The sequence below is a fragment of the Protopterus annectens genome, chromosome 2.part0 (assembly GCF_019279795.1).
Source record: "Protopterus annectens isolate FY-2018-M chromosome 2.part0, PAN1.0, whole genome shotgun sequence".
NCBI classification, from domain to species: domain Eukaryota; kingdom Metazoa; phylum Chordata; order Ceratodontiformes; family Protopteridae; genus Protopterus; species Protopterus annectens.
The window spans coordinates 1,689,066,340-1,689,138,428 of NC_056728.1; positions in this window are offsets into that span (position 1 = coordinate 1,689,066,340).

A 72,089-nucleotide genomic window follows, 5' to 3' on the forward strand; every position below is an offset into this window, starting at 1 on the left:
CACAAAAAGTGTATAAAAATGTAGCACACACACGCAGCTTCAAAATAGTGCTAGTGATGGCATTTCAGATCATAATTCTGATGTTATAAATATCAATAATCTCAAATTATATGTACATTTTTGTCTGTATTTTAATAAAAAATAACATTATTTCAGGAATCATACCAGCTACATACCTTTATCTACAACAAAATCATTGGTCTGGGTAGACATATGAAAAATTTTATACTCTTCATAATCTGAAATATAAACAAGCTTCTATATTTCTATAGCTGTACTAGAAAGAGGCTAGTACCCTTTCTTTTGAGTTTAGCCATTGCTGCATTACTTTGCACAACAAGCACATTTCATTCCATGACTTCAGCAAGATGGTGGACAAATTAATTTTTTTTTTGGAATCTGGAACAGCAGCTTACATAGGTCTGCACTATGCTGCTGGCCACATAGGCATACCCTCCACTTGCATTATGATGCAGCCTCACTTGAAGCATGCCGCATGACCAAGATGGGTTCAGGCTCCTAGGCAGCGAGACATTTCCCTGTGGTACATTTGGTTGGAGACACATGGCTGAAGTGAGATTCAGCTGCAGAGAAATATGACTTTTTGTGAATTCCCTATGGGCAAAGAGAAGCACACACTGCCATGCCCATAGCTTTAATAACCAAGCGCATGGGGGCAGAAAATCTATCATACATGCTTATGTAACTACAAGATGTAGAGGTGTTCTACAGCATGGAGGAAGTCTTGCATGCTACTGTAGTCACATTTATGCTCCATTATGCATTTTTGGTAATGTTCCATAGGCATTGTGAAGGGGGAATTGGTCCACACACACACTGATTATAAAGGCACTGACCATTGTGCACTGCATTTTACTGTCACTGACATGCCCACTGGCCAGCATGTTGCTGATGCCTGCCATACTGCCTGCTGCCTCATGTTGCTTTGGGGGCCATGGGCATTATTTTCCCCCTGTGCGTTTGTTTATTGAAGTTGTGGGCATGGCACCACATTCCACGCTTTACCCACTGGGAATTTACAACAGCCATATTTCTCTGCAACTGAATGTCACTTCAGCCATGTGTCCCAAACCAAATGTGCCACAGGGAAATGTCACACTGCCTAGGCACCTGAACCCAACCAAGATGCATATAAATACTACAGTGCGTAAAGCTATAATAAAGTGATGCATAGACCATCATGCAGTAAGCACCTGACATAGTACATGATATGCAAAAACCTGTAAATTTGCAGCCTTAGGGAATACAGTAGCATTTTTGCTGTCACTTTGGAGAATGGTATAATCATTTCTGAATTTGAAAAGTTCTATTATCTGACGCATAACTATTTAAATTTGTCTGATAAGGAGTATATTTTTCATTTTGAACATTGTGATCTAATTTCAGGGTGGATATAACAGTAGCAAGGTTTGCCGAGGGCCTTTCTGTTGTCCAAAAATGGTCTATTATGCTTGGTAATGTTGTGTACAAATTCTTTAATTCCAATAGTCCCATCTCTTAGTGCACAGACTTTGTGAGCACTTCTTCTGGATACAATGTCATTACTTTGCACGTTGTTTAAGCTCTGCTTTATGTACCTGAATCTCACATGCAAGTTTTTGTCCCATGTAGTAGCTGGATGGTTGTGAGCTGGAGTGCTTGACACTGCTTGGACTTGTAGAGGCTTGTGTATCACTAGCAATATATCTGGCATCTGTGTGTGTGTGTGTGTGTGTGTGTGTGTGTGTGTGTGTGTGTGTGTGTGTGTGTGTGTGTGTGTGTGTGTGTGTGTGTGTGTGTGTGTGTGTGTGTGTGTGTGTGTGTGTGTGTGTGTGTGTGTGTGTGTGTGTGTGTGTGTGTGTGTGTGTGTGTGTGTGTGTGTGTGTGTGTGTGTTGGGGGGTGGAATCTGAAACTAGGCAGTAGTGGTGTCCTTTCTCTAGGCTGACCTCAGTGATGGATATAATAATGGGGGCTCTTAAAGTCAATGCTGACCAGGGTCCTGGAGTAGAACAGGCTGCGTGATGAATTCTAGCACTGTGTCAAAGCAGGCAGATCCTGTCAAACTATAGTAATCTAGTTATTCTACGTGAGGGATGAGGCAACCCTGTGGATATATATATATATATATATATATATATATATATATATATATATATATATATATATATATATATATATATATATAGGCTTGATCTGCTACTACAAGCCTTTTTGCAAAACTGAATGTACTGAGCAGTATGAGTTTTTTTTTTTTTTGTTATTTACTCTGATGTCCAGCTAATCAACAGCCGTCTCCTACCTAACTGACCTGATCATTCTCTTTTTACCAAGAGCAACAGATGGCTGAGTGGCTGAGAGGGGTCATTATTTAGGCCGCCATTGGGAATGTTAGAGGAGGTTCTGTTTTTTGACCCTGTGCCCTCCCATGCATATTCTGGGAAGGGGACATGTAGTGAACTAACTGCAATTGGCATTCCCTCATGTCTGCAGAGGATGGTGCTATCAAACAGCCTTGCCAACCAACCTGGAGGAATAGGAGGTGGTCTCTGCCAGGGAAATCGTATTTCTCTCCACTTCCCTCCTCTCTCACCTGTCCTGGCTCATTCAGTGCCATGGCTACTAATCAAATCTTGGTTTCTTGGGTCATAGTCTGGGCTTTGTTCCTCTGTGCAGGGACTGAGAAGTATAAGTGGATAGATTATGCAGGTATGAGGGAAAGTAGTTAACAGAAAAAAGTGGGTGGTGATAATGAGGGGATGGGCTTGAGATCTGGTTGTTCAACAGAATTAGTTTTGATGGACCCTTACTGGATGAGCCCAGTTTCAAGAACTTGTTGCTATTGGTGGTTTCATAACTTAAGATGAGTTCTTGTGACTTCAGAGTTTGTTATATTAAGTAAAGGGATGCATGGGATAAAATATCATTGCAAATGAGATATGGGAAGATCTTCCTCATGTAAGAATCCAATCATCTAGCAACAGTAAAATTTGACTTAATCAGATGAATCACATCAGGGAAGTACTGATAGTAGGCGAGAAGCAGAATCATGTGGGGATTGTGCCATGATCCATCTTTATTTAATTTGCTCACTACTGACCTTACACCAGTGGTGGTTGATGACTTCAAATCAAAGGGGTGCCACAGGAGACAGTTGAATGGGTGGAGTCAACAGGAAGGAGTGTGACAAATTAGAAAAGGGTGGAGCTATGATGAAAACCACAAAAACTGGGACTTTAATTAAACATGTTGTCCTGGGTGCCAAACCATCATTATGAGAGTCCAATCAAGACAAAATGAAGGGTAGAAGAAAATAATATTTCAATGCATTGGCTACATGGCAGCTTACTTAATATCTTGATGCAAACAAAAAGGTTGTGAGGAATGAAAAAATAAATTACTTTTTAAATACATTACTGGAATGGTAGTCAAAATCAACTATCAAAAAAACAAGCAACACTTAACTCAAACCACTTCTCCTTGCACTGCAGTTCTAATTATAATTTATATTCAGCTTTATAAAAGTACTAAGTAACATGACAAAAGTAGTAATCTCTGTGATACCCCCACTTGTAAAAATGTTTCTTATCCAAAAAAGCAAGTATGTTACTTGTGCTATTAACAATGCAAGTAGACTCAGCATAGGCAGCACTAAACTTCTCTTCCCCTGAAGCTCTCAGCTCCTTATAAAATTCACTTGACACTCAACTGTATCTCTTAACTTTGCAGTACATGAGCACAAGAAATCTGGAAAAAGCCAAAATTTATTGGGAGGCAAAAGTGCAAAAAACAGAGCACATTTTAAACATTGCTTGTATAACCTTGCAAACTTACTAGAATAAAATGCTGTGCTACTGCCATGCATTTCACTGCCAAGTCGTGCATCCAGGACCCAGTGCACTACAGTAAGAGCATCATACCACTATGCCAAAATCAGTTGTTTCTTGAAAGACAGGAAGACTGAAATATAAATGGCTATCATTTAGCAAATTCAGTTCTCACCATATCTCTCAATGTCTTAGCACAAAACACCTGGACAAAGCCAATAATGGGGAATACAACCCCCAAACATATTCAGTGAATTCAGTTCTCACCATAGCGCTAAATATTTTAACACAAAAAACCTGCACAAAGCCAATAATGAGAGAATACAACCCCAAAAATAGGGACAAATTTAAAATATTGATCTTATAAACTTAGAAAATTGCTAGAATAAAATGATTTGTGTCACCATATACTTTCTGAAGAATATGAAGCCTGAAATTCAAATGTCTGTCATTATTTAGTGAATTCAAAATCCAGAAAACCACAGATTTCATGAAGAACAGAACAGAACAAAAATATGAGGCATAAATCTGAATGCTTTTCACACGTGGTGGTGGGTAGGGAATTCAGGCTCTTGCTACCTGCACCCAAGGTTGAGGGTTTGAGCCTGAGTTACTCTCTATAGACACCAGCTATAGTTAACTGGGGCATTAAACACACACACACACACACACACACACACACACACACACACACACACACACACACACACACACACACACACACCAGTACCTGAGTGAATCCAGCTCACTCCGGATGCAGAGTCCCATCCTCCATTCAAAAGTCTGCAGCTCCTGTTTCTTGGTGCTGGAATAAATAAGCCAGTTCCCTGTCCCATCCTCCATTATAAAGTCTGCAACTCCTGTTTCTTGGCACCAGAATGCCATGTATGTGTGGGCTGCTTCTAGCTCATTCCGAGCATGCACAGACTGCAGACCTTGCAGTCTGATCCCCTTCCATTCTATGCAGTTGTAACTGCATAGACTTCTGGAGCATCTGTAGACTGCTGCCATCTTTCCAAATCTGGACTGGTTAAACAGCAGTCTGGATTCAAGTTTCCAAGCATGCATGCATGGATTTCTGGGAATTTTTTGTTTTGGTTTACAGCTGGGGATTTTTTTTATTTTGGTTTACAGCTGGGTGGTTGCAATCCTTCAGTCCAGTATCACGAGCCGCCACTGCCTTACACCATGCACAGAAAACTGGATTAGTGTTTTTTTGAAGATGCTACCAGAGTTAGAAGGGTAGAAGTCAATGGGGTGCTAGCCAGGTGAGACACCCAAAGAAGCTAGAGGTATAGTCTAGGAGGTGGCCACTCTGCTTCATTCCCTTCAAATTCAAGCTAATACACCTGGGCAAAGAAAGCCTAGATTCAACAATGAAATCCAAAACCCAGAGCAGAAGAAGGAGTTGCAGTTATTTTTAAAGAAAGGAGGAACCATTGGATTTAATAAGGGAGGGTGACAGCTAGGGAAAAATCAAATGTCTCAGTAAACATCCAGAGGTGCAGAGTTCAGAGTCAGGAAGAAGGTGTTACCACTCTGTCAGACCCTTGTAGGAGCACAGATGGAATGTTGTATTCTTTTCTTCAGACTTAAAATGAAAGATGGGTCACACTGCTGGAAAGGGTACAAATAATTTGATTTATTTAATACATGTTGTTGACATTTGGACCACTACAGAATAGAACCAATTTATAAATGTGACCAAGGAAGGAAATTTCCACCCAGTTTCTGTTGGTATGCATTAAGAGAACATAGCACAGTGAAAAACATTATAGTATAACACAAGTTCAACAAGCAGACAAGCAGAGTGGCAAAAGTTATAGACTTATATGGATATCATTATAACTGTACATGTCATAACACAGGATGAAAACACATCATTACAGTACTTTTTCATAAATCCTAGGGTATGCTGCTATCAACCACGTAGTAAACATGTTAGTGCATATTGTGATATATTTTGTCTACAATATTACATGGATATGTAAATAAAGAATAGGTAGAATATTATTATAAGAAGAAAGTGCAGAGGGGCACATACAAGAAACCCATAAATGTGGAGATCAGCAATAACTGATGCAAAGTTAGTAATGTGTCAGAAAAGTAAGCTAGTGAATACTAAGAAGACAAGGCATAGTTTAAGACACATGTGGAAGGGAAAATTAAGGTAAGTAAGTATGTGCACAGTAAAAAAAAGTGGAAATAGATGTCAGAGAGAAGGGAAAGGGATCAAATGAGAGTGAAATGTTAATGCATAGCAACATCACAGGTAACAGTTTCATTGGGTCTTTCATAGGAGCAGGAGTGCAGACTTAATTTGAAGAAAATCTATCAAGAAGAGTTCATAGATCAAGGTAATCATACTTTTGTGATCAATAGTGCAAAAGTACAACCATATCCAAGCAATGCCAGTAGCTAAGCATGGGTAGTTTGACAGGTAGTAGACTTTTAACAGCCTTAATTAAATGACCCATATAAATGGAATACCTCTGTATGAGTAAGCAATTCATTAGATTGAAAGACAGTAGCTTAGCCCTCTGCCACTGAGATTAATGGCTGCTGTTTATGCCAGAAATTGGATGTCAATGGGAAAAATAACCAGAATGTTGATGAGGAAGGAGTGAATGTGATATGAAAAATGTCTTAATAAATATATTTGTTTTTCACTAGAAGAAAGAGAGAGACATTGCATGATATGCATTTAGATGGCATTATCTGTGAAATGTAATGGACTCAGACTTAATAAATCAAGGTGTTAAGGACAGGGGGCATATATAAGTGGGTAGGACTGCCAGTTTAAGGGGAATTGTTTGATACAAGTATTAGAAAGAATATCTTCACAAAGAGGATAGTAGGCAGGTGAAATTAGATGCCAAAATCCGATCAATCTATCTTTATTTGAATTCTTTTAGAACCAGGCATATTATAAAATAAGATAAAACATGAAGTAATCAAGACTCTAAAAAAAATAACCACGTTTTATATAAAGAGTTCAATCAGTCACCAACAGTCATATGTAACAGGTGCATCTTGCGACATCTCTGGAACCTTGATCTAGAATTACATTTCTAAAGCTGGGGCATTAAAAGAACAAGATCTGAGACTGTATCACTTAAGTCTGTACTTAAAGATTATAAACATCACCATGACTGATGAATGGAAGGTCTGAGAAAGTTGGTAAGGCACAAGAAGCTTCTCTAAGTAAGATAGAACCTGGTCAGGTAGGGATTTGAACCCAATTATCCATTACTTAAAGATGAAACTATATCCGTTAGAGAACTGTGACAAATGCCATGTAAATGTGCCTAGAGGTCCCATGTATGGGCGTAGCCAAAGAATGATGCACCTGCTGCAAACCATCAGGCTTGGTGTTGGACAGTCCCAGATTAATGGAATTGCAAAGTCCAGACAGGAGATGATTAAAGCCTGTGCAATCATCAGTAAGTCATCAAAGGTAATAAAGCACATACTATGGGTAATATTTCACAAGTGATGATAGAAATACTTGACTATAACATATATGTGGTTCTGAGATTTCAAGCAGATTTCAACAAATGCATTAAGATTATGCACCTTGGACACAATCTCCAGCTCATGACCACTGAAAACATTGCAGGACTCCAAAATAAAAGTAGTGGAGTCTCTTAATGCAGAATGGAAGACCATGGCAACATTCATGGATGGGTTTAGTTTGAACTAGTTTAAGCTTATTTAAGTTAGGATGCCATCAACATAGTCCCCCATGAAATGTGAGTAGGCCACATACTCCAATGAAAAGGAGATGTGAACAGCAATAAAACTGTAAGTCTCTTCTTCAAGCTATATCACCAAGTGGTATCATATACACAATGAATAAATAAATATGGGCCCAGTATTTAGCCTTGGAGGTCACTGCAGCTAAGAGGTTAAGCAGTGGTGGAAATATTCACTGAAACTACACTCTTATAATACTTTGAAACAAGATATAAACCACTCAACTGATGTTCCAAGAACTTCACAGTTGGTCATTAACCTTAGAAAACATTAGGTGGTCAAGCATGGTAAATTCAGCAGAAAACATAAGGAGGACCAGTAATCAGCATACATTACCCCTAAATAATCATTAATTACTTCAGAAAATCTAGACTTGTATCTGTAGTAAGCTAATGAACTGGACTGAAATTAATCTCTGAGTCTGTGATAATCTGAAACACATTTAATTAGTTTACACACCACTTTTTCCATCACATTTCCAATAAAAGGGAGGTTAAAGATTTTACAGTAACGTTATAGAATGCACAGGGACAAAGTGCTACTGTTGTACACTAGAATAATCAAGGCTTCTTTAAAACTGATAGAAATAAACTAAATCTCAGGTTGGATTTAGTGACTCTAAAAAGACAAGGGCACAGGACATTAAGCCAAGGCATTTATAACCTGTTGGCTCAGTGTCAAGTCTGTAAGTTAGTAGTGAGTTACAAATGTGGAAGCATCTGCATAAATGTTTCAAGACTAAAGGCATCAAACTGATATCAAGGCAAATTTATATTATTAACAATCAAGACTAAAGGCATCAAACTTATATCAAGGCAAATTTATATTATTAACAAGGTAGTGCAATCCACCTGTGTACTCCTGGAGGTATCTGCCACCTAACATAGATTATTACGATTGTGAAGAACTGAGCAGCTAATTCACTTTTTTGCATAAAAAAATCATGAGTGATCATACAGGTTGGACTCTGCAAAAAATGTTGACCATATAGGAAAGTAAAGTCAGTCAGTTTCTCATAACAGCAATCTCAATGGAGAGAAAACCAACTTTCTTAACAGAAGATATTTGAGCTGTGTCTGTAGTAATGCATGTGCAATTCCATTTCTTCCCCAGAAGGGTGGGGATGCTGCCATCTGTGCTCCATTATCTATTTGCCTCAGTTTACCTTCATAAGTGCGTTATGCACTCGTGCAAATCCGCTTTGCTCAAAAGGAGGTTTTCAAAGTGGCAAAACCTTGAAAAAATAGTCTGAATGTGCAATGGGCGAATGCACATTGGCATTCGCTCATTGCAGATTCGACATTGTGGGTGTGGATTGCACTATAGCGGGGATCGGAAAATGATCCCTTTCCCCACTTTAGTGTGATCTCAGAGTTAGTATATTAAAGTAGAGGGGCTTGCCCTCCTGCATTACGATGTGTCTTCAACATTTTAGTTTGAAAATCAGTGAATCAGCTGTTTGAGTTGCTGATTTCTGAACTTCTGAGAATGTCGAAGTTTGAAATTTGCTCATTTGTTTAGCCCAAATGTGCGATCGTGGTGACCAGAGCTGAAATCACCAGATTATTACAGCTGGTAGTCAGCACCTCTAACTTTTCTGCACTCCAATTTGAGAGGAAGTGGTTAAGGGTAAGAGATGAGGCCAAATTTATTATGTTAGATTGCTTTTTATACTCGGCTACTTCTACATCATAAAGAAAGGGACAAGGGAACTCAAAGCTCAGTAGGACCAAATAGTAAATAGGTCTGGACACTGATTCCACTTGTAGGTCTGAAGTGACACTCTGTGTTGAAAATGGATGTCCATTCATATGGATTGAAGTGGAAACTATACAAATGAAACCAAAACCTTTCTTAGTATAAGCAAAGTAATTCATATGAGCTGTGAAGTCATTATCAGCCCAGACAGTGAAATTACACACCACTAGCTGTACAGACAGCTATCATGGATCCTATGAATTATGGCTATGAAGGCCTTCACACTACCATATAGATGCTAAATTCCTATAATTTACTTAAAGGTATTGGTGGTACATCAAGCAATGCAAATAAGTCTCAGTCTCATTTTAAAGCTAATGCTACTGTGTAATCTCATCTAGAATGATGAAAAGGAGGCTAAGACATTTAGGATATTTTGAAAAAAAAAATTAGAATGCCTGAAGTGAGAGGAGGAAAAGTGAAGAAGTAGCTGTTCTCACCTACTACGCAGGCAGATCAGACAGCCTCACGGTCTCTTTCTGCCTCCATTTTATGATATTAGTGCTAAGCAAGGACAGCAATATGCACAGAGGAAGTGACATCATTAACTTTCTCCCCTAGACAGACTAAATTGATAGCTTCCATGCTTAAGTAATGAATTAATGTTTGCTATAGTCCCTTTATTTAGCTTTTCAGTCATACTGCATTTGAAAGGCACTCGACTCTGTTGAAAAATTACTCTGATTCTTATTTGTAAATAACAATTGCATAGTTTTGCTGAAGAATGAGTTCTGTTATATAGACTTAATATTTATTTATTTTTATTTATTTCACATTTGTTAACTGGGTTAGGCCAATTGAGTTTGCAAAAGAAACCCATGTTCAGTAGAGACCTGAGGGGAAAAGCCCCACCAAACATAAGTAAAGATAATATGACAATATGCAAATATATCACAATACAAAATGATTGTAAAAGAAAAGGTTATTAACTATTTGCATTGCACTGATAGTAAGCAACCCATTTTCAGTGGAGACCCAAGGGGAAAGAGCCCCAGCAAACATAAGCAAAGATAAGGATACAGGACAAGAACTATTAAAAACAACAATGCAAATATGAAATTAATTATAAAGAGAAAAACAAAAGAAAAAAATATGAACACTAATGGTTGCACTGATAGCAGTGGTCTAAATTTACTGCATATAAGAGTAAAAACAAAAATCTAATCTTTGTTCAAAAGAAAGAAAATGTACAGGCATTGATAGGAAGGGGGATAAATAGTGTGGAGAATGGGAGGGGGGAGAGAAAGGAGGGGGCTATAGTAGGGCTACAGTGGTAGAGTTGAGGGATTAGGAGATTAGTTTAAACAGAAGTTACTAACAGAGAAAGAAAGTTAGGAGATGCAACGGGTTATTCAGTAGGACAGACTAAGACTATGTGTGGTCAAGCCAACAGCATAATTTCAAGTTTAGTAGGTGGGATTTAAGCTCCTTTTTAAAACAGGGAAAGGAAGGGTTGGATCTAATATGCAGGGGGAGTTTGTTCCAATTTAGTGAGACAGAGTGTTTGTAAAGTAGTTTGCCAGTATTCCTTTTGGGTTTGTAAACTGAAAGAATATGCTGATCAGCACTCTGGAGAGGCTGGGGGGTGAGAGTAACATGGGAGGTGAGACCAGGACAGGCAGAAGGGTTGTTGAGTATGGAAAAGGTAGTGTGGAGTTGTGATTGTAGGAGAAGGTGCAGAAATTCCAGCCACTGATTTTTGTTTAGTGAGAGGCAATGATGTGACAAGAGTGGTTGGTTTAAAATAAATCAGGCAATTTCGATGTATGTTTGTTCCAATTTCTACATTGAGGTAATCTGGATTTTGGTAAGGATGGGGGAAGTGTATAGAAGACTAAGTAAGAGAAATTCCTGCAAGATTGTGTTTAGTGACAGTAGTGATACTAGTGAAGAATTTTTTGTTCCTATAAAGTAGTCCAAGTTTTTGGTGGGTTTTTTGATGGCCTGTTGTATGTGCAAGTCAAATGTTAGTCAATCATCAATTATTACCTCAAGGAGTTTGGTGTGTGAGGCAGAGGAGATAGTGGTGCCATCTAGGGAGGGAAGAGAAAAATTGGATTTAAGGTGAGAGAGTGTCTGAGATAGGAAGAGAAAGAGTTGAGTTTTTTCGGGTTAAGGATTAGTTGATTATTTCTGAACCATTTTTCAACAGAGATAAAGGAATTCTGTGTTAGTGTGAGTAGTTCAGAGATAGTATTGGAAATAGACAAGAGAGTAGAGTCATCTGCGTATTGTATTACAGATGGGAGACTGCAGGATGAATGAAGGTTGTTGGTAAAAATGTGGAAAAGGTGCTGTCCAAGTATGGAGCCTTGGGGTACTCCTGTTGAACAGCAAGGGAGGGTGAGAAAGCCTGCTGCCATCTAACAGCATCTAAATATTTTTAATATTATTTGTGATTTATCATTATGGCATGAAACTGCACCATTCACCACCAATCATAGTTTACAATAGTAAGCCTAATATTTAACATTATATTCTATGCTCAAAACAGAAGTGAAGTAGAAGGGTTCGGGCACCTAGGCAGTGAGACATTTCCCTGCGGTACATTTGGCTGGGGACACAAGGCTGAAGTGACATTCAGCTGCAGAGAAATATGGCTGTTTGCAAATTCCCTGTGGGCAAAGAGAAGCACATACTGCCATGCTCACAGCTTTAATAACCAAATGCATGGAGGCAGAAGAAGTAATGAGTATTGTGCTCAGTGTACAGAACATACTTATGTAACTACAATATATAGAAGTATGCTACAGCACGGGGGCAGTCCTGCAGGCTACTGTAGTCACATTTATGCTCCAGTATGCATTTTAGGTAATGTACTCTAGACAGTGGGAAGGGGGTAGTGGTCCACACACACTGATTATAAAGGCACTGCCTATTTAGCACTGCATTTTCATTGCCACTGACATGCTCTCCAGCCAGCCTGCTGCTGATGCCTGCCATATTGCCTGTTGTCTCATGTTTCCTTGGGGACCATGGACATTGGTTTTCCCCTGTGCATTTGGTTATTGAAGTTGCAGACATGGCAACACATTCTTCTCTTTGCCCACATGGAATTTGCAAACAGCCATATTTCTCTGCAGCTGACTGTCACTTCAGCCACGTGTCCCCAGTCAAATATACCACAGGGAAATGTCACTCTGCCTAGGTGCCTGAAATAGAAAGTTATGCAATAAAGCCAAGTTGTGCTGGGTTTTAAAATCCTTATATAACGGAGTAAAAAAATTATTTCCAAATTCATCAAACTAGAGATGTCCCTTCCTTTATCTTGTGTCTCTTGCAGCTTGTGTGGTTTTTGAGAGCCTGTGTTAATATGGTTGGCTATGTTTAAATAAGAAATGGTGGTCATGGAATTGATCTGGGTTCTCAGTTATGTATGGAGGCTATTAATAAATTACAAAAGTATCTGTAACAACATTATCATCATCAACACTACATTCTTTAAGAGTTGTTACAGCATATTCAGTTTTAATGTCCTTGATTTCCTAAATCTGCCTTCTAGTGGCACTATCTCCTGCTTGGAGTACATAGCTCTCCACTTCTTTACTCAAGAATCTGGGACAAAACCAAAATAATGGCTGGGGCCTAAAATCAGTGACAATTTTTAAATATTATTCAAATTCAATTACAAAAAATGAATCAAACTAGTTTAGCATCAATTTATATCTCTGAAAAATAAGAAGTATGAAACTATAATGTCTGGCATTATTGATGGACTGTAATCCTCAAGAAATTACCAGACAAGAAATATGAGGGACAGGGTAAAAACATTATGCAAAATTAGGGCCATTCTGCAAAATCAGGGACAGCTGAGAAGTATGGATGTAATGGAGACATTCCTGCATCTCTACAATTTTTTCATTACTATCATGTTAAGGGACATTTTGACATGTCTAAATATATCCTGGCTTATTTTACTGGCTTTTCCTATCCATTAATATTAAAATGAAATGGATTTAATGATACATATTCGTTATCAAAAACTTAAACTTCAGAAGTAAAGAGATGAGTGTTTTGGGAAAGGGTTGATGAAATAAAAGAACTGCTGTAGTATGACAATACATATATAATAAAAAGTTTCTGCTTGAATTAAAATATTGCTGTAAAAACAGCTAACTACAGTGGGAGCCTGGCAGAAATTCAATAATCTTGTGTTTGACACTCAGACTTGAGTGCTGAAGTTCGAGTGGTCATAAAGCCAGGTCAACAGTATCTTGAGTAATTCCCCATATGCTGAGGTGCAAAGGTCTCTAAGTTAGTGTATATGAGGGCAAAGCACTCCAAGTCAGAAATATTAGAGGTAAAGCCTCCCTGCAAAAATACTTTAATTCTGTTACAGTAACTGTACATTTTCACTGTTTTCCAAGCACCTAGGCAGCGAGACATTTCCCTGCGGTACATTTGGCTGGGGACACATGGCTGAAGTGACATTCAGCTGCAGAGAAATATGGCTGTTTGTAAATTCCCTGTGGGCAAAGAGAAGCACATACTGCCATGCTCACAGCTTTAATAACCAATGACACACTTCTGAGTTTTGAGCATTTGTTTCTCCCAATTTTGTCATGTATTCAGCTATAACAATAGGGCGGCCACGGTGGTGCAGCAGTTAGCATTGCCACCTCACAGCAAGAGGTTCTCTGGCTTGATTCTCGGCAGGGGTGCCTTATGTGCAGAGTCTGCATGTCCTCCCTGTAGTCGTGTGGGTTTCCTCTGGGTACTCCTGTTTCCTCCCACATCCCAAAGACATGCTGTAGGTGGATTGGACACTGTAAATTGGCCCTAGGCATGTGTGTGCATGTGCCTTCCATGGAAGGTTGGGCATTGAGCTGGCAAGTCAACACTGTAAAACTCCACTGCCAATCATGAGCGGACAGGTGATCTGCTGTGGTGACCCCTAACTGGGAAAAAATGAAAGAAGAAGATTCAGTTATAACAATACTTTTTTATTAGTCAGCTTAACAGGTTGTACATGTCTTAAGATTTCAACAGAGGTTAATAACATAGTTATCAGTCTTAGAATTCTTATAACACAGGCTTATCCAATTTTAAATATTTGTCATGTACATAGATTCATTAACAACAGAAAAGTAGTCGGACAGATTACAAAACCTATCTGATTAATTACTTGCAGATAATTCAGCATTAGGTTTATATCCCAGAGAGAGGCTACACCTTATGTTACATTGCACCTATTCCTAAAAATACTATATTATTATTATTATTTGTTTTATCAGCTATATAACTCCACAATCCTGCAAAAGTCTCTTCAAAAAAAACCTCAAACAGTATCTCAAAGTGAATTGGCTATGCCCATGTACCAACCCTGATTAAGTTATAAACTTAAAGCATATTCTGTAATTATCATTACTTGTAACTACATCACCAAGCTCTGCTTCCAATCTGATGTCTCTTACTTTTAATAGTGTCTGTCCATGAGAATTGTGAGTCCCTACTTGGGAACACTACTAAGCCATTGTATATAATCACTTTGTTTTTATAATTGTTTGCTAACTTCTGTGTAATCTATGTAAGTTTGTCTATGTGGAGCTTTTCTCCCTGGGCCTCTGCTGAAAGTGGACATGTATCCAGTCAGACTATCCTGGTAAACAAATGAAAAATAAATAAATAAATGTAGTCTGTTCTTTGTTGTCTACTGGAAATCTTCATTTTTGCCCTGCTGATTCCCAGCTATGGTGCCGGGTAATAATCATACCAAACATCAACTGTACCCAATACGCTGATGACTCCACTCTGATCTGCTTAGCTGTATCTCCCACTGATCTAAAGAGGGATACCCAGTCTACATTCACTGCCATAGAAAACTGGCTCTCCAAGTGTCGCCTGCTACTTAATCCCCAAAAAAACTAAATGCTCGTATTCCCACCAACCCAAAGGTCTGTACCCTTCTCCTTCACCATAAATGCAAAAGACGGGACAGTCATTTCCCTGACCCCAATACAAAATTACTGGGTGTCACTATAGACAATAACTTAAAATTTGACCTCCAAGTAAGTCAGACAATCAAGACCATCAATAGAAAACTTGGCTCACTCTATAGAATCAAAGCCTTCCTCACCCCTCCCAGCTAAAATAGCCATTGCTTGCTTGCACCTACTTTTGACACTCTCAAAATATAAGTATCTTGATTTTTTTTTTTTGATTATTTTTACAGATTACTGTTTTTAAAATTGAATATATATAAAGCACTTTGTCTATTCAGTATCTTCACAAATCCTTATCTGTTTAAAAACTTTCATTTGTCTCTCTAGTGCTTGCTGTCGGTAGGCTATTTTGTCACACCCTCCCTCCCTGTTGGTGTCTTGCTCTTATACTTGGTGGCTTGCAGTTGCCCGCCCCTACTGTGACACACCTCCCAGTCTAGTGTCATTAGCTCATTCTGCCTAATACAGAGAGAACATTTGATAAGGCCTCCTGTTCCTCCTTTTTCCTTTTCAAAAAGTAAAACAAAACTTTTTTTTTCTCTTTCGCCTGAACCTTCTTGTGTTCTGACTGTCCTTCTCAAACATTTTGGAAATATACAGTATATTTCAGAGCATTTGTTATAACTGTATTTGCTATAACTGATTTAAGTATTTTTTTCTGGCTTTTTGATTATTTACTGCTTAGCGACTGCATTTTCGCCTGTTTATACAGCTCTGCATTCTATTTAAACTGTTTTTGTGTTGATTAACTGTTTTGCACTTTAAAAAAGTTATTTGTTGCTTAATTTTACCTGTAGGCTAACAAACTCAAGTGCGCTAGCCACTTAAAAGCATTTATAGCATTTACTGTCTGTTTTTCCTCTGTTTTCTGAAAAAGACAAAACAAAAAACAAAAATCTTGTTTTCCCACCTTACTGAACTAGAATAGTCCAGTCTTCAGAGTTTGCTGATCTCTGGGCTTTGTCTCGGTTCCTGTGCTATTCCATATCCTTATTTGGATAAAAGGAAGCTTCTTTGTTCACCAGTGGGAGTGGGGAGCACTGAGCAGCCTATTTGTCCCTAGAGGAGTGATACCAGCCAGAAACTTGTAGTCTATTGGCCATTTTGGGTCAATTCCTAGCTCTTTTCAACCCCCTGCTATAAAGCCCACTTTAGCTCGCTTTTTCACTTGTATTCAACTCAGCACAGCTCCTCTTGGTGTCCTACAGAGTTCTACAAGCAGCAGAGAGCAAAAGAGTGACTTTTTCCTGATTTAAGTATTTTTTTCTGGCTTTTAGATTATTTACTGCTTAGTGACTGCATTTTCACCTGTTTATACAGCTCTGCATTCTATTTAAACTGTTTTTGTGTTGATTAACTGTTTTGCACTTTCAAAAAGTTATTTGTTGCTTAATTTTACCTGTAGGCTAACACACTCAAGTGCGCTAGCCGTTTAAAAGCATTTATAGCATTTACTGTCTGTTTTTCCTCTGTTTTCTGCAAAAAAGAAAAAAAACAAAAAAAAAATCTTGTTTTCCCACCTTACTGAACTAGAATAGTCCAGTCTTCAGAGTTTGCTGATCTCTGGGCTTTGTCTTGGTTCCTGTGCTATTCCATATCCATATTTGGATAAAAGGAAGCGTCTTTGTTCACCAGTGGGAGTGGGGAGTACTGAGCAGCCTATTTGTCCCTAGAGGAGTGGTTCCAGCCAGAAACTTGTAGTCTATTGGCCATTTTGGGTCAATTCCTAGCTCTTTTCAGCCCCCTGTAATAAAGCCCGCTTTAGCGCGCTTTTTCGCTTGTATTCAACTCAGCACCGCTCCTCATGGTGTCCTGCAGAGTTCTACAAGCAGCAGAGAGCAGAAGAGTGACTTTTTCCTGATTTAAGTTTCTGGCTTTTTGATTATTTACTGCTTAGCGACTGCATTTTCACCTGTTTATACAGCTCTGCATTCTATTTAAACTGATTTTGTGTTGATTAACTGTTTTGCACTTTTAAAAAAGTTATTTGTTGCTTAATTTTACCTGTAGGCTAACACACTCAAGTGTGCTAGCCGTTTAAAAGCATTTATAGCATTTACTGTCTGTTTTCCTCTGTTTTCTGCAAAAAAATATCTTGTTTTCCAGCCTTACTGAACTAGAATAGTCCAGTCTTCAGAGTTTGCTGATCTTTGGGCTTTGGCTCAGTTCCTGTGCTATTCCATATCCTTATTTGGATAAAGGGAAGCTTCTTTGTTCACCAGTGGGAGTGGGGAGCACTGAGCAGCCTATTTTCCCTAGAGCAGTGGTTCCAGCCAGAAACTTGTAGTCTATTGGCCATTTTGGGTCAATTCCTAGCTCTTTTCAAACCCGTGCTATAAAGCCGCTTTAGCGCTTTGCGTGATTTAGCGGAGATGCCCATAGAGCCTCATCGGGCAGCGCCGGTTAAACAAGGTTAAACTATTTCTGGCTCCGTAAAGTCTGCTCTTCAATTTTTCCCTTAGAACTTCTCTACTTGCAATCTAAACAGTCTATTCTCTATCTCAAAAGCTCAGCACTTGCTCCTAAAGCATTTTTATATAGGTAAAGTACTTATATACTAAACAAAGTACTACATTAGCCTAGAATCCCCTTGAGTACCCATTTCCCTATAGGTCCCTTCTGACTCAGTTACACAGCAAACTTTTTCTAGCATGTCGAAGGGTCAGTTGCTAGCGTCCTCTCCTGTTCAGCTGGTGAATCTGGGCATCTTGAGGCAATGTTACAATTGCCTCATGTACACAGACAACCCACTCCTTCTCCCACAAAACACAAATACATGTGAGAGATGCAACTATATAGCCAAACTGGAGGCTGAGCTCTCTCAACTCAGGACTGGCAAGACCAGACAGGAGGAGAAGGAAACCACACACACCACAAACCCAGTTTCACATAGAACTATCACAACTGCAAAACAAACACATAAACACACAAAGACATACTCGGAGGCACTGATCAAAAATCTACCAAAACTACAGAGGCCTCCAAAGCAGACACCCAAGCAACTGCCACCTCAAGACATAAGACATGCAACACATAGTTCTCAAAGTCAGTGTGCTAAACAGTCACAGCCCTTAAAGGAAAAGATCACAGTAAGCTGCCTGTCGGGTGCTAGAATCCGCCACATAACACAAGCACTCAGGTCACTCCACAGCAAGTACAAGTATGACTCAGTCATTGTCCATGCCGGTGTGAACGACCTGAGACATACCTCCCTGGACTACATGAAAAGAGACATAGAGGAGCTCTCAGATTATGTATCCCAGGCCGGTATGACCCTGACCCTGAGCAGTATCCTACCCTCACCAAGAATGATGCCACAATACAGAGACAAAATGATCAACTTTAATAATTGGCTTAATTACTGGTGTCATTCTAAGGGGATCCAATGTCTGTCTGCCTGGGATGACATGCTTGACAAGCCAGCTGCTTACGCAAGGGGCGGCTTGCACCTGTCACCCTGGGCTTCGGATATTGGCAAAGGCTCTTGCCACCCCCATAGTGCCTTTTTTAGGCAAGGCTCAAATGATAAACCTACCGCCCTAGAAAACAAAAATGGAAAAAAACTAAGGTTAATACTGCTCAATGCCAGAAGTCTTAACCTCAAGATGCATGCCCTCGAAGCCCTCCTCAGTATGGAGAACATCGATGTCTGTGCTGTGATTGAAACCTGGTTCAAGGCTCCTGAGAGCACCCCAGCACTATCAGGTTATACCTCATATCATGCGTTCCGGCCCCAAAATCTGGACCGAACCACAAAAGGAGGGGGAGTATTCATATTCATAAAGGATACCCACACCTCCAGGTTAGTGGCAATGCACGAAGCATCGGAGACCATCCAGGTGCAATTAACCATAGGTAAAACTGCCCTACAGTTTGTAGCATGCTACAGACCACCCTCTCAAACTCAGGAAACCCACACAGCCTTCCTAAAGACACTGGAGAGTATGAATGTCTCTCCAAACACCATCATATTGGGTGACTTCAACTACCCAAACATAGACTGGGAACATTACTCAAGCCCCAACACCTAGCCCAAAGGTTCCTGGAGTTCATAAACTCAAATGCTATGGAACAACTAGTCACCATTCCCACAAGAGGAGAAAATATACTAGACCTGATCATCACAAACATGGGGACAAAATGCTCCACACCGGAAGTATATCCCTCATTGGTGAGATCAGACCATAAATTAATCTCACTGGAGATCCACATCCGCCCCACCCCATCAAAAAGACCACAGTGAGGAACTTTTCAAAAGCAAAACTCACACCTCTTATGACTGGAGTGGTATCCTTCAAGGCCCCCGAGCCAGTGGAAACCACAAGACACGCTGCTGAAACCCTTACAAATGCCTTCTACGAGCACCTCCAGGAATGTATGGATCAAGCAATCCCAAATAAAATCAAGACCCTTTCCACCAAAGGCAGGCACCAGTCTGGTGGACCCCAGCCATAAACAAACTCTACAACAAGAGGAGAAAGCTACTACATGACAGAGCAAAATCCCTAAAAGGGAAGGCATCTCTGATCAATACTAGCAAAAAACTACGATCACTCATAAAATCATCCAAGGCCAACTTTGAGAGAAAAATCGCTAAAGACACAAAAGACAATCATAAGGCCTTCTTTAGCTATGTTAGAAACCTGGGTGGAAACTCCCAGATATGCTCAGAATTAGTCCAAAATGATACAAAAATCACTGAACCCACAGACATTGCCAACATACTGGCAGAAAGGTTCAGTGCAAATCCCCCCCCCCCCAAAAGGAGAAATATCTATCCCACCAGAGTCTAGCCTCCCAAACATCTCAGATGCCCAGGTGAGAGCTGCTCTTTCTGAAGCAAAAAACACAGCATCAATTGGACCGGACGGTGTCCCCGGCTGTGTGCTACACGAACTCAATGAGGAACTAAACCCACACATAAGGCTGCTGTTTAATCTTAGCCTTACTACAGGATACATACCCAAAGAATGGCATATGGCAACTGTGGTCCCACTCCACAAAGGCGGTGCTTCTACAGACCCTGGAAATTACCGCCCCATAAGCTTGACGAGCCTTGTCTGCAAAGCTATGGAGAGGATCATAATGGAACTCATAAATAAAGACATTGGGGACCTAAAGACACTGGATCCTACCCAATCTGGCTTTGTCAAGGGCAGATCCTGCCTCTTGAACTTCGTCGACTTTTTCAAAACAGTCACTAAGGCCATTGATGAGGGTAAGGCAGTTCACACAGCCTACCTTGACCTAGCAAAAGCGTTCGACACAATACCCCACTCGGGCATCATAGAAAAGCTCACCAGCTTAGATGTAAACCCATATGTCACAAGATGGGTTGCAAATTGGCTCAAGGACAGAACCCACAGGGTTAGAGTTGCTGGTGCCATGTCAGACTCTAAGCAGGTCACGAGCGGTGTCCCACAGGGCTCAGGCCTGGGCCCCTCTTGTTCGGCATTTATTTTTCTGAAGTGCAGGCAAACATAGGGGATTGTGGCTGACAAAATTTGCAGATGACTGCAAACTGGGCACCATAATTGACACTCCATCAGACACAGACATCCTCCAGAGAGGTCTCATAGAAATGGATAACTGGTGCCAGAGCCATGGCCTTAAGCTAAATGCCAAAAATGTATAGTCATACCCTTTGGGAAAAACAAGGTAACCCTAATTACCACATAGGTGGTAATCCATTAAACACGGAAGAAGTTATCAGGGACCTGGGGACCCAAGTTGACAGTAACCTCTCTTTTGACACTCACATTGCCAAAGTGGTTAGGAAGACCTTCTACATTGCCCACCTGATCATGAAGGGATTCACATCCAGATCAGGAGAGGTCATTGTACCCCTGTACTCTTCACTTATCAGACCAATGATTGAGTACAACGCCCCATTGAATGTACCTTACCCGACACCTGCAGCAGTTGGAAAGACCCCAAAAGTTCCTCACCAAAAGGATAAAGGGGCTCAAACATATGTCATACGCTGCCCGACTGAAGAAACTCCAGCTCTATTCAGTCGCATACCGCCTGCTCAGAGGTTATCTGTGCCTGACATACAAGGCCATGTCCAACCCGGAATTAATGGACATGCTCCACCTCAAAAAATCCAAATCCACCACAGCCACGAGCAAGAGACTTAAACCTCAACACGGATATAAATAGGACGTGCTGGAGGGACAAATTCATCACCCAGAGACTCCCTACACTATGGAACAGAATCCCAGTCCATATGAGGCAGAGCCCCTCACTGACTCTGTTCAAGAGAAATCTTGACGAGTAGATGGGAGATCGTAGGTTTACCCCGGGAATCATCTCTGTGTCACTGCTGGACAGAGGCACAGCAAACTAATGGGTATAGTATTCTCATCCTAAGGGGTGGTGAAAGCCACACACACTCTGGCTAGGCTTATAAATGCCCTAGGGCAGATAGCCTAGTATGAACCTATGAACCTATATGCCTCCCCTCTTCTAGCAAATATAAGTAAATCTGAACTTAATAGACTAACAACCTGTTATAATCACATTGCCAGGTTTGCTACAGGCCTTCCATTCAGAACCCACCACTGCATCAACCTCAAACATCTTGGATGGCTGGAATTTCCTAATCTTGTCAAGTACAACCTGCTGATAATGGCTAACAAAATCCTGTATAGCCCAGACAATACTCCAGCCCTTAGAAATTCTATCCTCCCCCATAATAACATGAGACTGCTCCGCTCATCTAATAAGCTACAAATACAGACAACTAAAATTAACAACGCTGCTGGCATGGCCCTATTTGCAAATTCTGTAAGTAGAACCTGGAAAATACTTCCAGCTGCCATGACCTTGCTCTCCTCCATATGCCAATTTAAAGCCACAATTAAACAACATCTGGCATTAAACTGGCTATGTCACTGTGACAAGCCTGGCTAAAACAACAACATTTATGTTATTTACTTATCTATTAGATATTGTTAATTTCTCCTGAGTATAACAAGGGTCATTTCTATCCTGTATACGTGTCTATTCAATGTGAACCTACATAACCTTATGAAATATCCTACTTATATAATTGTACCATTTTTAGTCTGAATATATTTTTGTCTGAATTCTGCTCTTTTATCTGCATTTCTATTTTATATTTTATATCGGCTATATATCTATGTTTTATTTCAATTGCTATTTGTTCTTGTTTATGTTTGGAGCTTATCTCCCCAGGCCTCCACTGTAAATGGACTTTGTTCCAGTCGGACTATCCCAGTCAACAAATGTAAAATAAAAAATAAATAAATAAAATAAATCTTACCTGATGTGAATGGGTGATTTTCAACCAGGGTCTCCATTTCTCTACATGCTGCTTTTCTTTCCTCTTGGGGACACTAACCCTCTCTGCCCTCAGTAAGATCTGACAGGGAAGCTTCTATTCTGGGGTAGAGATCAGGGTGTCTTCAGCCACTCCCTGGAGAAACAATTGTTCTGTCAGTTGTGGGGGGATAGAAAAAGGACTGTCATGAGTAAATTCTGCATGCTTCCCCTAAATGGCTGCTATCCCTCACAACCCTAGAAAACATGTCTCCATGCTCTCTGTTTCTCCTGCCCACATCTTCAAAACCTCCCTGAATTTCCAGGAACATGTGAGCTATCTGTGTGGGAGTGCAAAAATATTTATGGAGGCATATCCATCCAAATATCTTAAATCTGCTGTTTGTAGCATGTCTGACTAAGGAGCATATATCTTCCCAGTAGGCCTGGGAGATGGACATTTGGAAATCTAACTCTCGTTTATTTCTGCATTGTGAACTTCCCTATTCATACAGCACCTTAATCTACTTATATAGTCTACCTATCAATCCTTTCCTCAAGGGACCTCCCTAACCTATTGTTAGTGAGAGGCTTCAACTAAAATGGGTGCTGCCTGAGAACCTCTAGTTATGATGCTTAACTTAGAATCAGCTTGCAGTACTCCTTTATATTCAAGTCTCAATCCTTCCCCTAAAATGAAATTCATGAGAAACCTCTATCTAGGGTTTCCAGTCTAAATCTTGTGCTCTCTGACTCCAGTATTTAATGGAGATGTTCTTCCTTCTTCAGTTTCTAAATGCTTATTCTTCCAGGTTCTCCAAACTACAACTATCAATAGGAAGCAGATCATTTCTCCAAGGTTGCAGGTCCTGCAGGGAGTCTCAAAATAAAGCAAATTTGGGTAGAAACCATGTAGCAAGGATGATCAGGTATCCCAAGCCTCTGCCTCTTTTGTTAGAAGTAGTCTATCACAGTTGAGTCTTGGTTTTGTGCAAGCCAATATACAATTTAGTGTTATATTCGTGATTTTACTGAAAATGGAGGGAGTTATCTCACTCAGGAATGGCTGAAAGGTGAAGGCAGAGAGGAAGAATACAGAGTTATGGCTGATGCTCTTTGGTCAGTGTCCAAGGGAATTATCTCCCATCTGCTAATTATGGTTTGAGCTTTATCTAATAAAATATTAAATGTTTTTCTACGTGAAGTTTCATATGTTGGACACACTCAAATTGCCAGATATTTAAATGAGTTAGACCACTGTAATACAGGATATAGGGCTTGTATTCTTGGGGGAGGTAGGTCAGAAATAGGTCACCTATCACCAAAATGTTAGTTTTCTCCCTGTTTGACTTATGTCTAGAGATTTCCCCTTAGTCAACCAGCATTTCAAATAAGGTATTAATTTCCTTCCTTGATCCCCTCAAGAAGACCAAGACATCATCAGTGTATAAAGCTGCTTTACCTACTTCATTGCCTATTATAATTCCTTCTAGACTCGTAATCCTTATCTGCTGGGCTAAAGGTTCTATGTAGAGAGCAACTAGAATACGAGAAAAAGGGCAGGCCTGCCTTGTGTCTTGTGAAAATGGGAAGGGGAGGAAGTCTGTGTGAGAGTTTTATCTTAGCTCTTGACCCCAAAGTTATTGCAAAAAAACATATCTACAAACCATATACCCAATCCAAATCTTAAAAAAAAACTTGTTGCAAAAAAGACCAGTCCACCTATTGAATGCTTTTTCAGCATCAAGACTAATCAAAGTAGTCCATCTCCCTTGAAAATTTTTCCTCTCCAACAACCATAGACCTGTAAAGGTACTGTCAAACAGATAGTTACCTCCCACAAATCCAATCTCATCCCTGTGTATCAAAATGAGGATAGGTTTCCTTAACCTATTAGCCAGAAGGGCCATACACATTTTATAACTGCACTTGAGGATAGATATGGGTGTGTAAGAGGTGGGCATCTCCTTCTTTTTCCCTTCCTTGTGATGCACTACCACAGTAGCTTGTTTCCAAGAGGCAGAGACCTTTCTAGTGGTCAACAAGTGATTATATAAGTTCAATAGTGCAGTGATTGTGTTCTCTCCCAACCACTTCCACAGATCTATTGCCAATCCATCTAGTCCCAGCATCTTCCAACAGGCTTGTCTATTAATAATAGTCATTAATTTAGCTTTACTGACTGAAGCCATGATACTAGAGGCCTGTTCCTCTTGCAGACAGGGGACGTATAGGTTAATCAAAAATCTATTGATTTCCAAGACCATGACTCCCTGTATGGGAAGCCCCTGATAGAGGTCTTAGTAGTATTTGAAAACTTCTGCATTATCTCCTCTGGGGTCTTGCCAATATATGCAGGGGGCATTTATAAGCCCTAGCCCATGTTTTATTTTCTTTCATTATTTGGCTTTGGCCATAAAACTAACTATGCCTATTATTTTGCATTGCCTAAGTCAAGCAGTGACACTAAGTGCAATCCCTGGGAGTATATCTCCGATCATTGGTCAAGATTCCCATTTCACAAGATACAAAGGCTCTTCAAGCTCTGCCTCCGGCTCTGCCTCACATCACACAGCATTTTGTTCCTCAGCATGATGAATCTGTCCCATGGTCTGTGTTCTATTATGTTCCGTGTCAAGGTTTAAGTCTCCTTGGTTGTGGTTCTAGGATCTAGATTTTTGAGATTGAAACATCTTCATCAAATCAGGGTTTGACATGGGCATATATGTCAGGCACAGGTCACCTCTGAGCAAGCGTGGAGACTGCTGAGCTGAATAGTTCTTTCTTTCGGGCAACATAAGACATAAGACATTTTTTTTTCCTTATCCTTTTCTTTGGTGAGGAACTTTTGGCTTCTTCCAGCTGCTGTAGGTGTCTGGTCAGACATCAGATGGGGCATTGTATTACTCAATCATAGGTCTAATGAGTGATGAGTACAGGGGGGCGATGACCTCCCTTGATCTAGATGTGAATCCCTTCATGATCAGGTGGGCAATGATAATCTTGACAATATGTCCTTGTTCTACAGAGTATAGGGCATTGTTATGGAGTTTATCCCCTTTTGCCTTTATTTAACTGTTATTTCTTCTAATATTGCAGGGGGTCCATAATGAAACATTTTCAGTATCCCTCAATCAGAAATTACCATTTCTTATCCAAGATTTTCAGTATTTGCCTTTACTATGTCTTATATATCTGCAAATCGATCTGAAGTCTCCAATTATCCAGATATGCCAGGAAACATTTTGACCTTTTTAGGATGGACCTTTTCTGCTTCTAATCTCTACTGATAAACTTTTTCACCTCATAGACAATCTGCTCCTTTAGAGCATCTCAGGCTACCCCAGTCAAAATGGTGGTTACTTTGAAGGTTTGTATCAAGCCCAGTAGCACTCTCTTACTTTTCAGTTAGAAGTACAGTTGTTTTAATTAATAGACAGAAAAGTGCCAATACTTTTTCCCAGGGCATTTATTGGGAATACCAGTTGACAAGAGAGAGGGGAATGGTCTGAGACAAAGTCACAGTGCAGCTCTACTTTTGTTAGCATATGGGTATCCTCATGTGAAATATATCCTCTATTCAGTCAGCCTGCTGCACCTGTTCTAGCTTATATGTGAGTAAAATGCTTAGGGTAGTTAATATCTATAGCAACATCTGCTAACGCTATGCTTTTTAAGCATGAGTCATCATATTTACCCAAGCAGGGAATTTATACCCTCTTGGGCCTCTGAAGACATCCTCTAAGGTAATTGTAGTATTTCAGTCTCCAGAAAACAGCATTGTCCCTTCTGCAAAATGTATTGCCTCTAGCATAATCTCTTTAAATTCCTTTTGAGAGGATCCTCAAGGAAAATGCATAAACTACAAGGTCACAATTCAACCTGTCAGCTCCTTTGTGTACATAGCAAACCCTACCACATGAACAATGTGTGCACCCCACACTCTGAAGTTTATAGAGTTATTCATCATAATTATAGTGCCTCTCCATCTTGTACCCTCCAGTTATACTGTGACTAAAGCCTTCTATCTGTTGCCCCTCAATGCCACGTGTATCATACTCCCTAAGTGCATATCCTGTAGTCAGAGAAATGATGTTTGTAAAAAATGCAAGCACTGGAGTACCTTTCTCATGTCTGCAACGTCCATCAACTCATTGATATTCCATGAAATAACTTTATGTTAACGATGTTTTCGTTTTGTATTTCAACAGTCTGTCTGTCTTATTTTTCCCCTTCTCAAAACTTCAATGAACAGCTAGATAAATAGAGACACCAATTAACATCCTGAAAACCTGCAAGCTGAGAAACATAAAAAAAACAAGTCAACATTTCAAGTGCGATAAAACTATTTACAGTTCTTAAAGGGGAATTAATGTTCAGCTTCTAGGCAAATAAGCCAGTGCTATTATCAAAATTTAGTTGAATAGCAGCTGTTAAACCACTGTTGAGTGGACAAGTGGCCTACTGCCCCCCTCCAACTTTCAGTAACATCATATTTCCATAGGGAGAATTGGGTTATATATCTTGGTTTCTGGACCAGTTGCTTATTGTGAAATAGTTTTATTTAAAGTAGTCCCTCAAGTCCAACTATATAATTATTGCATATTTGGAGAGCTTGCTATAGGTAGGTGACATGCCCACTGATGCTTTGATTCTTCCAAGGGGTAGATATAAATATACCAGCCCAATAACAGACAGTAGAAAAGTTCTCTGGCTTACCACTGATAACTCCACGTCTTCTGCCTTTAAGCGCCTTCAACTTGAGTTCATTTTAAAACATCCACAACTGTTTCTCTAGAGTAAGCATGAATTAGACTTTCCTAAATGGCTTGTTAAAAATGGGAAAGCAATTGTCTTTTTATGGTATCTCCTCGTGTCTATGTGCAGGTACAGAGTTCATCCCATTTCCTCTAACACTTGGGTCTGAATGTTGCACCTGCCCTGGCTAGTCTGTTCTCCTTTTACTCAGAAACATTAAGGCATCTCATGGAGAAAAAAAAAATCTTACTTCACCCTGGAAGCAACATCCTTAAATAGGCCAGGTAAGAGAGTTTAAACTGTTTATTTTTTGTTGTCTGCATATTTTTAGAACCAGGTAAAATGCTAACTGTTTCTATGAGGTGGCTACCAAATAATCATTATCTAAGAATACCTTCTAGTTGCCCTCTTTATAGACCTTCCTGTAGTCCCCAAATCATTGAAAAGATGGCCTCTTTGAGTGCAAAGGTCTCCAGGTGAATAACTACATATCTGGGCCTACTACTAGCCTTGTTTGCAGGGTGTCCCAAAGTTCTGTGCACTCCTTCTATTTCATTTAAATGCAATGCCATACTGGACCATTCTGCCAGGGAGTTCTAAAAAATAATTATACAAGTATAACCCTCAAGTTTTTCTGGCACTCCAATTAAGCTGAGATTCTTCCTTCTGGCTCTCTCTGCTTCATCAGCTTGTCTATCAACTAGTTCTTCCATTTTAGATTCAAGGTCAGCTATCCTTTTTCTCAAGGTAGCATTCTCTTTTTGAATGGCCGAAATATCATCTGAGTATGTCAAGAGTGCATTATCAGTTTTCTTCCCTGTGTTTTGCAGTGGATGGTCAAGTCTTGAAAATTATTACACAGCCTTTCACACTCCATTTCCCTCTGGCTAGTGGATTTGGTGTTTGCAGCTAGTTGTCTCAAATCTTGTTTCTTCTTCTTATTTTGAAGTTTCCCTTTTTTGAACATATATAAAACAGAGTGATTCCAAAGATGTAGTCTTTGTTTTCACTGGTATAGGTGCCATATCTCCCTCATAAACATAAAGCCATTGGGGAGGAGCCATTCCACACTTCAAGCGGCTATTCTTCCAAACTGGAAGTCCCAACTGTAACAATAATTTAAAGCAAAGCCAAGCTACATTAAATTCTTATCAAGCTGTGGGGCAATTAAGGAACTGCAGACTTTGGCTTTTGCCACCTAGTCATGTGATCTACTTTAGGTATAAAAGGCTGCTTGTGTGTCTATAAACTTGTCCTGATGAAGTCAGCTGATTAGACTGACGAAAGCGCTTAACTTGTATTTTGTATGAATAAACGCTTGATCCGATGGGATTTTCATGTCTGTGGATTCTTCCCTTTTGAACTGCAGACTTGTTTCCCCAACTACAGTATATCATATTGTCTTCCTTACAGGTCAGTGCAGAGTCCAGAAAATGTACTTTATGAACCAGTAAAACTGAATTACTGACTTAAATTTGAATTGCATCATTCAGCTGATTTTAGAATATTTACTGTCTGGCTGATATTCTACACCACTTGGAATGCAAATCCATGTAGTGATATCAATCATATGCATTTGTAACAATTTTAGTTGCTATTTAGTTTAAAGTGACTAGGTGCAAAAGATAAATAAACATCATAAACTGATTACATGTGTTACAGATAGGGCATGTCTGCAAAACTACTGACTAAACTGACCATTTGAGCACAGGAGAATAATATGGTGATAAATGCATCAAACACTGATATTTGGGAGATATAGACTGAAGAATGAATATTTGATACAACATGATTGAAAGTGTAGATTTATTTAAGGATCTGGGTATATGGGTAGATGGATATAGTGTGCTTTTCTAATCATACCAACCTATTGGTTAATGATATTTATAAATGTATAGGATGTATAAAACGTGTAATGTCTAGGAAATCAGAAATTATGAAAGCATGTTTTTCTAAGCTGCATCAGACCCAAATTAGAGTATGGAATAGCAATATAAATATCTTATAAGAAAACAAGCATGAGCAAATTGGAAAATGTTTAGTGGAAATATACCAAGGGCATTCATGGACATGAAAGTTTAAGTTATTATGAAATACTGAAATACCTGAACTTGTACAATGTCTCATACAGATATTTAAGAGGAGACCTTATTCAGGTATACAGGGCATTTAGAGACAACTATCTGAGAGAATGTTTGGGGTTATTATAAAGTAGTAGAGAATTATCAAACAACTTATGTAGAAGATTCTATAGGAATGAGAAGTGCACTAACTGGTTTTCTGAAAGAGTAGCTGATGCATGGAACAGACTACCAATTACATTAAAGAAAGTACTAGTTAGGTATTTTTAAGAAGAGCCTGGGCACTTATTATTTGCTTTAGTATATTGGTAAGATAGAAGGGCATTAATGCCCATGCTTGAAATATTTGTATGCATGTAGCTGCAGTTTATTTTGAGCACTCAGGAATTCTTCATGCTTGTCTCAGTTTGAATCAACTCTTCTCAGTGAATGCCCTCCTGTGACCACATCATTACACCTGTCAGAATTTAACTTACAAGGTTTTTAGTCAGTTTTTAAGGCATTGGCGTAATGAGGGGAAATGTTGTTGTAACCTTATAGATGGCAAAAGGTTGCCATCTTGTGGCCCAAATTAAAATAAATCTGGTATCTACTCCAAATACTGTTGCTGTATAGTTAGTATTTCATACAATCTAGCCTTATAAATAAAACTGTGAAGGAGAGTTTGCTGCATAGCGAACAGGACATTGTAACTTTTGTGAGGGACAGCATCATGAAAAGGAAACTGGTGGAGCGCCACAGTGACTGGTCCCAGATTCAGAAATACTCTTCAATGCATTTGTTTCTGACAAATCTGAGGGACTAGCAAATAGATCAGCCTTTTTGCTGGTGACAGACATTGGTGTACAAGTGAAGGGTGATGGAACGAGTCTGAGGAAGGATTTGAAATTACTGACCAGGTGTGCAGAAAGGTGGCAGTTGGTGTTTACCACAATGATTAGAATAGTTACACACAAGCAAAATGCTGAGCTATAACAACCTTACCTTGATGGATAGTAGGAGTGTGGCTGATCGCAATACAGCAAGAAAAGATTTGAGGTGGTGGTCATACATGGATTAGACCACCAGGGACAGAGTGAGATGACAATGGCAGCAGCAAAAAGAATGTTTGGGTGTACCCTCAGGGGAGAATATAAGCCAGAAGTAAATAGTTAACACTCATGTCTAGCCATTCCTGATCAAGAAACTTCTTGAGTATCAAGTGTAAGTCAGGACACTTTAAAAAAAGAGGTCATCAAGCTGTAGGAAGGATTTCAGAGGAAAGCCACCAGAACAGGCTAATAGGTAGCGGGGAAAGGATATACCCAGAGAATAGAAAAGATGGAGTTCTTCTCACTACAAACCACAAGAAATGCAAACAAGGGCATAGTATGTGTGCACAAAATGTGTTACAGAGAGGGAAAAAGAAGATCCTGACCACAAGGGATGGAGGGAAAGATATGGCACAGGGCCTAGACTATAGGGACTAACTACTACCTTGATCTCCAAAAGTACTGCAATAGAGGTCTGGCCCATGGAATGGGGTGCCAGTATGTGGGGGGTCAGTTGGGCAGAGAAGGAATGCACAGACACTCAACAGAGCAACAAACAGGCAGAAAAAATGAGAGGGGAAGGTAGAAATGAAAGGATGTAGAATGGTGAATGCACTTAGAAAGTAGTTGTGCAGACCTGAGAGACTTATTGTCTCTTTCTGTTGTAAGACAACTGGAAACTAATGCAACTTCTTCTTCTTCTTAGGCTTTCACATAGCCACACATGATTTATGTCACAGTTTTTAGGAGCCGAGTTGCCAGAGTTGCACCCAACCTTCCACAGCCAGGCTTCCACAACACACACAACACACACACACACACACACACACACACACCACACACACACACACACACACACACACACACACACACACACACACACACACACACACACACACACACACACTCACACCTAGGGCCAATTTAGAGTGTCCAATCCACCTACAGCATGTCTTTAGAAGTAATGCAACACTCTAAATTCTTTCCTATGACCAGACCACTGTTATCTGTGGGTCTGCATCTCATGCAGCTAATTCTAGATTCCTGTGGCTGTTCATTGATTATGCCATGCAGGAGCACGGTGAGGTTCTAATCCCATTGACTTCATTCCCTCCCTATCTCTCTTAAATCAGTCAATTAAATCATTCCATCATGGCATCATGTGTTTCACCTAATCTGCTGAAATCTTACACTGACTGGCTGGTTTCCATTTTATGTTTCATTTGAATTTTAAACTTGGAACACAGAACAAAGCTTGGCTGAGCTGTGGACCATTCTGCTTTGCACATGAAAAGATGAGAATAGAAAGACCTGATTTATCAAGCCCTTAACCATCTGAGACTACATCACACTTTTGTGGGATCCCTGTGATGAGTAACGTGCTTGGACCCATCTGGAATGGTTGCATTGTGAAAGGGGAGCAAGGGTCTTTGTTTCAAATGTTAGTTTGAGAAAGTTAACTTCTGGAGTGTTACACTAACTGTCTGCCTCCCATTTTGCTGGAAGCTGCCTGAATTTTAATCTGTAGTGTTGTGTACCTCGGTGGCTTTTTGGCAAGGCATATTACATGCATGGTTTACAAGCATGTATGCTAACTTGTCTCCTATAACCAATAAGTCCCATTCTGTGCTCTGCAACCCATACTCCAGGGTATTTTCACTAGGCTACCATGAAGCACTTTCCTGGGACCAGGTGATTTTCTTTTTTTTGACAGTTAATGCAGATGATTAAAGCTATAAATTGATTAAAGCTATAAGTTGCTTCCTGTGGTTAGGAGTTTTATTTCCTCTGTCTTTGTTTATCTAACGTGTTACCTTGACAAGTCACTTAACTGGACAGTGCTTTTGGGCAATTGGGAAAAATATGGGCTTTACTCCTTGCTGTCTTCTGGCCTGCATGTTTAGAAACTAACTAAGAACTTTATCTCTTTTATGACCCACACCAACAAGTGTAAAGTTACTGCACAAGGTAAGATTATTTCTATGTTTTTCTAAAGTTTAACTTAAGTCATCAAGGAAAGACTTAGTCTATTACTGCCTACAGTGGATATAAAAAGTGTACACACCCTTGTTAAAAAGCCAGATTTTTGTGATATAAAAAATTAGACCACAATAAATCATTTAAAAACTTTTCCCACCTTTAATGTGACCTATAATCTGTGCAATTCAATTGAAAAACAAATCTGTTAGGGGAAAAAATATAAAAAATAACAAACATACAATATGCTGGTTGCATGAGTGTGCACACCTTTAAACTAATACTTTGTTGAAGCATCTTTTGATTTAATTACAGTATTCAGTCTTCTTGGGTAGGATTCTGTCAGCATGGCACATATTGATTTGGCACTATTTGCCCAGTCTTCCTTTTAAAACTGCTCCAAATATGTTAGATTGTGAGGGCATTTCTTGTGCACAGCCCTCTTCAGGTCACCCCACATATTTTCTTTTGGATTTAGTTCTGGGAGCTGGCTGGACCATTCCAAAACTTTAATTTTCTTCTGGTGAAGCCATTCTTTTGCTGATTTGGATGTATGCTTGGAGTCATTGTCGTGTTGAAAGGTGAAATTCCTCTTCATCTTCAGCTTTTTAGCAGATGCCTTTTGGGGCCAAAAGTGACTGGTATTTGGAACTGTACATAAATCCCTCCACTTTGATGAAAGCCCCAGTTCCAGCTGAAGAAAAGCAACCTCAAAGACTGATACTGCCACCACCATGCTTCACCGTGGGGATGGTGTACTTTAGGTGATGCGAAGTGTTGTTTTTGCACCAAACGTACCTTTTAGAATTGTGACCAGAAAGTTCAACCGTGGTCTCATCAGACCATAATACATTTTCCCACATGCTTTTGGGAGACTTGATGTACTGTTTTGCAAATTTTAGCAGAGCCTGGATGTTTTACTGTGTAAAAAAAGGCTTCTGTCTTGCAATCCTACCCCATAGTTCAGAAATATGGAGAATACGTGAGATTATCATATGTAGTACACAACCAGTCTTCTTCTTTCGGCTTTTCCAGGTTCACACACACACACACACACACACACACACACACACACACACACACACACACACACACGAGCAAGGACATGCAGACTCCAACTGCTGCACCACCGTGGTACTTGCCAGAAATTCCTGCAGCTCCTTCAGTGTTGCTGTAGGTCTCTTGGCAGCCTCCCTGACCAGTTTTTGTCTTGTCTTTTCATCAATTTTGGAGGGATGTCCAGTACTTTGCAACGTCACTGTTGTCCCATATTTTCTCCATTTTTTGACGACTGTCTTCACTGTGTTACATGGTATATCCAATGCTGTGGAATTTTTTTTGTAGCCTTCTCCTGACTAATACCTTTCAACAATGAGATCTTCTTGGTTCTTTGTAAGCTCTCTGCAAACCATGGCTTTTGCTGTAGCAGGCAGTTGAGTAATTGTCAGGAAAATCTTACTAGGACAGCTGAATTTTATTTGCGGTTAATCAGAGTCTCTTTAATTGATGGCAGGTGCCTACCCAAGAAGACTGAATGCTGTAATTAAATCAAAAGGTGCTTCAACAAAGTATTAGTTTAAGGTGTGCACACTTATGCAACCAGCTTATTGTACATTTTTTGATTTTCTAAGGTTATAGGTCACATTAAAGGTGGGAAAAGTTTATGATTTATTGTGGTCTCATTTTTATATCACAAAAACCTGGATATTATTTTATATTATTTTTTTTGTAGTGTTCATTGTTATCTGGTATCCTTGATTAGTGTAAGCAGGTGCCTGGGAGATGAACCATTTACAAGCTGCCCATGTCCATTAGAGATACCAGTGCCAAGCCAGGTATGAATTTCCTGTTCCTCATCCAGTTGTCCAAATTACCTCTAGAATTGCATTAGACAGGAACTCTGCTTCACACGGAAGGGGAGCCTGTTTCAGAGAAGAGGTACTCTCTATGATACATACTTGTCTCTCTAACAGGTCCTGTTTATATCACAAACAAGGTTTAAGTCTTCAGAATGTGTAATTCTGGTGCTGTTTGTTTTATGGATATGCAGAAGGACCATCAGGGTGGAGTCTGACAATGCTTTATATGCCAGGCATAGATCTCCCCTCAACAGCCTGTAGGAGACAGAATACACTGACAGGGCCTTGAGACATTCTGCATAGGACATGTTACTTATGCTCTGTATTCATTTAGTGAGACACCTCTGTGGATGTTCCAGTTGTTGGATATGCCTGGTTAGATACATACCTAAGGGGGCATTGAACTCAGTGATAGGTCTGATGAATGATTAATACAGTGGAACAGTGATTTACTTGGATGTTGATGCCAGAACTTTGTTTATAAGTTGTACAACATACAATCATCTGCAAATTTAGTCAGCTAGAGGCCATTGACTTTGGCCTTGACTTCAGAAAAGTAAATGCCAAAAAGGAGTGGTTCCACGATCAATCCCTGAGGGACTGTGATTGTGACAGACCTCTTGGTAGAGGTGTACTCCCCATTTCTAACTTCCTGAGTCCTGTCTGTGAGCCAGCTGGCTATTCAATGAGTGACATAAGGGTTTATACCTAACCTCGTGAGTTTGTTAACAATGCCCATGTGGGATATTGTGTTAAATACCTTGGCTAAGTCAAGGTAGGCAGTGTGAACCATTTTACCCTGAGGCATTACTTTGGTAACTTCTCAAAGAAGTCCACTAGGTTGAGTAGGCATGAACTGCCTTTGACCAAACCAAATTGAGTTGATTCCAGTGTGTGTGGAGGCTTTCTATGTCATTATTGATTATTTCCATGATAATTTTTTCCATGGCTTTCTATGTGAGACTATTGAGACTTATGGGTCTGTAGATGGCCCATCTTTGTGCAGAAGGATGACTGTTGCTGTTGTCCATTTGTGAGACATGAAGCCTGTTTGGAAGCTACATTTAAATAGCAAGTTCAGAGGGCCTGACAGGTCATGTTTCATACTATTTAGAAGGTACCCTGGGATATTGTCTGGGCCCATTGATGCAGTGTTCTTGACCTTAGAGAGAACATCAAGGACCTGTTCCTTAGTAAAAGCAGAGGAAGTTATATTTGATCATATTTCCTGAGGGAAGATTAAGGGAGACAGAGGCTTAAAGTTGGAGCTGAATTTGCTGGCCAGTAGGTTTGCTATATCTTCTGGCTCAGTATAGGTAGCTCTGTTAACAATGAGCTCTGCACTCAACTGTGTACTGCCTTTGAGGATGTGGACATAGCTAAATAATGGCTTGTGGTTGCCCTTGGCATGGGAGGCCAAATTTACCTTAAATTTGGCTTTGGTAGAGTTTATTTGCCCCCTGAATTGTTAGTTTAGTTTGATGAGAGTGCTTTTATCCTGCTGGGTTATGTACTTCCTAAATATTGCCATGATTTTCTTCCTTCTGTTAAACAGCTTACTGATGTTGTGATTCCACCAGGATGTCTTGTTTTTTTTGTTAGTTCTGTACTTCTTCCTAATGGGCACAGCTGCCTCTTTGCAACTATTAACATGCTTGTATAGGGTTTCTGTGATACTCCAAGATCAATAGAGTAGGGGGAGAGTGTGACATTATTTTCATGTTGTAAGAATGAAGGTTCTTTCTTCAAGTTAATAACTTTGAAGTAAGAATTTGTATGTAAGGGGAGTGTGAGGAAGGTGAAGTTTCCCACATTGGTTGGTTGGCTGTTTGTTTTTTGATCAATGCTTGAGAAGTGCTTTGCTGAGCTTTTACATTAAGAAATTCCAGGATCATCCTTCTTGTGGCAGAAGGTGTTTACATGGTGTCTCTGAGTTGGGAAGCCTCCTAGGAGCACACAGTTGTTTATTGACTAGTGGGCATAGGAGTCAGTTTTCAAGCTTGTTTTTCTCTGCTATAAATCAAGCAAGTTTGCAAGCCTTTGTGTCCACTTACAGAGAATGCCACCATGCTTTTTCAATCCTTTCAACAGCATCCAGAGTCATCCAAGCTAAGATAAGAACACACACATATATATATATATATATTTTTTTTTTTTTTTGATTTGCTGCACTTGTCCTTGTTTCATACAGTGATTCACTACTGCTTTTGAGCTTCTTAAAGCATTTATTTAATTTTATGGCAAAAATAGTCATTTATTTGTTTGCTGGCTTTTCTAGTTCTGTTTGCCTCTAAATCACATTGCAGAAGAATGATGCTTAGTCAGGGGCTTAGCTGTTTGGTAGCTTTTGGTTGTTTAATCTGTACTTGAGAGCTGCCTTTGCTGAAATTTTGCACTAAAATTCCAGGAACATCTGTCATGTGGTAAAAGGCATTTATCACGTCTCTGATTTGGGAAGCATACTAGGGAACTCAAAGTGTAGTTGTTTATTGTCGTAATGGTATAGGAGTCAGTTTTCAAGTTATTTTCTGTATTATAAATCAAGTAAGTTTGCAAGGCTCTGGTTTCAGTGACAGAAAACTCTGCAAAGCTTTTCAAGTGTTTCAACTGCATCCAGAGCCATCCAAGCTAAGATAAAAATATTTTCTTGATTTGCAGCACTTGTACTTGCTTTATACAGTGATCACTACTATTTCTGAGCATTTTAAAGCATTTATTTAATTTTGTAGCAAATACAGTAATTTGTCTGAGGGGCATAGGAGTCAGTTTTCAGTATTTTTTTCTCTGCTATAAATCAGGCATGTTTGCTGGGAGCTACCACTGAACAGAGGTGGTCAGTAGTGCCCTAGATAGTAGCAAATATTTAGACAGTAAAAGTTCCCAGTAAAGTTAGGACTAGGTCTGTAACCTGTTAAGTGATGTTTCATTGTGTATATTTAAACTTAGAGCAGCTAGCTTTAACATAGAATAGCACTACCATATCCTAGCACTAAATAACATCTTACCCTTAAACCCAGATACTACCCCTAGAAGACTCCTGTTGATACCCAATCCTTATTATAAATAGCTCACCCTATTACAGGAACTGCCAACATGGATATGCAATTTCTAAATGTCTCTGTTGCCAGCTTGGTAGATTTGAGCATCCTAAGGAAATGTAGCAATTGTCTCATTTTCTCAGACAACCAGTTAATCATTAAAGAAAACACACAGTATGTGAGAAATGTAAATACATAGCTTCATTGGAGGCAAAAATCTTACATAGAAATGAGGTTGTCAGGAATGCCCCCACTATATCCTTCACACCCCCCCGACACATACACATACACTCACCACACACACACACACACACACACACACACACACACACACACACACACACACACACACACACACACACACACACACACACACACACACACAGAGATTGTCGTATGCTGAGGCTCTTAAAAGAAACCTTCCCAAATCTCAAAGACCTCCAAAGTCAGCTAACAGCAACACTGCTCTTCAACAGTCACTAAAATACACACCAAAAGCAACATCAAACATCTCAGATAAGCCTACACCAAATGGTGCCCCAAGAACAAAGCCTATAAAACAAGCATGTACTTTACTTAATACTTTTGTCATTGGGGACTCCATTGTGCAATACACAGGTGCTCCATTCATCAGATTAGACAAGGAGAAGATAACGGTTGCCTACCTGTGGCCAAGGTCAGCAATACCACACGTGCACTTAATTCAGTGTACCCCAGATACCAATACGATTCTGTCATAGTCCATGTGGGTGTAGATGACCTGAGAGGTACCTCACTGGACTATATGAAAAGAGGCATAATGGATCTCTTGGAATATGCATCACAGATAGGTATGAACCTTGCATTGAGCAGCATTCTACTTTCAGCAAGGATGATGCTGCAGTATGGACATAATAAAATAATTGATTTTAATAATTTGCTTAGTTTTTGGTGTTAGTCCAGGGCAATCTAATATCTGTCAGCATGGGAGGACATGGTCAACAGACCACGTTGCTTTGGCAAGGATAGGCAGTACCTATCCCATTGGCTTTTGGATATTAGCTAACACTTTGTTCACCCCCTTAGAGCCAAAATCAATGCCAAAAAAGACAAAGATACAGACATAGTGAAAAAGTCTTCAAGCACTGTTAAGTTGTTTCTGCTCAGTGTTAGGAACCTATACAAGAAAGCACACCCTCCAAGCTCACCTCACTGTGGAGAATGTAGACATATCTCCTGTGACTAAGACAGGGTTTAAGGTCATAGAAAGTATTCCAGCAGTGCAAGGCTGCATAGCTTTCCACAGATTTAAACCAACAACAGCACAGACTGGGGCCAAAGGTGGGGGTGCCTTAATCTACATTAGCAGCTAATATACCACCAAGTTAGTTAAATAGAATAATATGATGTTGCACATCCAAGTGCAAATCACCAAAGATGTGAGATCCCTCACTATATCATGGCTAGCTACAGGCCACATCTATGCCCATAGAGTCTCATGACTCTTACCTAAACCTACTAGAGCAATCACCATCCAACCAAACACCCTATTCATGGGTGAATTTAACTGTTCTTCTATAGACTGGGAAATGTACACTGCCTCAAAATCACAGGCATAGTGGTTGCTGGACTTTATTAATAAAAACACCCTGGAACAGATAGTGCACACTCCACCCAGAGGATAAAACATGCTGGATCTGGTACTCACCAACATGGGAGAGCATTGCCCCCCCCCCTCACGTGCCACATCCTCATGTGCTCACATCTGTGAGGTTGAATGAGAAAGCTGTCATCTCTAAAAATCACCCTGGAAAACCCAGCTAAACCAGTAACAGTTAGGGACTATTCTAAGGCAAACTACATCCTATGAAGTGACAGTTTATCAAACTTCAAGGCTCCCTCCACCACAAGACCACAGCTACCTATGCAGAATTATTCATATAGTCCCTGTACAAAAATGTTAATGGCTGCATAGAGGCTGCTGTACCTACCAGAAATAAACCCAAAATAAGCATTAAAAACAAATCTCAGTGGTAGAATCTTCACCTAAACAGGGTGCATAATAAAAGAAAACTCATGGCCAAAATCAGGAGGAAGAACTCCCTTAAAGAAAAGTGCTCTCTTATACAACTAAGCAAGAAACTAAGAGGTTTAATTAAGTCCAACAATGTCAGCTATGGGATCAGGACAGCCTTGCAGGCTAAGGAAAATCACTAGGCCTTCTTCAGCTATGTCCAGAAACATGAAGGTAACACACAGCAGTATGCTGAACTGGTGGTGAATGGTACTGCCTTTACCAATCACAATGACATAACAAATCTACTGGCTGATACATTTAGCTCATACCTCACCTTGACCCTCCATGCCCCCTCCTCCCCCGATCTCCATCAGGTGACATCCCCTTCAACATACTATCCACAACTATTAAAAGGGATCAGGTGCTGAAAGCACTCACTAAAGCCAAGAACACCGGCTCCATGGGTCCCGACAATATCCCCGTTTGTCTCCTGAACCGTCTAAACCATGACCTAACAGGACTACTTTAGGCACTCATCAACTACTGCCTTGAAACAAGCCACATTCCAAGTGAATGAAGGTACACAGCAGTCATTCCCATCCACAAGGCTGGACCATCATCCGATCCAGGGATCTGCAGACCTATCAGTCTAACAAGCTTAGTATTCAAAGACATGGAGCAAATTATCATGGAAATGACAAACAAGGACACTGACAATCTAAAGACACTGGATCCATCCTAATTTGGCTTTGTTAATGGAAGGTCAGGCCTACTTACCAACCTGGTAGACTTCTTTGAGAGGGTCACCAAGGCAATGGACAAGGATAAAACAGTGCACACTGCATGTCTTGAATTAGCCAAGGCATTCAATACATTACCTCACTCAGGCATTGGCGATAAGCTCCCTGAGCTTGGCATAAATCCCTTCATAACTCACTGGATTGCTGGCTGGTTCACAGAGAGGACCCAAGAAGTCAGGATCGGTGTGATTACCTCAGGCTCACAGACAGGAAACCAAGAAGTCAGGATCATTGTGACCACCTCCAGGCTCATAGACAGGACCCAAAAGGTCAGGATCAGTGTGACCACCTCCACCAAGAGACGAATTACCAGAAAAATACCCCTGGGCTCTGTGCTTGTTCTGCTCCTGTTTGGAATCTACTTCTTGGAAGTCAAGGCTAATGTTCAAGGTCTCTGGCTCACCAAGTTTGCAGATAAGTGTAAATTGATAGCTATTATAGCTTCTCCCCAAGACACCAGTCTCTCACAAAAGGGTTTAACACAGACAAATGGCTAGTGCCAAAGCCATGGCCAAAAACTTAATGCTAAAAAATTCGTTATGATTCTCTTTGGGAAACTTTTAACTCAAGTTAATTAATCTGAATATAAAACACTGCTAAGATTCAACTCAGTAATAAGGAATCTGGGAATATCTATGGATAGCAATCTGGTCAGTGCCCAACAAATAACTAAGACAGTAAGAAAATTATTTTGTCATTCAACTTATAGGTAAGAGTATGGAATCTAGGTCCAAGGAAGTTTTAGTACCACTCTATCTGGCCCTTGTCAGACCTTTCACTGAATGAAATGCCCCCCCCCCCCACTGCATGTATCTAATCAGATACTTATAACAGCTGGACTGCCCAGAAAGGTTTCTTACCAGAAGAATTCAGGCATGAATACCTTGTCCTACACTAATAGCCTAAAGTCTTTGTCTCTATTCTGTCTCCTACAGGCTGCTGAGAGGGGATCTTTTCCTGTCTTACAGGGCTTCTTCAGACCCAGCCCTGATGGATCTGTTGCACATATGCAAAACAAACACCACCAAAAACACTAGATCCAAGGTTCTGGGTTTCACTTGTGACATAAACAGAACGTGTTGGAGAGACAGATATATGTCCTGAATGATCATTGCATCCCCATCCATGTAAAACAGAATTCATCACTGACCCTATTTAAATGAAAACTTGACATATGGATGGGAAATCATAAATTAACGTCAGTCTGGCCCTGTGTCCCTTATGGACAAAAACCATGAATAAGAAAAGTTTTATCCTAATTAATACCAATAATCCCATACTAATCCTTACTTACATCCCTGCTAACATGCCCTCCATATTGACGTCCATGATACTCAAGACCTAAATAGTTTGGGGCACCTAAGGCTGTAAGGGCCCTAGTGGTTGTTAGCCTAGTAATAAATTACGAACCTATGACAGATGCAGAGGAGTTTGCCTTCCTCCAGAAAACATTTATTTGCAATTCCTAGCTATTTCCATAAATTTCTTTTTTAATTTTGAGTACATGTGGTGACCCCTAACTGGGAAAAGCCAAAAGACAAACAACAACAACAACATGCATTCAGAGCACATATGTAAATTTGAACTAAGAGGCTTCATGCAGAAACGTATAAGCTGTTATGTTTAAAGCTTGCATTTTTTCTTTTAGCATAATAGACATTAATGTGTGTGTGTGTGTGTGTGTGTGTGTGTGTGTGTGTGTGTGTGTGCTCGCATGTGTAAATATATACATATATATATATATATATATATATATATATATATATATATATATATATATATATATATATATATACACACACACACACACACATAGGGAGAGAGAGATATGACACGTAGAGAAATGTGGAATATCTACTTCTGGGAAAGCATATAGAGAAACATGGTCTCTTTGCAACCGCTGGAAGATATTACTGAAAAGTAGGGTGTATCCATCTGTATCCAGATGTATGGACTGCCTCTTGCCACTGTTAGAGATCAAAGTCATGGATGGATTACTTAATGTCACAGGTGGAGACATAATGCAATACAGGTTTACCTTTTGTTTGTATGCAGGTGCTACTAGTTTCCATATCTCTTATGGCAGTAGCTAGAATCCTCCTCAGAGACTGGATAGTTGTTGTCTTGATCCTTTAGCCGGTTAGTTAGAATTTAATCAACAAAATATCAGTACAAACTCAGACATGAAATGTGATCCTGGCATGCTTTCTCTGTAGCACAGAAGAAAGAAGCCCATTCTGAATTTGTAACAACTAAGGTGTGAGAAACAACAGGCCTGGGTGCTGAAAGAACTGGACAGAATGGGTGGAGTGAGCATCCTATGTTGCTTCAGCCTCTAAAATAGAAGGGCTTTGTCTGACTCTTGCTTTAGGAGAAAATCCTGGAGGATCGCTAGGTGTTGTAGCTCCAGGTACACAGAAATGAAGAGCCAATATGCCTGCCAAGTAGTTCCCCTGCACTACAGACTGTGTGGCAGAAGGAACACAAAGCAGTGTTATTGCACCAGCATTACAGGCACTTCATTATCCCTGCTAGGTAAGATAGAGTGATGGAGATACGGCAGAGCATGCAAAACCAAGCCCATGGAAGAATGGTGACCATTTGACACTTAGTTGTCATCCTACCACCATCACTGCATCTTGGCTGGTTGGATGGAAAGTAGAAAACAGTGAAATGGGGAATAATAGGCCATAATCTCTACCTGAGTTGAGCCTAAAATTCATTAAAGGCATTGCTCAAGAAACTACTCTGGACCAGTCCACTCATATAGTCAACACAAATAAATGCATATGTAACATAAGTATGACCACCAATGCATTACAATTGTCATTTTAGCACTGTGAAGGAGAAAATCCTGGAGGATGGCTAGATGTTGTAGCTTCAGGTACACAGAAATGAAGAGCCAATATGCCTGCCAAGTAGTTCTCCTGCACTACAGACTGTGTGGCAGAAGGAACACAGAACAGTGTGTCTCTACCTGAGTTGAGCCTAAAATTCATTAAAGGCATTAAAGGCAACAAATTCTTGTTTCCTTCTCTTATACAACTCCTTACTAGTATCCAGCAACTCCTTTCCTTTCTGGAAAAAAAAAAAAATATATTTACTTTGATTGAAACAATTTTGATCAGTCGGTTTTACCTCTGTAGTCATCATGTATTTTATGTGTGTATATTAATCTTAGTCTTGCTTACCTCTGTAATCTTAATGTAATCTATGTAATCTATGTTTGTATATTAACCTTTGTGTAATCTGTATGTGGAGCTTTTCTCCCCAGGACTCCATTGAAAAGGGGTTCTTCAGGCCCAATGGACTATCCTGGTTAAACAACTGCAAATAAATAAATAAAATAAATAAATTTTCAGTTACAATTTGAAAAAACCTCAAGTACAAGGAAGGCAGACTCGAGTTTTATATTGTATGGTGTGTAGTTGCTATAATCCATCACATTCTTTTAATTTCATTTGTTAATTTTGTTAACAAGGTAAATGTAATGGTGAGCAGAGACAACTTTTAGCCATGACACAGTCCACAAGAGATGGGAGTAAATACAATGTATAAAGCCATTTTAAAACCATCAGTCAACTAGCATGTTTTGAGAGGTACAAGGACACCAGAGTACCAACAGAACCCATGCAGAAATCACAGACCTTGGATCTCTGAATCAGAGATCTTAACCACGGGTTTATCATGTCTGCTGCCCATGGGTGGTAACATAGGAATGCTAACATCTCCAAGGTCATTATGGACTCCCTTATCATCATAATTATACGTGGTCTAAATGGAGGGGGTGGGAATAGTTAAGGTGTTGGTGCCTTACACAAACAAGGTGCAGGGGGTTGTCTCACAACAAGGGATAATTGGCTAGGCTTAAAAAATTTTACTGATTTTAGTTTCCATATGATAAAAGACGATTAGCTGTTGAGAGTGTGAAGAATTTTAGCACTGTGAAGGAAACAGTATCTACTTCCTGATATTCACAAAGTGGATATTGAAAGAAGAAGCAAAGATATTGTTTCAGAAATATTAATTTAACAGAGATGATGCTTAATTTGAACAGTGGCATAGATATTTCATTTCTCAAACAATCTAGTATGTGTTAAAACTAAGTAAGGAACTCTTGTCATTCGGCAATGTAAAAGTAGAATATCCAACAGTATCAATGTGCATGAGTTAGCATCTGAAAAACAAAAAAAAATATGCTAATTCAGCTACTGGATGATAAAATTCTCATGCATGTTTCAGAGGATTACAAAAAATGCTGTATAAATTGTTCTAGTGCATTGGTACGCAGGGTTACGCCCACAGCAGATGGTACAAATACAGCTACCAAAAAATCCGAGAAACATTAGCTTGTAGTTTTTCAGAGTGTAATCTAGCTTCTGCTTTAAAGACAGTTACACAGCAATATTCAACATTATGCAGGTAAGCACTATTTTGTTAACATTCACTGCTGCATCAGTTTTATCTTTTATAGTCTCTGTGAGTATGTAGAAGCTGCAAATTATATAATGCAGAGGAAGATAAGAGTGACACAAAATTAACTTTTTCTCTACATGCTAAGACCCGAAAAAGTTGTCTGTAGACTGCGGTGTTTTGAATTAAGACAGAACAACATAATTTCTTAATTTTTTTTATCTAAGCCATAGATATCTGCATGTGCAGACAACTAATGACATGGCAGTTGAAGCAAGCTATACATGAATTAATTTTACATATTGCACATTTTTGCTTCATGTCTACGCTCTCATTCAGATGTATATGTATCACTTCAACTAGTTGTTGTCTTCCACATTCATTGATGAAAGCATTAACTTAGCAATGTAAAAAAGTGGTTTAGAGAACTATTTGCTGGTTAGAGGAAGCAAAATAAGTAGTTTCTCATTTTCTAAAGTTTCATTTCTTACAATCAGTTCAACAAAACCCACATTACAATGCAATGATGAAGATAGCATCCAAAATCATTTATTATATGTATTTTACTGTGATGGATGTTTGCTGTTCTATCATATAAAGTTACATCCTTTTGTGTTTAGTATCCAAAAATTAAGCAAGCAATCATTTCTGACAGGGTGTGTGTTAATGGGTAATTAATGCCCACCCAGGGGCATTAATTACACATTAACACTCACCCTGGAGGACATTATTGTGTTTAGACAATGGGCTCTCTATAAAATTATTGTTTTACTTACTTATGTATATTTAAGTACTATTTTTTTTAATATATTTTTGATGTAAAATAGTTCCTCTACCTAATGTTTCATATTTGCTGTAGTCTATGTTAATGGTGTCGGAGGAAGCATTTTACATCAGACATATATAAAAAATAACAGTACTTAAAAAATAATAAGCAAGTGAAACACAAGAATTTTACATACATTCCATTCTCTCTCCCATGCACACATACACAGTCTCATCTGCTTTCACACACACACATATAAATATGCAGTGTCCTCTTCTTTCATACATGCATTCACTCAGACAAGATCGGTCTCACTCCCTCTCGATGTCACTCTCTCTCACACACAGTCCCCTCTGCTTACATACATGCATTCAGTCATCACTTTTGTTTTCTCTCGCACTCTCTGATCTCTCTTCGTCTGTCACACACATACACAGTCTCTTCTGCTTTCAGACACATACATATACACACAGAATCACTCTGCTTTCATACACACATTCACTCACACAAGATAGGTCTCACCCTCTTTCTCAGTCTCTCACAGTCTCCAGCTGCTTTCATACACACACTCTCTCTCACCCACACACAGCCTCCTCTTCTTACATACATGCATTCAGTCAAACATCACTCTCACTTTCTCTCTCACTCTCTCTCACACACACATACACACACACACACACACACACACACACACACACACACACACACACACACACACACACACACACACACACACACACACACACACACACACACGCAAACACAATCTCTCTACTTTCATGCTTTCATGCACGTATTCATACACCCATGCACAACACAATTCTGTTTCGATCACTCTCTCCCTCATTCTCATACACGCATACACTCACACACATGCTTTATTTAAATTTTTTCTTTTTTTATTTTACACTCGTTAAACAGTAAAAGTGCTGCTTAGTGAGTGCAAAATAACGTCTTGCTGTCAATTTCACTGACATGCAGACATACACTCAAACACAAACATAAATACACACACCTACCTTTATTTTAGTTGTCTTTTTTTATATTTTTGTCTCACTAAACAGCAAAAGTGCTGCTTAGCGAGCATAAAATAATGGCGACCATTTCATTTCCTCAGTCCGAGCTCCACGGCAGCTTGATAAGTGGCAGACTCATTCTTCTCAGCGGGCATTACTTGTACATTAATACCCTGATAGAGAATGCACATTCTCCAATCAGGGTACTGATGTACAGTAACCCCATCGTCTAAAGTATGGTACAGATCTGCAGTCAAAATGAAATGACACACAAAGTGTAACTGAGTAGATGACTATCTGTTATTACAGCTTGGCATGTTTAAGCAGAATTTTGTTTTGCTACAAATTTATGTTTGTCTTGTTTTCAATTATTACATTTGTTTGGTCTTGCAGTTTTTAGTTTACCTAGTTTATAATTGGTGTACTATATCTGAGATGAGATAATAACTATAATAACTTTCTTTTCATAAAAAAAGTTGTTAGTTTTTGTAAGTCCCTCCCTGCAAAAAATAAATAATTTTAAAAAGTGATAATATTTTAAAGAAAGTGATACTTTTATAAACAAGAACACATATGAGATTTTAAAGAACAAATGTATTTATTTATTTGTCCTTTGTTAACCAGGTTAGTTCACTGGGCTGGGGGCCCATTTTCAGTGGAGACCAGAGGAGAAAAGCTCCACAAACAAAAAAGGATGGTGCCAAAAAATAATATACATATATCATAACCAAACCAAGTTACATCGCAAGTTTAAAAACATAAAAAAGTGTAAGATAAAAATACATGTGAGTAACAACATTAATGCCTTGTAGATGATCAGTAAAAGTATCGTCAAAGCTCCACAAATGCATGATAAAAAAGGTGATACCAAAAAATAATACACATAATGACATTTATGTTTCTTGTCTGTAAGGATGCAAGCAGGCATGGCATTTAGAGGGTGAGTTCAAGGACTTCTAAGCCACATTGAGTGATGGAATAACTTTCATAGGTCCATAGGTGTCAATTAGACTAATGACCACAAGGGCCTTTTTAAGCCTAGCCACGCATCCCAAATCTCTGACAAGTTCTGGTACCCTTGATAAGTGTAAGCAGGGGCTTGGGAGATGAAACATTTATAAGCAGAGGCCTGTTAGATGAACCATTTGCAGGCTGTCTGTGCCCATTATAGACATAGGTATCAAACCAGGGATGAATTTCCTGTTCCCCATCCAATTGTCCAAGTTACTTGAATTGCATTAGGGAGGAACTCTGCTTCACATGGATAGGGAGCCTATTCCAGGGACAAGGTAGTTTTTAGTATACATACCTGTCTGTCCTGCAGATGGGGACAATGCCTTGTATGCTTGGCATAGATCTCCCCTCAACAGTCTGTAGGAGACAGAATACAGGGATAGAGCCCTGAGGCAGTCTGCATTGGACATATTACACCCTGTATTCTTTTAGTGGTGAACCTCTGTGGATATTCCAATTGTTGGATATGCCTGGTTAGGTACATACCAAAGGGGGCACTGTACTCAATGGCAGGTCTGATGAATGCTGACTACAGTGGAACAATGACTTCCTTGGAACTAGATGCCATAACTTTGTTCATAAGTTGCACAACATGGACTGATTTCCTCACTGCTATATAAATAATAATGAGAATATGCGTCTCACACAGAGAATGCATTATTCAGTTTTATACCTATTTCACCGTCTGACTTCACCTCTCCCACCAGTACAAACAGACATTATATAGTGTATAGATCAATAATATCTACCTATTGCTATGGCAGTAGACACAAAGGGAAATTAATAAGAACAGTATTTTCTTAGCCTTAGTTATTGAATGTCTCTTGTTTATAATTGTCAGTGTCCAAGAAATATAATCCTAGAAGTCATGACGAAAGATAAATATTCATGGCTATTGCAGAAATGGCAACCCTGATTTGCTAGCATGTCCATTTCTTTCTGACCAAGTGCATTACATAGTTTTAGATATATCTGTGTATAAGACTTGACTTGAAGCTTAGTGCAGAAGATTAATGCTGTGAATTGCTAATCAGCTACATCCTATAATCCTGGGTTGAGTCTGTCAGTCTACTTTTGTCCACTATGTTAGCATTGTACCTGGCAGATTTTCCTCATTAAAAAAGAAAAAAAAATGACAGTATTGCCATAATGCTATTTGTAACATAATGTCTGGATGTTGAAAAGTGTGTGTATGTATGAATTATGCACATCCCAGAAGGCATGAGAACTTGTAGTTGGTGTCATTTATGCAATGACATTAGGTTGTATAACTTGTCCCTTTCTCCCACTTCTCCTAATTGCATTGTAGTTCTATACTTGGCAACAAATGCAGCAGACAGGAATACGCAGATGTTCGTAGTCAAGTGACATTATGAGTTAACTTTGAGAATAACTGTATAGAGACATATCTTTTGTAGAGATTGAATGACAAGTGTGCTGTATGGTTAACTGATATGTCTATAACTAGTGAGAAATGAATGCCTGGTGGTGCTGTTCACGTTTTGCCAAAGTTGTAATCACAGTAAGATATTACAAAGATTTATTGTTGTCTGTGTTTCTATTTCACTTTTAACTAGCTAATTAAAAAGTGCACTGCTAAGCATCAAAATGCATGAAAAGTTATCTTCGATTTCCACATTTGCATCCACTTTAATTATTTAATGACAGCCAGTGACAAACAAAAGTTGATTTGTTAGTTTCAGATAGGACTAGGTCCCTTGAGAACCAGATGGCCTAGGAACAGCAGGAGTACTTTGATTTACTGTATGATGGACCAGACGTTTGAACAGCAGAAAGCAGGTGAGCGGCTGGGATTGGGAAATACTTTTTCCTATTTTTCTTGCCTCTCTGCTTGGTAGCCATCATCCCCACAAAAGTTGCCTAGAGCTCATTTATTCCTTGGGTGGGGGCATGAGTCCCCGATCATGCCAGAGAACGAGCTGACTGTAGGGAGGCATCATACAGGAAGGCACAGAGGTTGCTTGTGCCTTGTTCATCCTATATGTATTCTCTGCCTACTGAGACTGGGGATACTCTTATCTCAGAGAATCCGGCATTAACACTGAGACCAAGGCTTTCCAAGTTTAAGTGGTACCCCTGATTGTCTCCATGCCAAAGAACTATCTGGCACTCTTTCCTCCTTAGTCTGCATCATACTCTGAGGTGAGGAATAGGTATTTCTATATGGCCTAACCTATCCCCTTTTGGCCCTTTTGGTTGAAGTGCACACCCACATCACTACAGGGATCTGCAATACATCTCACTGATACATGCATGTTTCTGTATATGAACATCAGAGGCTACCATCAGTGATTTAAGAGAAAGTAAGCACATGCCCCCAACCCAGTTCATATTCTGGGTAGTTGTACATGATTGCTGTCAGTCCTGGAGTGGTTAGACTGCCTGCCACCCCTCCATCCAAGAATGGGCAAGCTAACTTTCCTTGGCCACTAGTTAAACCTGTCTAAGACCCAGACTGCTGCTTGATCTTGTGTCACCTGGGTCATAGTCAGGACTTTATCTCTGTGTGCCATAAAGCCAGACATTAGGAAAGGAGATGTTGACATTACCCCAGTAATTGACAGCTAATCAAGAATGACTAAACATGTGAACCTGTGGTGAGCATACCTCTCAACCTGCTGACAGTGAAAATAGGAACAATGACCCTGGGAAAATAGCCATATCCAGCTAAAAATGTGGACATCTAATTAGCATATAATTTGAATACCAAGCAGTACATAACTGTTCCTACTTCCAGTAGGAATGTGGGATACTAATCAGAAACACATTTAAAAAAACATAGAATGGCAAAAATAATGGAAAAATATAAGCACATGATCAAAGAGACAGTGTAAAATCTGTAGACTTTAATACACTGTATTGTAAAATTGTATCATAAAAAGTCATTTATTTTTAATTCAGAAGTAAGGAGATGTAAGATGTGTCCCGTCTTTCTCTAAGTTATTGTTGCCACTAGTATATTGGTCAAGTAGCATGTGTTTCTGCATACTAGACAACTTCAAAAACCACATGTGATGGGGGTAGTTCAGGAAATTGTGTGAAGGGGTAAATCCAGCCTGAAACACAGGGGCATACTTCCAAAATTAGAGACATCCTATGCAGAGGTAAATCAGGCCTAACATAGTAGAGTTCCTCCTAAATAGACAGTTGAAAGGCATTTTGGTGAGTTATTATGATACTATGCTATACCAGGCCTTACAGCATAGTATTTCCATTTTGCATGTTTATGTAATTTATGCCCCCCACTGCATGATGTGCACCTTGCTAGTAAAATACTAAAACATCGAGGGTTATTCTATAGATCTCAAAAGCAAAATATTATGTTTTATTCCAGGGAGGTCAAGCTTGCAGTCAGCTTGCTTCATGCAGCCCACAAACCCACCAAAGCAGTCCATAAAGACGTTATATTCATTCATTCATGCATTCATTCATTCTCCAGTTACTTATTCTATGCTAAACAGACTTTCAGGATTAGCTGCATACATGACCCTGGTTATGATAAAGTGGGTGTTTAAGAGAATGAATACAGGAATGATAATTAGAACCTGCATTGTGAAGTCTTGCTTCTCATTTCCTTCGACTTACACACTAAAATAGTTGACTATCAAATCAGTACCATGTCACCTATGTAAGAAATCATCAAACAAGCTCAGTCCTTCCTACTTGATCAACAATCATTCCACTAGACTTGTCAACAAGACCAGACACTTTAATCATCATGACCAGTTTTTTTCATAGTTTTTTTTTTTATTTTATAAATACTGAAAGGATACCAGCTATATCTGTGGATTCTGGTTATAATAATGCTCTCCAAAGCCGTTTGTTTCCTTACAGTAATCTGAGGAGGGTAGCTGTGAATGATAGTAATGCATTGAAATACAATAGTGTGGCCATTATTTATTTCACTTTCTTCTCAATCACATATTTAAGGTAGGTCCTATCATGGGAATCAATGAGCCTCCTGTAAATTTGTCTTGTAGTAGTACCGGTTGTGAAAAACCTTTGCAGAGATATCTAGGGAGAGTGGAAAAGTATGCAACTGTATAGTCTAGTCCTTGGTAGTATACTCAGTTTATTAAGTATAAGCAAGATATTAATCCATCTACAACTGAAACAAGTAGAAAATAATTCATAGATTGTAAATACGGTATTAAGAAACATTTTGTATAATATAAGGACAGGCCCACTACCAAGAGTCTTATGTACTAAAATAGTACAGATGTTACAGGTTGTAAACTAATATTAGCTGGGCCCCATGATGGGAGGGTAATCACAAATGTGTGAATCTTGTTGAAAACAGACTTAAACTAAATGTATGAATCTAGGGCTCAATAATGGAAAGTTGTGAATCTAATCAGGGCAGGAAGGCGACATTACCTCAGAGCACATAAACTGGAACAAACTCTTGTTATTGAAACAGATGCAAGCGAGGAAAAAGAACAAAATAATAAACTCAGGAGTCTAAAGTGCTTTTACCTAACTACCAATAGGTAGGTGAGGCTTCATCAGATCAGTGTATAACAGCGCAATGGCATTAAGTGCAGTCACATGTTTAACTTCACTAAATAAGTATGTGTACATGACAGACGTTTTCAATACAAAAATAAACAGATTTAGCAACATTAAACAAAGAGTGTATGTAAAACAGTATTAAAATACTGGATAAATTAATACAGTAAAGTTTTAAAACTTATACTTTCTAATAAAACTATTTGTAACAAATGCATTGAAAATTGAAATGAGAGAACTCTGTTACAGAGGCAGTGTTACACATAAATCTAAAAGTGCTAGTAAGCCCATGATATTAACTTACCTAAGTTTTGCTATGTGGTCCTATAGTAGTCAACCTATGTGAATATAATGCTAATTTAAAATTCAGTGAAGGGATATAAAAATATGGTATCTAACAGTTAGTAAAGGCTATAATGGTCAAGTATTATAAGTGCAAGTACAGGTTTGATGGAACAGTTGCTGTTCAGTCCAGGGTACCAGTAAGCTTTTAGGCAGATTTGCAACTTTATTTTCATTGTTCTCAACTATAACACCTATATTGCTTTTTAGTGGGCTAGTTGTTACTTTCTCCATTATGTGGAACACAGATTTTTCAACATTCCTGCAGTGTAGAGTACATCTGGATAGTAGATTATTAAGATCTTTAAATTAGATGTATGATAAGTTCTTAGTGATCCTTATCTTTAGGGCATTGATGCTCTTGCCTGTTAGATAATGCTTTACATGCTGTACCATTGTCCCTATAAACAACAGACTTGCTTTTGCAATCATCACTTACTGTGCTCTAATATCTCTTGAGTTCAAAGAATAAAAGCTTTTTCTCTTACTCATAAATGGGACAGCATTTGAATTCTGTAGGCATGCATGAAAGGTGCCAGCATTTGACTGTGTGGTTGGCAAAGCATATCCTTCTACTCAGCTCCTAATATTTTACCCTTTATGATAGATGAAAGTAGGTTCAGGGTCAAGTTGTATTAATGGACTGTTTTTTCAGGGATGATGCTCCAGTTTTCATGCATGGTACATTTTATTTCCAGCATGTCCTTTGAAAATGTGAGTCTCATACTTTTATGTTTTTCTTTGTCAATATTATTTTGTGAGCTCACTATATTTATTTGTTCTCTTTGTGGTGGGTTGAAAAGAGTTGGGTCACTGTTCTGTTTCATGGTTAAAATGGGACAGAGTATGTCTTTCATCAGGTTCTCATTATACCCTCTTTTGAGAAAGTCACTTTGTAGCTTATCCAGGTTATGTAGAAACTGCATTATTTCCCCAGACACATGAGTTATCATCATACCTTGTGACTTTATAACATTTATCTTTATGAATTTGGGGTGCATGCTGTTTGTGTGTGGCAACAGGTTGACCTGTGTGGGTTTTCTAAACAGGTTATTGCTTAACACTGTATCACTTTCTCTTTTTGTAAATGGGTTGATCCTTTTCAAAGTTATAGTGATTAATGAAATGCAAGAAGCCTATCAACTTTTTGATGTAGTCAAAGAATTCCTTAAGATTTCCCACCAGGCTGTTCCATGAGATGAAAATAGTACCAATAAAGTGATAATAAGAGTTCACATATGGGAAATACTCAGAGGTGTAGATGGTATTTTTTCCACTTGGCCAAGACTATGTTTGCTACTCTTGGGGCCACTGCTGCTCCCATGGCTCCTTCCTGTGTTTGTACCATCTCTGATTAAAATTAAGTAAGTTATTTTTAAGTACTATGTCTACAAGCTCACCAAATGCATGGATATCCATGTGGTTTGTGGGACTTCTTGTGGCCATGATTTATTTGACTTCCTTAATGCAGTATTCATGTGGCAGTACTGTGCAAAGCACTTCCACATTAGTGGTGACAAGTACATTGTCTGGCTTGATCCTAATTTCTCTAACCTTTTCAGAAAGTCAAGTGTGTCCAAGATGAAAATTGGAAAATTTCTAGAATTTCTTTTATGTTAAATTCCAAATATATTGATAGGGGCTCAGTCACATAGCCTTCTTTTATTACCAATAGACAATATGAGGGGGGTCAACAAGTCAACAAGGTTTTGGTGTGGCTTAGAGTTGCTAAAAACTGTATTCTTGGGTGAGTGGTTATAAGAAAAGTGTCTAAATCATCATTAAGTAGATTACCAGAGTTCGGACCAGCAGTGATTGTGTTCAACAGTCTGAAGGCTCAGAGGATATGATCAATGTCTACCTTTTGGTAAAAGTCCTGATTTTCCAACATTGTCTCAATTTTCATTCTTTTTTTCTTTTGTTTTTCCTTTAATATTTTTAAATTTTTTTAGCATATAAACAGAAGATTTAATACAGTTGGAAAAAGAGAGAGAGAGAGAGAGAGAGAGAGAGAGAGAGAGAGAGAGAGAGAGAAAACAGTCTTTTTTCAAGAGAAAACAATTAAAAATATATACACTTTATATAACATGCCTATCAAATATTTACTAAAATTAATTGTAGCATTCCAGAGAGTAAAGTTCAGTGTAGTAAGTAATAATATATGTTATATAAACAATAAACATTTTGAGAAACAAATTCAGGAGGCCGAGTTTGGCTGAAACAAATCAATTAGATATACTGCTTTTGTCCAGGTATTCTTGACAAGTGTCTTAGGAAATAACCTTCTTTCCTTTATTTTAGTCTCAGTTAAGGCTATTTGTAAGGAAAATAAACATTCTTCAAAGTATGGTAGTGAACTTGATCTCCAAAGCTTAGTAATACTTTTCCTTGCCACTGACATAATGGTCCATACAAGTCAGATTCCCATTATACAACTCGTGATTACAATTTATATTAAATAGAACTAAAAACCTAGCTAGGGGAAAAAAATCAAACCATACAGATCTCATGAAATCTTCTGTGGAATTCCAAACATATTTCAATGAAGGACAGTCAAAAAATATATGCATCCAATTTGTTTTACAAATCTTGGTACACCCCCCCCCCCCCAATATTTAATGTTGCTATTTTTATTTATTTTGGCCAATTTGTAGTTAATAAAATTTTTTTATAAAATTCTTCAAGTAAATATATGTCAATATTAAGACCAGGATGTATTTTTAATACAATTTATATTTTGGATTTCTGCTTTTTATTAATAAAGATTTATGCTTGACTGTTACATGTTTCTAAAAAAAATCATTTGAATTAGTGTTGTACTCTATCAGACTTTTATATAATTTAGAGTTAAGGCTTTCTACCTTAGCTTTGTTGTATAATATATCATGGAAAGGTTGAATTAGTTTAAGGTTTTCTTTATAACATAAATGTTCAAGAGTTAAGCATTTGTCTTGAGCTTCTATTACAATAATTCTGTAAAAATAACCAATCCTGAAGATCCGAATTATAATAACTTAAAAACTGTTGAAGACCTTTTACTTTTATATCTTTAAACTTTGATACCAATAAGAAACGTCTTTGGCCTCCCAGAAGTCATTTGCAAGTGTGGAGACTTTATTAAAGAAATATTTGGTTATACTAAATGGAATTAATTTTCAAGCCAACATTTCTAGTCTATTTTGTTGATTATGATATTTCTGAAAGAATTTAAGATGTGATTCATGAAAGAAAAAGATGACAGGAGGGAGGGAGAATTATATTGTATGTTGTTACAAAGATAATACTAAAAGAATTTACTTTGATTTATACTGCTATTATTTCCTGTTAATGCATCATTAATATTAAGCAGGTTGAAATGTAAGACTTTTCCACTTTGAATTAAAATTAGGATCAATCCAATTTAGGATAGTTTTAAAAATTGTTGCTTTAATATAAGTATTTATATCAGGAAATTAATACCTCATAAGTGCTAAGGGTTAATACAATGATGTAGGACTATCCAAGGTTTGTTTGAAAACCATAGGAATTTTAGTAATCATTTATTAATGTCTTTACTGAGTGACTTATCAGATTATATTATTAAATCTTGTATTATATATAATAGTTTAGGAAAAAGAATAATTATAATTGCAATTTATCATCAAAGGATATTATAGTTTTGTTCCATTTATTAGTTAGACTTGCGACTATATTTAAAATGTTTTTAAAATTTGTAATTCTTATACCTTCAGCAGTATTTATTACAGCTATTCCTAAATACTCAAAGGAAGTCACTTATTTACCTGAGATATTATTTTTCATGTTTGTAATTTCCTTTTTTTGTGTAGAAATAAAAATTGGATTTTAGATTATTAAAGTGTAGACCTTAGTGTGGCTGAAATAGCTTTATGATAAAATATAAGCCTTCTAGACTTGATATTGAGTTGGAAAGTGATAGTAGCACATCATTCCAAATGGTGTACTATCATTTACTTGAAGTAGACTCAGTCAAATCCACTTTGTGCGAAACCCAATACTCAAAATTGGCAATGTCAAACTCCGATATTGCCGAGGTAAAAATCTTGTCCTTATCTTGATCCACATTAATGCTCATCCCTAATTTGCATTCAACATGTCTTTTGGCAATACTGGACTTCACCAATGTGAGCATTCATGGTTGTGAGTCGATGATATGACCCTTCAACTGAGTCTACTTCAAGTAAATGATATTAAACCACTGAGAATACCATAATTGTGGAAGTATAATGTTCTAAAATTTCAATACCTTTCATATTTGCTTTATTTTTAATTAAAACTGCTAGAACTTCAATGGCTATAACAAACAAAATAAGAGCAAGGGGACAGCCCTGTTTAATACCCTATGTCAAGGGAAATGGATGCAGATGTGAAAGGCCTTAATTTAATGCAAGCATTTTTATCTTTATAAATATTTTAATAAGGGAAATTCATTGAAAAGGAAAATGAAATGATTCTAAGACTTAAATAAATAATTACAATTTAAAGAATTAGGGGCCTTTTCATTGTCTTGACTAATAAGAAAAACTTCTTCATTTTTATTTACAAAATCCATAAGGGTTAATAATCTTTAGTATTGTTATGAGTTTGTCTTTGATATAGAAATCCAGTTTTGTCTAAATTAATGATTTGCAATATGTTTTAATCTATCTGAAGACAGACATGAACATTTCATTATCATTGTTCAGAAATGATATAGGTCTGTATGAAGAAAAGAGCTGAGAATTTTTATTTTGTTTTGGTATGGTTGTGATTAGTAAATATTTCCATGGGGGTGGGGGTATCTCATGTGTATGAACTTCTATAAGGGTTCTGTGGTAATGTGAGTTAATAGATGGGAGAAAACAAGTATATATTTCTATTACTAGTCCATATATAATTGGAGCTTTATAAAGTTTAAATTGTTTGATTTTATCTGAAAATTCTTTACAAGTAATTTCCTTGTTAAAATTTTCTTTTAGTTCAGAGGGCATCTTTTTAAAAAGGTGCCAATCAAGATCTAGATTTAGAACAATGTCTTCATATTCAGATGTTTGATTTAGAGGTATGTGATGACATTTGAAGGCATCAATAATGTCTCCAGTGTCTGACTATGATTTGTTGTTATAAATATATTTTATTTCTAAGATGTTATTGCTTTTTGATTACATTTTACTCTATTAGCTACATTGTGCATACATTTGGGAGACATTGCATAATAGGCTACTTTTAATTTTTTCAAAGCTATGACTGCTTTTTGTGATAATATATCAGTGTAGCTCTTACTTAGTTTTTCACTTACTTTTACTATAGACTTATCATTTGTTTTATATTTAGCTTTAGTCTGTTGAAGTTTTAATTGTATCTTTGGTAGCTCTGATTCCTCCTCTTTTGTTTTCTTCTTATACTGAACTAGAATTTTACCAAAAATATAAGCTTTTAAAGAGTCCCAGATCATAACTATATTAATGCCATCAGTATTATTTGTTTCAAAATACAGTCTCAGTTCAGAAAGTAGACATGATTTGAAATAATTTAATTTTGTTATATAAGCAGGTATTCTGTTAACTAAGTTAATTGTTTTGAAAAATTATGGAATTTTAGAATAAGGGCATTGTGATTGGAAATAGGACATGGTATGCTATTGAATGTGGATATCTTTGACATTATATCCTGGATACTAGTATTCTATGAGTTCTAGTTTGTGTACCATATCTGTAGAATAATGAGTAAAGAATAATGACGAAGTCTCTCAGAGTGACTGTATCTTTTAAGTTATGATTTTCAATCCAGTATTTTAAGCACTTATACAGCTGTAGTTATTTTTAGTTTTCTTTCATTACTACAAATTGAATCATCAAATAAATTGAAGTCGCCTGCTATTATTAACGTGCCATTATATTTGTTAAGAATAATGTCTATGTGCTATTTAGCAAAATTTTGTCCCATCCCAGGGAACCCATGCACATTTACTAGAGTCAATAATATGTTATTATGTTTTATAACAATGAGAGATAAGAAACTGTCCTAGTCCTCATATTTATGAATGATCTGTGGTAGGATAACATTTTTGCCATAAAATCATCACTCCTCTTCTTTTGCTTTTAAATGAGGACTGCGCTAAAACTGAACATCTAGTGGGATTTCATACATTATCTGCATATCTAAAATGTGTTTGTTGAAGGAATAAAACATGAGTTTTGCTTGCTTTTAAATAATGAAACAGGTTAGACCTTTTCATTGGATTATTTAAACCACTGGCATTCAAAGATAACAGATTTAAGTCCATATATAAAATATGTTAAGATAACAGCATAATCATCAACATAAGTCAATGTTACTAAATATTGTATTATTATACCTGCTGCAATTGTTTGCAGACTTAGAATCAATATTTCAGGCTTGGTAAAAAGGAAAAAGGAAAGACAGTAATAAACCAAAGAGAATAATTCAATTAAATACATGGAATTCACAAGCCTCCTAGCCTAGTAAATATAAGATCCATCAGACTATCCATAACTATCTAAATAGCCTAGGGCTTATCAAAGAATATAGAATGAATAGGATTAATATAAGTCTGCAGCAAAAGTCTAATAATATGGAGATCTATGAATTACAAGGATTCATTTTTCCATTGATAAGATGGTGAGAGTCGAGGTGGATGAGACAACTGAATCAATTTGAGTATGAGAAGGAGAAATGAGAAGATACATGTTTGTTCTCTTATATTAAATGTAGAAGTCCAAATGAATGAAGAAGTTACAGTCACTTTTAATATATATATATATATATATATATATATATATATATATATATATATATATATATGTGTGTGTATATATATATATATATATATATATATATATATATATATATATTTCCCTTTCTCTCTCCTTCAACTCCTTCACTTTCTATCTGTAACTCTCTTTTATTCATTACACTACCCTTTAGCTTTCATTTTTTACACTCTCTTCTATTTACTTATTTGTTTGGTTTGCCTTTCTCTATTATACCTTCATCCCCCCATTAACTTCTTTAAAAAAACAACTAAAGCAGTAGAGAGTAGTTATGTAGTGCATATCTAGACCTGACCAAGGCCTTTGACACTATTCCTCATGCAGGAATTATTGATAGACTTATAAATCTATATCTAAATCTTTATATTGTTTTATGGATAGCTAACTGGTTGGCTGATAGAATCCATGTGGTTAGAGTAGCAGCTGCCAATTCTGAAAGTAAAACAGTTAGCAGTGGTGTGCCACAGGGCTCATTTTTGGCCCCTTCCTATTTCCTATTTGACATATATTACTCAGACCTTCAGGTCAGCACTTCTGGCCTATGGTTAACTGCATTTGCAGATGACTGTAAATTGGGTGTTGTTATTTGACCTAAAAAACTGACTCACTATTGCTCCAACATGGCTTTGGCCATGTTAAAAATTGGTGCAAGGATAATGGTCTCAAATTAAATTAAAACATGTAGCATAGTGCATTTTGGTATGCAAAACACTTTCCATTATCATTTAAGAGATGCACCCTTCCAATAAGACACTGTTGTAAGGGATCTGGGCATTTTGTTGATAACTCCTTATCATTTGATGAGCAAGTCTCCATAACAGTTCTGAAAGCCTTGTATCTGGCACCTCCAATTTCCAAAGGCATCTCCACCAGACCCAAAGAAGTCTTAATTCCCCTTTACTCATATCTTATCAGACCCAATATTAATGTAATGCACCTTTTGGCATGTATTTGCCTAAATATATCACACAACTCGAGAGACCTCAGAGATACAAAACAAAAAGATCAGTGTCTCAAAAATATCAGTTATCAGGAGAGACTGGCAGCCCTCTCTCTGTACTCAGTCTCTTACACATCCCTCCTTGGAGATCTATGTCAGGCCTTTCATACCATTAAAGCTCCAGTCCCATTTAACCTCCCATTTCTTCGCAGAACTGATGGTACATCAAATACTCAGTTAAAGGAACTAAACATTCATTGGCAGATAAATAAGACACATTGGTGTGATATATTCATAACCCAATGTATCCCTCACCTCTGGAGCAAACTTCCACTACACCTCAAGCAGAGTAACACCCTTGTCACCTTCAAGGTAAACCTAGATAATTGGACAGGCAACCTCAAATTCTCTATCAGTCCATCTTATCTTGCCCTCCTTAAGGCTAGTGGATAATTTTGAATATGGTTTTTCTGATGGGCATTCTAAATCAAGTACCCCTGCACGCGGGAAGTTGCACGGCAAAAAAGAGAGCCAAATACAAAAAATAAGCCAGCAACAAGTGAGCCGTGTACCAGTAGTTTATTAAACTACTATAACCACATTACATGCAAAACAGACCGGTTTCGGCCAACAAAGATTCTGGCCTTCATCAGTGTATTACAAACAGCATAATGGTGATCAGATCTTTATATAGTAAATGAAAACATATCATTGGTTGAAAATTACATATTAATCAGTGAACTCATGAATATTTATATTTTTCAGTAACAACCATATAAACTTGAGAATTATATATAAAAGTACAATCATAAATATTCATTTAGTCCCGGATTAAATAAAGCTCCAAGTTTAGTGATCCATTTTTTCTCCCTAGCATCTAATTTCTTATGCCAACCAGATTTATAGGTACGATCACCAATGAGTTTATCTATAATAATGAAATGGAATTGAGCAGTCGGATGTGTAAGGGTGTGTTTATATAATGCATTGGTGCTTCTTTTACATTTAATATCGCTAAGATGTTCAGACATACGCAATCTAAAAGGTCTTGAAGTCTGACCTATATAGAATGCATGACAACTGCAACAAGCCATATAGATTGCCCAATCAGTGTTACAGTTGGCAAAAAAGCGAATGTCAAAAACTATACTGCTATTTCTACTGGTAAATTCCTTTGACTTCAAAAGGTGTTTACAATTGACACAATGTCCACAGGGAAAACATCCAATCAATTTATCGCCCAAAATAGTAGTTTGATACAACCCAGGTAATCTGGACTCAGAATGATGTTTATAGTGATTAAAATAACCAGCTAGATTTTTTCCTTTGCGAAAGGAAAAAGAACATGTATTGGGAATGAATGGCTGAATCTTGTTATCAGCTTTAAGTATATTCCAATTATCTTTGATGATGTTCATAAATTTATTAGTATTTCTGCCAAAAGTGGTAGTAAACCGTAATATATTAGATGATGCACATTTATTTTTGTTTTTATATATCAATAAATTGTCTCTGTGTAGACCCATGACATGATTCTGTGCCATAGTGACATATCCTGAGCTATAGCCTCTGTTCATAAATCTGTTATGTAGATCACGAGCATGATGTCTGAAAGTAACATCGTCTGAGCAATTCTGTCTAATTCTTAAAAAATTATGATTTTGGAATGTTTTTGGCTATATGTTTTGGATGAAAGCTGGAGGCATGGAGTAAAGTATTGTATTGTGGGAATTTACGATAGACTTCAGTTTTAAGGGTATCATCCTCATTTTTTGTGACCAAAACATCAAGAAACATGATGGATTTTTGGTCATAAGTAATAGTAAACTGAATTCCCCATTTGTTATCATTTAGATACTCCAAAAATTCTTGGAGATATCCAATATCTGATCTCCATACCATCCAGCAGTCATCCAAATATCTCTGCCAGATATCAATATCAGGCAGAAACAGATTATGAGTATCATCATAAATCATGATTTCCTCGATATAAGCCATAAAAAGATCAGCATATATGGGGGCAAAAGAAGCCCCCATTGCTGTACCCTTAATCTGTAAATAACATTCCTGATCATAGAAGAAGATGTTTTTAGTTAATACATGCTCAGTTAGATTTATGAGAAATGTATTAAAACCAGGTTGATACAGGTTAGATTTGTAAAGCCAATATTCAATGGCATCAAGACCGGCCCAATGTGGGATGTTAGTGTATAATGAGATGACATCCAATGTACATAGCCACCAATTCTGTTCTAACTGCATATCATCAGCTATGCTCAAAAATTGTGTCGTGTCCTGTATTCTAGATCTAACCCAAGGTAGAAGTGGTTTTAAATACTCGGTCAAAAATTCTGAGAGCGGCTCAGTAAGTGATCCTATGCCCGACACTATAGGTCTGCCTGGTGGATGTAGAGGATCTTTATGAATCTTGGGCAGAAAGTAAATAAATTGTCTGGCAGGGTCAGTGATGGTTAGGTGTTTTAGTGTTTTATCAGAAATTATCCCATTATCAACCGCAGAATGTAAGAAATCTAGAATTTGTTGAGAAAATACTGGTGTGGGATCTAAAGGCATTTTATTATAATAACGGGCATCACCCAATTGTCGGTGCACCTCGATGTCATAATAACTCCAATCCATAACCACCACTGCCCCACCTTTATCAGCATGAAGAATTACCAATTCCTTATTTCTAACTAGTTCATCTAGGCTAGATATATCACTTTCAGTCATATTATTGGGCATAGGTTGTACAGAATTATGTTGAAAATGTAAGTCACTGAGCACATTACGTAGGAAAAGACCAACAGAGGGGTGCATAGGAGGTGTAAATGATGAGGCATGATATCTGAATTCATGCGTATGTTGTATTTCATCCCCTTTGTCCTGAAAAAACAGTTTAAGGTTAATAAGTCTGCAAAAAGAAAATAAATCTTGTGCAAAGTTATCTTCAGGAACAAAAAAGCCGGGGATAAAAGATAATCCTTTATTTAATAAAGATATTTGTTCAGGTGTTAATACAGTGTTAGAGATATTACAAACATTGTTTACTTGTTGGTTAGTACTCCATCAAATTCTGGAGACTTGTAACCCTTTTTGTGTTTCCTGCCCCCCCTCCTCCTGCCCCCCCCCTGTTTGCCCTAAAGGGATAGTATGATTACTACGTTTAGGCGCAGGGGACCCCATGGTGTGCTGTGTATCAGTATCAGTTCCTGATGAGGTGTCATAATCAGTCAAATCTATAATATTACCACGTCCTTTTAGAATGGAACGTGGACGTTTCCTTTTAGAACTAGGTGTGTTAGTGTTCTCTGCATTTTGAAATCTGACATGTCTAACTTGTTTGAATGGTTGTCCTTTTTGATAGTCAGACAAATCCCGTACAAATTTTTTAAGTTTCTTTTCTTTAAGTGTAGTATCAAAAGTCAACAAATCAGAACTGAGTTTGGATAATAATGAAGGAAAAAAACTATCCTGTTGGTATTGGTTGCAATCTTCAATAAGTTGTAATACCTTTGAATTTTGTTTGTCAATAATCCTAGTATAATAGTTAGACAGTGAATGTACAAACTTCATAGAACATTCTTGTTGAATGGATAACCATTCAGTATTAAGAATCTCATCCGGATCTGCCACCAATGGCTGAATCTTAACCCTCAGACCTCTGGGACAAATGTCCTTGGCCAAATAAGCTTTCAGTAGTTTTAGGTGCCATACATCAGATCTCAATGATCTCATATTTTTATTAAGATCATCAAATGATTTTTGACATAACTGTTCTGGCTTCAAGGGATTAGAAATAGCAGAGCCATCAATACCCACACCAATACCAAATGGTGCCAAATCATCCTTATCCGAAGATAGATCCAAAAATATTTTACTTAAATCCATCATAGAAGATGATCAGAAATGTATTGTAATGAAACAATAAAGAGCAACCACGCCCTGTGTCAAAAACAAACAGTTGGTGATATTCAAACTATAATGGCCAAAATGCAGTTTGTGCAAACCCTTGCACCCTAAAGCCACATTAGACACAGGACAATAATGGTATAATATAGATGGGATTCTATGTTCCTTGTGTATCTGACATGGGTCTAAAGTAAGGCACCTCAAACTACAAACAAAAAATCTAAAAACTGATTTTTTCGAAGGGTCAGAGAACAAAAAATCAGAGACAATTGTGGTCAGATCCCAGATAATATCCAATACTGAATATAAAAAATAGAAAAGATTATGTATACCTATTATCACAATAGGCAATAGTATTAATGTTATTTATAATGCTGAAAATTATTTAAAATGTTCATATCCTCATGTTATATGATGTAGAGTGAATAAGCTGACCCCTGATCTGAAAGATAGGTACAAAAGCTAAACACTAAAAGTGACACTTCAAAACTTAGTCTGATAAACCTGAGTATTTGGTTAAATGTAATACACAGAATATAGACAAAGTAATATTCATAAATGTAAATAGATAGTATTTAAATTAGTGATCTGGTATTGTACTAGGTATAATCATAAAATACACTTATTATTCCCTCAAAATGTTAGCTAGGATATATGATGAACATGAAAAACAATGATAAGTTCAAAGTAAACACTGTTATAATAAGCCGTATATCCAGCAACCAGATAATTCACAATAGTCATAGGAAATATGTCTGAATAAAACTCCTAGTTTCATATATATGATATGCCCTCCAAAAATGACATCAGATTTAAACAGTCCGTACTGAATCAAAAGAGAAGCACATAAGAGATGTTAAAGTTATTTTGCTAAATATCAACTGTAACAATATATAAACATTGCTTAAGATTTAAAAAATGTGATATTTAAATGGTAATCACTTATAAACAATTCTACATGTCTTTCAGTACAGCATATTCATTTGAATTTTAGGCCTTAGAAGTATATAAACACACATAAATGTCCCAATAATAGAGAGTTCGACTGTCCACAACAAAGAGCAATTGTAATTGTCCAAGACATACACCCAATTCTGATGGTGTATAGCTACAACAATTCACCTAAAGTGATATTGTTGCCTATCCTTTGGATCCAACATACACATGTATTGGCGACATATGTTCAAAAACAATGATGTTTAATCACAGATGTTGCTCAAAAGTTTGTACAGTACCTGCCCATAACACACAAACCATATTTTAGATGAAACAAATCCACTAAAATAGGTATAGTCATTGGATATCAGCTATATATAAGCTGCCGACACGCCAGCACAGCACGCCATAGAGTCCCCAACAGGAAGTTCAGCAACATATATCCAAATAGAGTTCTCCTGCATGCGAAAGAATGTAAGGCGAAAAAGTGAATAAACGCCTTAAAAGTGTGTGAATATGCTTTACTGCCCAAAAGATAAAAAATTGAACAGTCCGTAGCAAATGACAAACACCATCAGCTATATATAAGCTGCCGACACACCAGCACAACACGCCATGAAGTCCCCAACAGGAAATTCAACAGCGTATGTCCAGATGGAGTTCTCCTGCATTCGAATAGTAATAAGGCAAAAAATAAACGCCTTAAAAATGTATAGGCATGCTTTACTGTCCAAAATTAGAAGATTGAACTGCCCGTAGCAAAAGCAGTTATAGTTAACAATTTAAATCATAGACAGGATCCAAAGAGCGTCTCTCAATGATAATTAGCCCCAGGTAATGCAGTTACCATCCTTTTGAATACGATACACACATATACTGACGACGTATGCTCAATTCCATGATGACAAACACCAACATTAAATCACTGATGTTATAAAAAAGTGATCAGTACCTGGTCAGGACACATAAACGTCCATTAAAATGAGAGAAAATCGTCGAATACTTGACAAAATAAATGTATTAAATAAATATCAACCATGTAGATAATGGCAAACACGCCAACACAGCACACCATGAGGTCCCCAGCAGGAAGTTCAGCAACGTGTATCCTAAATCAAGTACCCCTGCACGCGGGAAGTTGCACGGCAAAAAAGAGAGCCAAATACAAAAAATAAGCCAGCAACAAGTGAGCCGTGTACCAGTAGTTTATTAAACTACTATAACCACATTACATGCAAAACAGACCGGTTTCGGCCAACAAAGATTCTGGCCTTCATCAGTGTATTACAAACAGCATAATGGTGATCAGATCTTTATATAGTAAATGAAAACATATCATTGGTTGAGAATTACATATTAATTTATTTAATTAATTTTCTGATGGGCTTCAAATGGTCCATAGATTGATTACCTAATACTTACCTATGAACCTATGAATTATTTACATCTATAACTGTATCCTTGTTAATACAGCCCATGTTATAGTTTTATCATAATTTATATAGCATTGGCAGATATTGCATATAATGTACTACTAATATAAAGAATAGCATCTAAAATGAAGGTATTCCCACAACTCCTAATATGCAGCAGATGATGAATGCCTTGCAGCTGCTGCCAGACACTGGTGTTAAGCAGTGGCTGCTGATCTGAATCAGAATCAGAATCACATTTATTGGCCAAGTATGCATGCATACAAGGAATTTCACTCTGGTTTCAATGACTCTCCAAGTAAACAACATACACACAACTGTCAAGAACAAGACAAAAGACATACATGCATCTATTAAGAACAAGACAAAAAAGTAAATATACATATACATATACGTATACATACAATATGCAAAGTGCAACTCAGTGCAAGAAATACTAAAATAAACTCTGAAAGAAACAAGTATTAACATGTAAACAACACTGTAGAATCCTCATAGGCTTGGGAAATAGAATACCTCAGCCTAATAAGCTGAGTTACCCATTTATGAACTTGATGGCCTATGGAAAAACTGTTCTTATTCTGCTTGTTTTGTTGTACATCAATCTATAACACCTGGCTAATGGTAATAATTCAAAAAGAAGGTGGCCTGGATGTGAAGGGTCGGTGATGATTTTCCCTGCCCTTTTCAGTACTCTGGAGTAGTACAGGTCCTGTAAGGAGGGCAAACTAGCATCAATGATATTTTCGGCAGACCTGACTATTCAGTGTAATGTATTTTTGTCATGATAAGACAGAGATCCAACCACACTGTTATGGATGAGTTGAGAACAGACATAATGATTGCTGTATAGAACTGAATCAACAGTTTCTGTGGGAGGTTCAACTTCCTCAGCTGAGATAGAAAGTATATTCTCTGTTGTGCCTGTTTTAGAGCACACATCCCTGAGGGGCACCTGTATTGGTCGTGCGATAGCTACATGTAAATTTCTCCAGTTTCACCTGCTGTTTCCTATTGTTTAGAATATTGGTGATCCATTGACAGGTGGAAACAGGAATGGAAAGCTGGGAGAGTTTCAAGTGAAGAAGTTCTGGAATAGAGTTGAAGTCCACAAACAGAATCCTTGCATATGTTCCTGGGTTGTCAAGATTTTGCAAGATATCATGCAGGCCCATATTAACTGCATCATCCACTGACTGGTTCTCTCGATAAGCAAACTGAAGGGGGAAGTCTAACGAGGGAGCTGTAATATCCTTCAAGTGAGCTAACACCAACCACTCAAAAGTCTTCATGACCACTGATGTCAAAGCAACAGGCCTGTAGTCATTCAGTCCTGTTATAGTAGAGATTTAGGCACTGGAATGATTGTGGCATGTTTGAAACATAAGGGAGTTTCAAACAGCTCTAATGATTTTTTTAAAAATTAGAGTAAAAATACGAGTTAGTTGAGCAGCACAGGTTTTTAAACAGGAGGATGAAATCCCATCTGGACCAGCTGCTTGCTTAATTTGCTGTCTTTAAAAAAAATGCACATCCTCCTCAGAGATAGTTAATGCAGGCTAAATGTGAGAATGTGTGGAAGAGAGAGTCATGCAAGTCTGAACATTGACAGAGTTGGTATCAGTGCCATCTATATCCTTAAGCGTATCAAACCTGCAGTAAAAAGCATTCAAGTCATCAGCCAGCTGCTAATTAGCAGCAGTGTAGGGGGGTGGCCTCCTGTAGTTTGTAACGTTTTGTAGACCTTTCCAAACTGATGCAGCATCCATACCTCTCAACTGTACAGATTTTCGCTGGGTGACCAGATTTTTGCCTCATATTTTTGGTCCATTTTTCATAAAATTGTTTTTTTTTTTTTTGGCAAATTAGTGGCAAATCATTAAAGATTGAAGTTAAAAGATAATGGCAGACATTTGAGTTTCAAACCTCAAACCCTTCAGAAAATTCATGCTAATGCAAAACCTGTTATTCTATCAACTTTCTAGGTTTGTAAGAGAAAATATTTAAATATTGGCCCTATTTTTGGGTCTTTGTCCCACTTTTGCTTATGGCTTTATCCAGATTTCTTGCTCTAAGAGGTTGAGAGGTATTGCAGGTTCATTGGCTAAAAACTGTTTTTTCAGATTTTCAGAAAAGTTATTTTAAGCCACTTTGATTTCTTTTGTTAGTGTGTTCCGTGCCTGGCAAAAAAGTGTTCTAGCTCCACTTCAATAGGCACCTTCCTTGGCTTGCCGAAGCTGCTTAAGTTTAACAGTAAATCAAGGTTTGCTGTTGTTAAATTTTAGCCAGGTCTCAGTTGAGATACACATCTTCACAGAAGCTGACATGAGATGTTACTGTGTCTGCCATTTTACGCAAGTTAGAAGCAGAATTTTCAAAGACACTCCAATCCGTACAATCAAAGCAGGCTTGCAGCTTCAGCTTTGCCTCAATAGCCCACCTTCTTGCTGTATTGATCACAGGTTGATGGGGTTATTGCAGAAAAGATATTTTAAGTGGTTTTATCTGACAGGATATTTTTATGTCAGGTCATTAAATCTTTTTCCTGTAACTGTGTAGTGGAGTGTTAGCACTATATGATGCTCTTTAACATCTCTTCTTTGGTAAGTATTTATTTTGGTTGGAGTACAATTTGCCACTCCAAAATGTTAGCCATGGCCTAGAACTAAGTGCAGAATTTAGGAGAAGTATAGAGATTTCTCTGTAATCACTTGATTTTGTAAAAGGAAAATAAATCTTCCTTTGGATTCAAAAATAATCCCTAATGCTTATCCAAACTGCCTCCCGCAAATAGGGCAATTGAACATGATCAGGTAAAATGCCTGTTATAGGCATTAAACAGTTTCTTTCTTTTGTTATGTAATTTATTTATATGGGTATTCCACCACAGGGGTTTGTTTTTAAACTTATCATTATATTTGTTGCAGATAGCGACTGCATTATTAATACAACTATTTAAGCTGGAACAGAAGTCTGATCAATAGGGAGCAGCTTTTGCAAAAGGATCCTTCAGAGGAGAATTACAGTAGAATTTATTTAAGTTATCAAGTAACTGAAGAAGGTCTGCTTTTGAGAAGTCCCTAAATACAGAGCTATTTAGAAGTGGAGTACCGCCAGTTTTAAAGGAAAAGGTTGCTAAATCATGATCTGATTTAACAAGGCATGATGATACATATGGAGCTGTGCAAGAACTGACCATATTTGTGAGGACTAGGTCCAGGGTATTGGGGCCCCTAGTAGGATGGTTAACTATTTGTGAAAGAGAGTTAGCTATTATGTCAGGGAAGCACCAGACATACCAACCTTTTGCTGTGCAGGTCAGATAGTTTATTGATGGATAGTTGATATCCCCCAGTAGAAAGGTCTTAGGTTTAATGGGAATTTTGTGTTAATGTGTTAAGATAGCTATTTTGCTCAGAAGGGGATATAGATGGTGTTCTTTAGCTAGCTATGAAGTGGTAATTATTTTGTAGGGTGATTTGGACTTCTAGGAGTTCACATGTGGTGTCCCAAGGAATGTCTCATGAGGTGATGATATCCTTGACAAATACTAGTACTCCCCCACAAATGCCAGTTAGGTCTGATGATGAGATAGAGGGAGTGCCTTCACTGCTCTGAAATCATGTTTCTATAACTGTGCATGTATGAATGTATTCAAGCTATAGGAAAGCCTCACCTTTGGGCACTTTTTGTTAAGACTCCTAGCACTGAGTAGAGCCACATGAATGTGTTGCAATTTAGAAGTCCTGAAAGAAGAAAACAACATACACCTTGAGCTTCTTACCTTTCAGCCATTTCATTAAAAAAACAGCAGAAATATAGTACACAAATCCTTAAGACTGTTACATTACTGGTGGCAGGGAGTATGTCCTTTCGCTGGTGTTGTGCAGTCTTGGAGTTAAAATATATAATTAGCAAGTATTGTTGGCAGTGCAACCCCAACATGGAAAGTGTATGTGTGTGGGGGCTTGCCTCACTGCATAAAATGTCTCTTTATGCTGACAACCCCATATCACCGATGTCCAGAACACCGACTTTCCACTCCAGGTAAGTAACCTGAAAAATAAGTTAAAACCAAAGCAAAGTAAACCCACCCATGTGGGGGGTTGGGCCCCAACTCCCAACTAAATATACCAACTCCAAGATCACACTACTGTGAGGATAAGGGGCAAAGTTCAACATGGTGGCCAAGCGGTTACTTATCTGGAGTGGAAAGTCAGTGTTCTGGGATGTTGGTGTTATGGGGTTGTTAGCCATTTTGTCTCTGCATTATAAAAGTCAGGTAAGTGGGATTTTGGTCTACTGAAGTAGAAGACCCATATATATAAATATATATACTTTATTTATTTGACATTTGATTACCGGGGACATCAGACTGGGCATAAATCTCATTTTCAGTGAAGGCACAGGGTGAAAAGCTCTATAACACATAATACAAATGATACATATATATATATATATATATATATATATATATATATATATATATATATATATATATATATTTACAAACTTGGAAACATAGTAAAATAAGTGAGATCAATAGAAGAAAAAAGCATGATTACATCAGAGATAGGCAAAAAACATACATATGCACATATAATTATCTAAGTATATTTGAATAAGTAATAAGGTATAGGAGGTACAGAAACAGAAACTTGACAGTAAGAAGAATAATACAAGCTAAGAGAGGTCAAAAGAAGGTGGAGAAGAAGAGGGTAAATGAAGATTTAAAGATGATGACACAGAAGGAATTAAGAGAGAAATAAGGGTAGACACAGTAAGAGAGGGTGTTGTAAAGTAGATTACAAGGAGGAAGGACTACGGAAGAGAATGGCAAGAGACAGAGTGTAAGAGAAAGAATATGGGAACTGAAAAATAAATGGGTCAGTGTAACCTCGAGAAAGGCAAGTGCACAGCCTGGAGTTGAGAAGATATTCTTTTAGGGTATGCTTAAAAATCATCTAATGTTCCGGAGAAATCTGGTTCCAGTTTTTGGCTATACTATGCAGAGGTATAAACTATGTTCTGTATATTTTAGGTTTATGAGTATCAGGAAGTTATTTTTCAGATAACTGACATGGACAGTTAGAAGGTATTGTCTGAGAATGTCACTGATGGAGGGACAGGGGAAAAGATTATATATCGTGTGGGCAACTACAAGTTGAGTGTGCTTCAGGTAACTGGGCAGCTCAAGCCAATTTAATGATTTCAGAACAGAGCAGTGATGACTTTTATATGACAGATTGGTTGCAAACCTAGCTACATTGTTATAACATAGTCCTAGTTTTGTGATGAGGGAGATTTGAATATTGATAAATATCGGTGAGGCATACAGTAGAGAAAGTAGAAGATATATGTTTGCCAGTGTGACTCTGGAGGAGTTGGTGAGGATTTTTTTTAATCTGTAGAGCATACAGAGTTGTTTTTTATGCAATTTTATATATGAAGATCATTTTTCAATTGATCATCAACTGCATTTTGTCGAATAAACAGATGTCTAATATCCATAGCTTTGACAAAATGCAGTGCTATATACCTGCATGTACACACACACACACACACACACACACACACACACACATATATATATATATATATATATATATATATATATATATATATATATATATATATGTACAGACACACACACACACACACACACACACACACATATATATATATATATATATATATATATATATATATATATATATATATATGGGTCTACTTCCTTTCATCGCAATGACATCACTTTGGAAAAGAGAAGTAGACCCACAGTTATGCGAAAGTGCACTTAACTGAAAGTGTACTTTCACGAAGAATGGTTAAGGAACACTGAGGCACCAAAGCACACCACAGTGGGGAAAAGGGAATTTATCTGTTTCCCC